This window comes from Chenopodium album, chromosome 8 (assembly GCF_948465745.1).
Source record: "Chenopodium album chromosome 8, dcCheAlbu1.1, whole genome shotgun sequence".
NCBI lineage: Eukaryota > Viridiplantae > Streptophyta > Magnoliopsida > Caryophyllales > Amaranthaceae > Chenopodium > Chenopodium album.
In genome coordinates this window covers 55,541,992-55,614,080 of record NC_137841.1, presented here as the reverse complement: position 1 = coordinate 55,614,080, position 72,089 = coordinate 55,541,992, and the positions used below count along the sequence as shown (strand labels likewise).

Sequence of the window (72,089 nt, the reverse complement as noted above, 5' to 3'; positions counted from 1 at the left end):
TTAAACTAATATTTCTATTATTTAACCTGAAAAATAAATTTGGCCCATTTCTACTACTAACAACATGAAAAGTGGACAGGAATTCACAAGTAAGTTCTCGGTATGTAGGATAGTGCATATCAACAAATTTTCTCATGCCAATGTCATTCAAAAATCGTTTTACAAAATCATACAAACCAAATGATTCTAGGGTAGGGCGCTGTAACCACCGAGAAGGAATTACCTCACGACCGATCAAATGCTCTAGCCGTTCCTTTTTCTCTCGGCTCACAATCCGGATCGTCGGCCAGTACGGGAGTTGCAAGTCCGGGTCGTATTCCTCCCTCGAACTGGAGCTCCTACCAAAAATGGACCTAGCCCTCTTTGAAGCCATGTTTAAGAAATGGGTTTGAAAATTCATTGAATTAAAACTGAAAATTTTTTATATGAAAGTGTAGAGGATGAAGAGAGGATCACAAATATGTAAAGAGTTTTGAATTTGGGTTGGTAATGGAAGAGAAATCTTAGAGAGAAGGTAGAGAGAATTTGAGTTTTAGAGAGAGAAAGTTATGGAGGTAAGAAGAAAGAATGAGAAAAGGTGAAGAAAGAAGAAGGTAAGGCACGGTTAGGGCTCGCGCCCGGTTGAGCACCAGCTCGCCCGGTCGGGCGATCTAATCACAAATGGTACGCTAGCCCTCGCGCCCGGTCGGGCGGCGATCGCCCGGGTCGGGCGGCGTTCGCCCGGTCAGGCGATCTTTCAATTAAATTTCGACCGATTCTCGCGCCCGGTCGGGCGCCGTTCGCCCGGTCGGGCGATCTATATTGCCCAAAATTCACCTGGTCTCGCGCCCGATCGGACGCCCTTCGCCCGATCGGGCGATCTTGAGGTTCAAAATTTCGCCCTTCTCGCGCCCGATCGGGCGAGGCTTGCCTGATTGGGCGGATAAATTAGTCCGTATACGATGAATTTCGCGTCCGGTCGGGCGAAATTACTTATTTTCAGATCCTTGCTCTCGCGCCCGATCGGGCTAGCTTCGCCCGGTCGGGCCCGAGACTAAATCGGCGAAATATTAATTTTCTTCTTTTCTCCAAAATTCGGCTAACACTTTTCCTTCAAACCTGTACAAACACTCATAGAACTCGTTAAATTCCCTCATCTCTCCTCTCATAAGAAAAAGAAAAGAAAAACTAGTTTAAAAAGCATTAAAAATACGGGTTGCCTCCCGCAAAGCGCTGGTTTATCTAGGTCCCGCACGACCTTCTTACCAAGTACAATTTCTAGGACCCTTGGCCTAACGCTTGATCGGGTGGTTTCTCACCCGGTCTAGCGGTGTTTAGGCTGCGACGCGGCTTCCTGACATACCTTGTGGGATGCCAAATCTCCTTTTTTGGTGGATCCTCCTTGACTTGGACTGGGGGATCTTCAATGCTACGCACTAAAAATCCTCCTTCGATCGAAGGTTGCTCCAAATTGTCATTGCGTTCAACACTTGCAACTCGATCTGGTGGAACACTTACCATAGGCTCGATTCGCACAATTTGCTCGATCAGTTCCACTTGTTCATCCTCGAAACCAAGACAATATTGTAGAGTGCTCTTTCTATTGCATCGACTTCCTTCTGCCATTTGTCTATCTCATCTGAAAAGGATGCAACACAAGATACCGCCTCCAAGGGATCTTTTTCAAGAGCTTGGGGCTTGTTAGAATAATTTACAACCACATTAACACTGAAACATTTCTCCTCATTCATGGAGCTTTTAGGGGCATTATTCAGATTAAAAACAACTTTATCATCCCCTACTGATAATGTTAACTTACCACTTCTTACATCTATGACTGCTCCTGCAGTGTTAAGGAATGGTCTACCCAAAATAATTGGGGTTTGCATATCCTCAGCCATATCAAGAACAACAAAATCTACAGGTATATAAAATTTACCTACTCTAACGGGGAAATCTTCTAAAACACCTAAGGGGTATTTGAAAGAACGGTCGGCCATTTGTAGAGTTATATTGGTAGCTTTTTAATTTACCCATATTCAACTTAGAACACACAGATAATGGCATGACGCTAACACTAGCACCCAAATCACATAATGCATTATCAATAAAGAGATTGCCAATATGACAAGGGATAGAAAAACTACCCGGATCTTTAATTTAGGTGGAGACTTATTTTGAAGTACGACACTGCACTCTGCAGTGAAAGCTATTGTCTCTACCTCACTAATAGACCTTTTCCTCGTCATTATTTCTTTCATAAATTTTGCATACGAGGGGATTTGTGTGATTAATTCAGTAAAGGGCACTGTTACCTTCAAATCTTTTACCACCTCCAAGAACTTACCAAACCGCTTATCCAAGTTTGTCTTCAATTGACGATTGGGGAAAGGAAGTTTGATAATTGGCTTTGGAGCATTATTATTCTTGTCTGGAGTAGCCACCTTCTCTAGAGTTGTACCCTGTAATGTAGAATTAGATATGTTAGTATTATCCTTTAGCCCTGCAGGGGTATCAACTACATTGTTTGGTTTAATGGAATCAAGATTAGCATTGTTTGATAAAACAGGTTCATCAACTCTGGGCATAGAGGGCCCTTCATAGTTTGAACCACTCCGTAGAGTAATTGCAAATGCTTGATCCGTAGGCCTTGTAGGCTGTGCCGGCAAGGCTCCCTGTTGGTGGGCTTGTAGAGTAGCGGAGAGTTGCGCAATTTGATTATCTACAATTTTATTATGCGCTAGAATTTGATCAATTGTCGCATCTCTGCTCTCCATGTGCTTTTGTATATTGGCCAACATTGCTCTAATTTCCACCAGAGAAGGGTCAGAAGATGAGGAAGGTTGTTGTGGTTGGTTCTTCTGGCTAGCATTGGGATGATAATATTTCTGTTGCTGTTGCTGCGGCGCCGGTGGTTCTTGTGGTGGTGGATTTTGAACATTAGTGCTTCGGTAGGAAAGGTATGGATGATTCCGATACCCAGGATTGTAAGTGTTGGAGTATGGGTTATTCTGCCTATAAGCTTGGAAGGCATTAAATTTCTCCACGGAACTCCTGCAATCCTGCTCCCAATGACCTACAATACCACAATTTTCACAGAAAGCCTAATTAGAATTATTATTAATCGCAGAAACATTAGCTACATTAGTAGTGCTCAGATTATCTAATTTTTGGCAAATAGAGGTTAGTTGGGCCTGCAAAAAGGATACAGAGTCAACACTATGCTTCCCCTTGTTAGCAAATCCTCTAGGGTTCCCATATTGGGAATTGTGTATCGCCATGTCTTCAATAACCTGACCTGCATCATCAACATCAAGATTCATAAATCTCCCACTAGCTGCAGAGTCTAAAATTATTCGAGAAGAATTTCCAAGGCCATTATAAAAGGCTTGGATTAACTGCCATTGCGCTAAATTATGGTGGGGGCAATCTCTTTGTAAATCCTTGAACCTCTCCCAAGCCTCATATAAAGATTCATCGGCTTCTTGGGCAAAGTTCTAGATTGCACTCCGTAGTACTGCTGTTCTCTCTGTAGGATAATACTTGTTATAGAAATTCAAAACAAGAGTTTCCCAGTCAGTTATACCAAGTGTAGTCCTATTTAAACCATTAAACCACAATTTAGCTTTTCCAATTAAAGAGAAGGGAAAGAGAATCTCCCTGATTTGGTCTTGAGTGACCCCGGCTTGCCTGATGGTGTTGCAATATTGACAATAGTCGGCAATGTGAAGATTCGGGTCTTCACCCTTGGCTCCACTGAATTGCTTCCTCTCTATCATCGTTATAAATTGAGGTTTAATTTCAAATTGAACCCCATCAAGAGCCGGAGTAAGGGTGAGATGTGGAAAATCCGTAAGCTTTGGTTGTAAATAATCACCAAGATTCTTTGGAGCCGTCATCTCTGATTTTGCGTCTAATGATGCCACTGAATCGCTAGAACCAGTCGGAGGATCGCGGTGATTATTGTTATTATCACCAGAATCCGCCACGATTTGCTTGTAGAGATTTTTCTGTCTATGGAAGGAACGTTCGATCTCAGGATCGAATGGGATGTAACCTGATCTGGAACACCTGGACATAAACAAAAAAAACTAGAAGCAAATGTGAGATTTGTCTTAGAGAACTAACGCTCTCTGAGACAAAAAGGGAAATAATCTAGACTACAAAAACAATTAGAAATAAAAATAGAACCGTTTCCCCGGCAACGACGCCAAATTTTGACAGGGAAAAGTCGTATACCCCAATCAAAAGTAATACCTAAATCCTCTAACTAATGTAGATAGGGAAGTAGGGTCGAATCCACAGAGAAACGAGTCTTTCTATTCCTAATTAACTAATATAATCTAGATTATTAGGTAACCAATATATAAGTTGAATATGAAACTAAACTACGAAAGTTAAGAATAGGGAGAAAACAATATATGAAAGGATCTAGGGCATAGGTTCACCAATAAATAATATTCCAGGGTAGGATATAATAATCATTCATCAAAGCATATATTAATCAGATTATAAAGGGCTTTCGCTACGTATTATAATCACATAATTAATTTATCGGTATTAAATCTCATCTCTCGAATCTCGACTTAACCATTTATAAATTAACCTGCCTATTGAAACTAGACCTAAACATTAATTCTCATATGTCGAATCTCGAATTAATATTGACAAACTCATGCATAAAAGATCAGGCCTAATCTAGTCACAGAGCATTAATTCAATCAATAGGAAATTAATCTAGCATTGATAATAAACAACAATAAATTACCCCTTCATATTATTTATGGATCCCCACAAACCCTAGAAATAAAACTACTCACACATATTAAAAACTAAACTAATCAAAGCAATAAAATAAATCATGATGAAAGGAATAAAATAAACAACTAAGATTAAGGGAAGAGAAATCGTTAACAAAATAATTCTGGAATTAAGAGTAGAGTTAAGAACAAAGGTTTAGAGAGAGAATTCTAAGAGAACAATTAAGAGAGTAAAGAGAGAGTAAAAAGAGAAAAGAAGAGATATTAAAATCGTATTACGGAGGAGTATTTATACTCCGTACAAAAATCCTAAACTAAAACAAATTAAAACGACGTTAAACGTCAACTAATAAAAACACGCGCCCGATCGGGCGAGGCACCGCCCGATAGGGCGCGCCTTTTCTGCTCCCTAATACTAAAATCGTGCCCGGCCGGGCGTGTCACCGGGCGCCAGCCTAAGCTTCTCCCGCCCGACCGGGCGCGCCTCCGGGAGCCAGCCTCTTTGGCCGGGCGGCTCATTTGGGCCAATATTTGGACTACGATTGGGCTCCAATTCTTCGGGCCAATATGGATTTCCTCTTCCGGTCTTGAATACTCGGTCCAAATGCCCCGGTATCACCTATACCGAGCCCTTAATCACCGGTTCGATGGCTCTAACCGGCCCTGGGCTATAAAATCTGGTCGTGCTTCTCCAATGTTCGTGATTGCTCCAAAATATCTCGGGAAAATACTCCAAAAGCATAAATCCCTGCAAAAGTCAACCAAATCTACGAAAACACTAGAAAACACCAATTAGTAATAAAAGTGGCTCTAAAGAGCCAAAAACACTACTAATTATGACCAAGGGACGGGGGTTAAATACTGTATAAAATAGACACATCAGAAATAACAATCCAAGATAATCTCAAATCCCGGTTGCCTTATACCGTTTACAACGAATGGCTCGGGAAATTCATGGCATGGATAGTCCTCTCCTTCTTTTATAAATTGACCATTAAGTGTAAGAGGGTACTGATCCATTGGGATTGCCTTCTTTTGAGTGCGAGCGTCTCTACGTGCCTTTGATTTTTCCTGGGCTCGCTTGAGATATTTCCGAGTCGGTTCGAAACCAAGTCCGAAATGTCTAACTTAGGGAGGCCAGGTGACTCCAGCGGTTTTGCTATTCCTTTCTTCTTTCCTAGGGTCATCCCAGGGAAATGTCCTTGTTTCTTTAGAATAGCATTTACAATCATGTTGGAATGGGGATCATGGCAAAGAGGGGTCCTTTCATCCTCCTGGATTAAGGAGACCTCTTCGTTAAAGCCCCATATGTAATGCCCCGTATTTTTAAATAATTTATAAATAAGATTTTATTTCATTTATAATATATATTTGTATTTTTCCGGAATTTAATTTCAAAGGTTTCAATTTTTAATTTGGGTCGAAAATTATTTTGGTACAAATTTCTTATACATTTCTTCATTCTATAATTCATGTCCAAACAAATAAAGTCAAACTCATCTTATTTACCTAATTGGCCCATTAATTTTATGAGGCCCAATCTTACTAATTACCCTACAACTCTCTCTCCTATAAATACCCCATACATCCCCAAATTTTTCCCCACACAAAAAGGTTAGTAAACTCTATTTTCTTTATTTTTTTTATTTTTTTTTCCACTTATTTTTCATTTCTTTTCCCTTTTTCTTTTCTTTTTCTTTCTTTCTTTTTTTCCTCCTCTTTACGTGATTTTTGACTCACCACCAACTGCCACCTGCTGGATGCTGCCACACCGCCGCCCGCCGCCCGCCTCCAGCGACCCACCAGCGGCCTAGCCGTGGCCCACCATGGCTGCCCATTTCCTCCTCCTTTTATTTTTGCTCTACTATCTTGCTTATTATTAAATTATTTTGGGTTTTGATTTTGTAGAATAAACATTATATTTTTAGTATCAAACTCAAGTTTTTGATGTTGTAAACTAATAATTTCAGATTTTAATTATGCTATAAATTTTCAGATTTTATGAATTATAAACCTAGGGTTTCAATTTATTCAAATTGGGATTTTAGGGTTCTAATGAGCAATTAAATTGGGGCTTTTGTTCCTATTGCATTTCTAATGATTAATTAAGCATAAAAACATGTTTTTAATGAAGTTTTAAGGACTTTTATCAAATTTATATTGCTGGAAATTTGTTTAAGTGTTAATTTGTGATTATTGGTTGTTTTCTAGGAGGTGATTATTCTCAAGGAGACTTCTAAGTGATTAAAAGTGGCACAAATCATTGTTTACACGAGGTACGTACATGTCTACTTCGTTGTAAGTAGTATCATGTTTAGGTACAAAGAAAAGAACTTAGTTTCATGATTAGAGAACACTTAGATGAAAATTGTTTGGTTATACATTTAATTAATTCATGTGCTTATGTTTATGAGACATGTTTTGGTGAATTGATTATGTTTGTATGGGATTATGGATGCAAACATGTTGAATTATATTGGATTAATTGTTTGTATGGAATGTTGATACAAGCATATTTTTATTGGATTGGTTTGTTAACCACATTTGGACTATTAAAGGATTGGAATTGAATGGTTTAAGTGGAATGAATTTATTAATTATTCCACAAGGTTGTTATTTATTTTATTTATTAATCAAGCATGACTAGTTAGTATGTTGAGTAAAAGTGGATTAAGCCGAATGGCTAGGTGGGTTGACTATGTTCAACAATTTGGATAATTTGGAAGTTTAACAAAATTAAAGGTCAATTTGTGATGTGATCACCATTGTCCTAAATAAGATTAAAAATAAATTGATGTATGATTTTTATGTATGGTCTATTGTATTGAGTCACTATTAATTAAAATTGTAATCACGTAAAGTGAAACATGGATGAGCAATAAAACTCGAGAAAGCGTGCACTTCTAGAGTATTGACAATTATGGGTTGGGGTACACGGTGGTAGCCCGTGGTTTTCCGAGGCTTGTTTGATCAACATGTCCTCTTTTCTTTTGGTATTTACATTTTTATTTTATAATGAAAGTTAGATGGGATCCTAGACTAACTTTGTGAGGATGGAGTCGCGCCCATTCTTGCATCGCGCTAAACTTTTATTTTAAATGGTCATTTGGGACCAAAATGATTTGGTGGATTGGACAACCTCGTCTATTGTTTACTCCAAACTAAATTAATTAAATTAAATATAAAGAGTCGAGTGTTTAGAATTGGTTAGAAAGTATGTTGAGTTAATTGAATTGTTTAAGTGTGGAGTCTTGATTAATGAATTCAAGTTATATGTTTATTTATTTAAATTAGTTGAGCATGCTAGGCTTGGTATGTTGTATCTTGTATGTACTCAGCTTTGCTGATTGCGTGCTTTTGCGTGTTTTCTTTTGGTCATGGCCTTCGCCTTTCAATGACCCTGTGATGATCCAATTATTACACTTGTATTATTGGGGAGCAGTATTGCACAGGTTAGCTTGATGATGTGAATTTCGGTGATTTGATATACGCATTGTCAAGGGATTGGTGTGATTGAGAGTATTCGTTCTTTGTGTTGAACTTATTTATGTTTTACTACTTTAATTATGTTTTGGGACTTTGATTATTGGTTTGGTTTTAAATAAGGGCCTTTATGGTTCCAATTTGTAAGCTTTGACTTATTGGTTTTCTAAATTATATTATTTTAAGATTTAAGTTGGATTTCCGCTGCAATACTTTGATAAAGCCTTAACGTTTTAACACGTGGCGGTAACATGCCAATGGTTCTCCTCTATTTTTATTTAAAGTAAGTGGTTTGGAAAAGGGAGAATTATTGGGGTGTTACAAAGTGGTATCTGGGAGCTTAGGTTAGATTTAATTACCAATAAAGCCAATTTTAAAGTTTTTAGACGCCTAACGTTTTAAAACTTATGAGTTTTGTTTTATCTACTTATTTAAAGTTTAATTTAAATTTTCAAAAAATTATTTTTACTTTAATAATTTGATTTGGCATTTAAAAAAAAAGGTGTATTTATTTGTTTTATGTATTTTCGAATTATTTAGTTATTTTTAAATGAAATGAATTTTATTATTTATTTAATTCCTAACTTATGTGCTTATTTTATTTAACGGTGAGATTTGGGTAGCTTTAGAAAGGGCGTATAGGATAGATTATTTCTTTCTATATGCATTGTAATTAATTCTTTTGTCTTTTTATTATTGTATGAAGTGATTATGCAAGTTATTTAATTGTGTATGTTTTATCTAAAGGTGCTACTTAATTGTAATCACCTAGTATCATGTTTAAGGTTTAAATCATGTAATATGGAACCTATATGTGATGATTTGTGCTATATGATATGTGTAAATTAATTTTATGTGAAGCATGTAATTATGTGATTATTATAGTGTGTTTATTTAATTATATTATTTACTTGATGCATGGATTTTGGTGGAATTGAATCAAGGGAATTATTTTATTTAATTTTCGTGTGCGTAGGAATGATTAAAATTAAATAATCATTTCCTTTAAAAGTGACTTATTAGGGGCGATTGTGTGGCCGTGTCCACCTTTCTACCTTAATATATATATTTGATGATTATGCATGTGATTTATTGAGCAAGTGAGTTCTTTCGTGTTGATGTCGGCCTGAGAGTGTGTTACATGTCTAGGCAGAGAAGAAGGATGGCTAACAACGATGCTTTAGCTGATGCTATTAGGCTTCTAGCTGAGAACTTGAACCAAAACCGCAATGATAATCCCGATCCTGCTGGTGAGATGTTTAAGAAGCTTGCCCAAGTCAAACCACCATACTTTGAGGGAGGTGTAGACCCAACTTTTCTGGAGAATTGGATTAGGGAGTTTGATAAGATCTTTGCTGCTTTGAATTGTCCTGAGAATATGAGAGTGGATCAAGCTGCCATGTATTTGAAGGAAGAGGCAGATATTTGGTGGAGGGATAATGGAAATGTGCTTCGTGCTGAGGCTAATTTTGGTTGGGAGACTTTCAAAACCAAACTTAGGGAGAAGTTCTATCCACCATTCTTGAGGAAACAAAAGGCTCAAGAGTTTATCAATCTGCAAATGAACAATATGTCGATTACTGAGTACTATAACAAGTTTATGAACTTGTCAAGGTTTGCTCCTGAAGTAGTGCCTACTGAGGAGTTGAAAGCTCAAAGATTTGAGCAAGGTTTGACTAAGCAGTTACAAAAGGACTTGGCTGGAAAGACTTTTAAGACTCTTGATCAGGTGTATGGGAGAGCAGCGCACTTGTACGGTCTGAATGTCAGGAGTGCACCTGAGAGTGGAAGTGTTGGAGAAAAGCGTAAGGATTTTGGGAATTCGAGTGACCAAGGTAACTTTAAGAAGCCAAGGAACGAGAATTTCCATAATAGGAATGTTCAAAACAATGGAGGATCTTCTAGACCTAATGGCCAAGCTGAAAGGCATTACAACTGCAAGAGATGTGGCAAGGATCATCCTGGAAAAGATTGTGATGGGAACTTGGTTGTGTGTAGGTTTTGTAACAAGAAAGGCCATAGGGAGTTTGAGTGTTTCTCCAAACTGAAGCAACAAGGGAATGGGAACAAGTTTACTACAACAAGCAATCAAGGAGAGAATTCGAATGGTTATAATGGGAATGGAAAGAACGGAAATGTTAGCAACAACAACTCCGAGAATCAAGGAATTGAAAGAATGTCACTGCAGGTCGTTTGTCTGTGAGGAACAAGAAGGAAGCTGAAAGGTCTTCTGATGTTGTCACTGGTAACTTTTCTATTCATTCTATTTCTATTAAAGTTTTATTTGATTCTAGAGCCACCTATTCTTTTATTTGTAGTTCTGTTGTGAAACAATAAGGACTAGTTAAGAATGACTTGCCTAATAGTTTGCCTACTGGTGAAGTTGTGAGGTGAACCAAGATACATAAGGGATAACCATTGAGGATTAAAGAGATTGATTTTCCATCTTATCTTATAGAGTTTGAGTTGGGTGACCTTGATGTCATTTTGGGAATAGATTGGTTGACCAACGCACCTGCAATCTTTATAGACTTGATGAATCGAGTACTCCATGAGTAAGTTTGTAGTTGTTTTTATTGATGATATTTTGGTATACTCGAATTTTGAGGAAAAACATGAGCCCTTGAGAGGCCGAGGATTATATGAGAAAGAGAAATCCTGAGTTATTTAATGAGGTGAGTTACGAGGGCGTAACTCTTGTTCTTTAAGGGGGGTAGAATGCGTATAATTTCGCGCTTTTTGCCCTATTTTATGTTATTTTATGGTGTTTTCATGCTTTTCATAGCTATTTTATTGTCCACGTATCTAGTGAAGTGCGTAAATTGGGATGGTGATAAGATATTAGTGTCAATATTATGACACAAATGGCATTCCAGCAACATAATTTTGAAATTTTGAAATGGCTTTATGCAAAAGTTTTGCAATTTAAGGGGGTTTGTGCTAAGTTTCGGGACGAAACTTCTTTTAAGAGGGGTAGATTGTAATGCCCTGTATTTTTAAATAATTTATAAATGGGATTTTATTTCATTTATAATATATATTTGTATTTTTCCGGAATTTAATTTCAAAGGTCTCAATTTTTAATTTGGGTCGAAAAATATTTTGGTACAAATTTCTTATACATATCTTCATTCTATAATTCATGTCCAAACCAATAAAGTCAAACTCATCTTATTTACCTAATTGGCCCATTAATTTTATGAGGCTCAATCCTACTAATTACTCTACAACTCTCTCTCCTATAAATACCCCATACATCCCCAAATTTTTCCCCACACAAAAAGGTTAGTAAACTCTCTTTTCTTTATTTTATTTCTTTATTTTTTTAATTTTTTGTTTTCCACTTATTTTTCATTTCTTTTCCCTTTTTCTTTTCTTTTTCTTTCTTTCTTTTTTTCCTCCTCTTTACGTGAGTTTTGACTCACCACCAACTGCCACCTGCTGGTTGCTGCCACGCCGCCGCCCGCCGCCGGCGACCCACCAGCTGCCCAGCCGTGGCCCACCGTGGCTGCCCCCTTCCTCCTCCTTTTATTTTTGCTCTATTATCTTGTTTATTATTAAATTGTTTTGGGTTTTGATTTTGTAGTATAAATATTATATTTTTAGTATCAAAATCATGTTTTTGATGTTGTAAACTAATAATTTCATATTTTAATTATGCTATAAATTTTCAGATTTTATGAATTATAAACCTAGGGTTTCAATTTATTCAAATTGGGATTTTAGGGTTCTAATGAGCAATTAAATTGGGGATTTTGTTCCTATTTCATTTCTAATGATTAATTAAGCATAAAAACATGTTTTTAATGAAGTTTTAAGGACTTTTAATCAAATTTATATTGCTGGAAATTTGTTTAAGTGTTAATTTGTGATTATTGGTTGTTTTCTAGGAGGTGATTATTCTCTAGGAGACTTCTGAGTGATTAAAAGTGGCACAAAGAATTGTTTACACGAGGTACGTACATGTCTACTTCGTTGTAAGTAGTATCATGTTTAGAAACCAAAGAAAAGAACTTAGTTTCATGATTAGAGAACACTTGGATGAAAATTGTTTGGTTATACATTTAATTAATTCATGTGCTTATGTTTATGAGACATGTTTTGGTGAATTGATTATTTTTGTATGGGATTATGGATGCAAACATGTTGAATTATATTGGATTAATTGTTTGTATGGAATGTTGATACAAGCATATTTTATTGGATTGGTTTGTTAACCACATTTGGATTATTAAAGGATTGGAATTGAATGGTTTAAGTGGAATGAATTTATTAATTATTCCACAAGGTTGTTATTTATTTTATTTATTAATCAAGCATGACTTGTTAGTATGTTGAGTAATAGTGGATTAAGCCGAATGGGCTAGGTGGGTTGACTATGTTTAACAATTTGGATAATTTGGAAGTTTAATGAAATTAAAGGTCAATTTGTGATGTGATCACCATTGTCCTAAATAAGATTAAAAATAAATTGATGTATGATTTTTATGTATGGTCTATTGGATTGAGTCGGCTATTAATTAAAATTTTAATCACATAAAGTGAAACATGGATGAGCAATAAAACTCTAGAAAGCGTGCACTTCTAGAGTATTGACAATTATGGGTTGGGGTACACGGTGGTAGCCCGTGGCTTTCCGAGGCTTGTTTGATCAACATGTCCTCTTTTCTTTTGGTATTTACATTTTTATTTTATAATGAAAGTTAGATGGGATCCTAGACTAACTTTGTGAGGATGGAGTCGCGCCCATTCTTGCATCGCGCTAAACTTTTATTTTAAATGGTCATTTGGGACCAAAATGATTTGGTGGATTGGACAACCTCGTCTATTGCTTACTCCAAACTAAATTAATTAAATTAAATATAAAGAGTCGAGTGTTTAGAATTGGTTAGAAAGTATGTTGAGTCAATTGAATTGTTTAAGTGTGGAGTCTTGATTAATGAATTCAAGTTATATGTTTATTTATTTTAATTAGTTAAGCATGCTAGGCTTGGTACGTTGTAGCTTGTATGTACTCAGCTTTGCTAATTGCGTGCTTTTGTGTGTTTTCTTTTGGTCATGGCCTTCGCCTTTCAATGACCCTGTGATGATCCAATTATTACACTTGTATTATTGGGGAGCAGTATTGCATAGGTTAGCTTGATGATGTGAAGTTCGGTGATTTGACATACGCATTGTCAAGGGATTGGTGTGATTGAGAGTATTCGTTCTTTGTGTTGAACTTATTTATGTTTTACTACTTTAATTATGTTTTGGGACTTTGATTATTGGTTTGGTTTTAAATAAGGACCTTTATGGTTCCAATTTGTAAGCTTTGACTTATTGGTTTTCTAAATTATATTATTTTAAGATTTAAGTTGGATTTCCGCTGCAATACTTTGATAAAGCCTTAACGTTTTAACACGTGGCGGTAACATGCCAATGGTTCTCCTTTATTTTTATTTAAAGTAAGTGGTTTAGAAAAGGGAGAATTATTGGGGTGTTACACCATAAATCTTCATCATCCTCGTCATGCTCCACGTTAATTATTGGGTTTTCTATGGACTTGATCCTCATAGGTGAAGCATCGATGGTGATAGGAATTCCCCCAACTATAGCTTTTACTTGTTGGTGGAGAGATGAGGGGACGACCTTTAGGTCATGAAGCCAAGGGCGTCCTAACAGTAGATTGAATGAAGCTTTAATGTCTACTACTTGGAAAGTAGTAGCATGTTCTATTGCTCCTGCTGTTACATTCATGGTAATTTTACCAAGAGCTTAACGACGAGTGTTATCGTAGGCCCTTATTCCTTGTGTAGACGGAGTTAAATCTTCATCCCCTATGCCTAGCATCCTCGCAGTTCTAAGTGGACAGACGTTGATGGCCGATCCATTGTCTACAAGATTCATAGGGACATTCATTCTCTTGCAAACTACCGTGAGGTTTAATGCCTTGTAATGTTTGTCACCTCCTAGAGGTAAATCCTTGTCAGAAAAGGTGATCAAATTAATTTGACTAGGAAGATCACTCATGAGGAAGTTAGCCAACCCCTCAAGAGTGGTGTCAAAATCTATCCCTATTTTGTCCAAGGCATTCATTACAGCCAACCTATGTTCTCGGGATGTCTCCAGAAGTTTCCATACATTCATTTCAACCTTTGTTTTCTTAAACTGCTTGACGATATCATTGTCTTCAATGATAGGTATGGGAAGTTGTTGTGTGGTTGGCATGGGTTGTGTTGAAACGGGAGGTTGCATTCTCCCGAATCTTGTGAGGACGTCTATCGATGAGTCTTCTTCAGCCCAAAAGTCGTCCATGGCGTATGATACAGAAGGTGGAGATCCTACTATGTCTTTTAAGTAGACGTCTTCTTCATCACTGTCCCAAACTCCATTAATACTTGCATCCTCTTCTTGTGGAACTTGGACTAGTTTCTTTTCATCAATCATTTTCTAAATTAAATCCTTAAATTTAAAACAGTTTTCGATAGTGTGACCCCCTGATTGATGATACTGACAGTAATATCTATATGTCCTTTTCAATGATTCGAATGGTCTCGGTTCGAGAGGTTTGATCTCGCCACTCTCGGAGAGCATTTCGAACATTTGTATATATGGGATCCCAATTGGAGTGTAGAGTCTATTACTCTTCTTGGGCTTTTCGGTGACTTGTAAAGGAAAACGCTTTGCCTCATAAGTCGTTCCCATGGGTGTGAATTCTCTCTTAGGTTCGTCTTTCGGGAGTGGAACCTTGTCATATTTCTTTTGAAGTTCCTTTATAGCCTTGAGAGTTTCACGTAGCAAATGCGATCCTTCCATCATAGACAGTGTGAGCGATTGTATGTCTTCTTTACTTGCCGGTTCTGGAAGGCTATCCATGGCGTCGAAAAAGATCTCCTCCTCTTCTTCGATGGCATGGATTTCTTTGACAGGTTTAATGAGAGACGAGGGGTCAACCTCGTTTTCCTCATCAGAGATAGCCAAGGCATGAGCGAGAGGTGCATTATCAATACTTGGCTTCTTACTGGCAGGGGGCAATGGCAGCTTGTTGTTGTCGATTAAGTCTTGGATAGCTTCCTTAAGCTTCCAATCGGTGAGATGGCCCCTACCTTGGTGATACTTACAGTGTGCATTGGGGTTCCAGTTAGCAAACCTCTTTTCGACTGGTGGGTCCCCAAATGGTCCAATAGGAGTTATAAGACCTTTTGCATTTAATCGATCAAATGCGGTGTCATAACTCATGCCAATAGGAGTAAAGTTCCTCCTAAATGGTTTCTTTTGTCCTTGATTATTCATATCAAGGACTTCACCTAGGTTAAAGGTGCTAACGTTGTTTGAGTGGGTGGTTTTGGAAGAAGAAGGATTGTCGTTCTTCTTTCCTTTCCAGCCACTGTTGGAGTTATTGTTGGCAGCTTTTAACTTAGCCAGGTCGTCTTCAATATTGATTCCAATGTCGTAGACGGCCTTGAAGGTATGGAGATTGTTTTGATACTTGAGATGCTTGGAGTATTTTTCTTGAAGGTTTTTGATGAATAACCTTACAGACTCTTTTTCACTAGGCACCTCGATCATCTTAGCTGAGGTTTCTCTCCATTTGTTAAAGAAAGAGGTGAAGCCTTCGTTCTCCTTCTGCTTGAGGATTTCAAGCTCCCTATGGTCAGTCTCAGCTTGAATGTTGCACTTGTATCTATCAACTAAAGCGTTTGCTATGGACTCCCAGGTGGAGGTCTTTTCTTTCTCGAGAGAAAGAACCATTGTTGGCAAACGGTCTCAAGAGATAGTGAGAACAGAGAGGGGAAAACCTTCTTATCGATACCCTTAATACACATTATCGTCTCGAAGGCTCTTAAATGAAAATAAGGGTTATCGGTTGCTTTGAATTTCGGGATGTCGTTGGCATTGAACTTCTGCGGAAGAAGATCTTTGTCCACCGAGACCCCTTGTGAACTAATTCCTTGAAACTTGTAGTTGCTAGATAGCTTTCTTAGACTCTCTTGCATGAGGTCCATCTGTTGTTGCTTCACGGGATCATCGATCTTAAGTGTTAGGAGCTTTAGTGCCTCAGTCACGGTAACCAGTTGGTTCCTAAGCTCATTGACTTTTTCTTGTGTTCACATTACTGCCCTATCTTTCCTCTTACGAGCTATGGGTTTGTCGAAAAGTTGGACTTGCACGAAAAGGTTGTCTTTGATTAACCGTCCTTCCTTTCTTGACCATGCGCTGTAATTTAAACCATTTTGCGTTTTAATTACTTGACTCAAATTGACTTGACTTTACGGTTTTTAAAGAGGGAAAATGAAAAAATGGGTGCATATTTTTGGCAAAATAATTTATATATTTTTAGGGAACTAAGTATAGTTTTTAAATTTGAGGATTAATATCCGACTTACCCCCCTAAAAAAAATGACGGAAAAAACGCGCATACAAGACTCTCTTAGACATGGTTAAATTGTGTGTATTGGTGTGTGCGTTGAGTGTAAGTGACATGTTTGGACTCTTGTGTAAAACCATGGGACTTAGTACCTAGACTTAATTAATGACTTAACAAGGTATTATTGACAGCGAAATTTAACCAAATTAATTAGCAAACTGGTTAATTAGACACTAGGTGATGACTCGATCAATAATCCGAACTGTCGTCACAACGACAGGACTGGCGCCTCTCTTTGTAGTGTAGCGCCAGACGACAGAGCTGTCGCTAGGCGCCACACTCCACAGAGTGGCGCTACAGTTCAGATTTTGGCGCCATTGTTGGAGCTTCAATCTGAGACTGTTTTCAGTGTTATTAATCAATAGGGGTATGCCTAAAGTCGTACTAGGTCAATTCTGGTTAAAATATTAGACTTTATTTACTCAAATTAATTAATTAATTAATTAGGCAAAGTTCTTTAAGTCATTAATTAGTTTATTACGACTTATTTACAAGCATAAGTCAAACCAAACGGTTAGCTTAGTCACATAATAAGTATGCACAAGTAAGAGATGCACAAGTAGTCAAGTAGTCACAACATGATGCAATAAGTTTGCAACCTAACCATGGCTCTAGTTCTCTAAAGTTCGGGATATGGGTTAGTCAAAGAGGGTCCATGGTTAATTGTCCGGATGCACCGCGCGGAAGCCTAACTGTGAAGGGTTGGCGCGAGTGGATGGGACACCGCGAGTTAGGAAAAAACTCGCTTCCATGGTTTGGTGAATTCAACATTCTCAGATGTACCCTTTGTTGCACAGAGCGTTCAATCAGGTAAATGGAGCATGAATTCTCATAGGGTTATGTCCATATGTAGAACACATATGGGTTTCAGAAAAGTGAGACAAACTCAATCAGGAAGTAGGATCGAGCGAACAATGCTAAAAACAAATTAGAACGCATATTTCTGGCTCGATATTGGAAGAATTTGGCGCCAGCAAAAAGAGATTGGCGCCAACTTTTGGCTTTAGCGCCTGGCGACAGAGCTGTCGTCTGGCGCTAAAGTCAAAATGTTGGCGCTAACTTCTGTTCGCTGACGCTAATTCCTACATGCCTCAGCAGCTTTCTGTGCTCGATAAAATTTTTCAGTTTCGTGAAGTGTTATTTCGATCCTAGTTGTGAAAGATATTTCTCAAAATTCCTACGTGTAAAAATCCTATGTTATAAATCATTACGGATGGTCTTTCCAATGAGATATTTTTTATGCATATGACAATTATGTTAATCAAAATTACGCACATGAAATACTTAGAACTTTTCGAGTCTCATCCACTCATTCTAAATCATTGCCGAAATAAATTTCAGGAATTAAAATAGAAATCTTCCCCAGTGGAGTCGCCAAAAACTGTAGGGAATATTTCAAGCGTTAATCCCCTAGCTTGAACCCCACTGTGATCATACACTAAAGTACGGTAGCGTCCAAATGGAAAGAAGATAGAGCAAAAGAGTCGCCAACAAGTTTTAGGAACTTGTAAACCATTCACGAGGTGAAGGTTAAACCCCTTAACGATCCAGGAGATCGTCAACTCCAATAAGGTCTTGAACCAAATAGGGTTCGGAGATGAAGGTACAAATCCAACCTAAAAGAGATTGAACCTGCCCTAATAATATGCCTCTACTTTATTCTGATCGTATTCATGTGCGCTTTCTGACTAACATGCAATCAATAGGTTTACCCTAAACCTGTTTATCTATGTTGGTTGAATTTAATGCACAAATAAATCTATTATTGGCGATCACTTGAATTATAATCAAATTAACCCTAAACAAGATTATTAATTATCTTATTAAGCGTGATTACAAATACAAATTCCCTTTAAACATGCATAAAAGGTGTGATCAAGCAATAACAATAAATATCATCAAGCAACATAATAATAATCATCAATAAATTATAATTAAAATAATCATATTAAAGCAAGATCCTAGGCATGATACTAACAAGATTAATAACAAACCCTAGCATGTCACTAAGCAATAAAAATCAAAGCTTTAACCCTAACATGATACTAACATGAATAAATATTAGGAAGAACATAAAAGGCATCATAACAATCATACTTAGTATTAAATTTACCCTAGACATGATACTAGGAATCAAAATAACAACCTAAGCATGATTTCTACATAATAACATCAATAAAAACCATTAAAGTACTTACTTGGAGGCCTCGTACCTTTTTCTAATAACAAAATACACACATTAGTAACTTCAAGGAAAATAATAAACAAACAATCAAATTAAATAATTGAAATAGAGATTAAGGACCAAACCCTCAGAAATTAAACCTTTCACATCTAGGGCGAAGGCAACTTCGAATATGGCTAGGTGTATCTAAATCTAATGAGTGCGGAATTTTTATATTTGAGAGAAGGCTAGTTTAGAAAAGAGAGAGAGAGAGTAATCAAGAAAATCTTGATGAGAGTTGGTGAATGAAAACGAAGTTTTTAGGAAACTATTTATAGAGAAAATCAGCCAAAAAGATAAAATATCAAAAACAGAGTTCTGGCGTAAAAAAACCAGATTAGCACCAAACGCTGACCTTAGCGTCAGACGCTAAGGCTAGCGCCAGACGCTACAGCTGGCGTTTGGCGCTGACTCAGAAATTCACGCGTTTTCTTAAAATCAGATAGAAATTGCCATATAGGAGGATAAAATCGTATTTTCCTCAAAAAACGTTCTTTGATTCTGATTAAAACTCTAAAAAGTCAACAAAAGTCAATTTATCAATGCTAATTGAATTAGGAATGAAAAGAACCTTCTAGAAGAATCTAGAAGACTAAAACCATTCCTAATTGCATTAAGAATGATAAATCCATATATTGCATTAAGAATGATAAATCCATATTAGGCCCTCCTCTAGATCATTGGGCCGCATATAAGGCTCAAACCAGGCCCAGTTCAGTAATGTGGCCATAACTTCCACAATATTCATCGGAATTGGGCTTATAATATATCGTTAGAAAACTCTTTTCAAGCCCCATCCAACTACACTATTATTGGACCCATATCATGGACCAACCAAACTGGATTGGCTGTTTTCTTAAAATAGATTTCCAAAAACAGAGAGAAGAGGAAAGAAATAAAACTTTCCGCAACACTAAACTTTCCACACTTTCACTTCATTCGATTATGATTCGATGTGAAAGGTACTCATCACTGGGTTTGGTTTTGGGGAGACACAAATGGGTGTCTACACAAAGTATCAGAATTAAGGAGTTAAATTAAGAACAAAGTTGTAGAGAGAGAATTTAATCTAAAAGCTAAGTAGAGAGAGAAAGTCTAAGAGAAGAAGTACTAAGCAAAAGCATTAAAATCGTATTTATATCTAAAACAAATACTCCTAATTAAAACTAAAATGAATCGCTAGAATTAGCTCTAAAAATGTCGCGCCCGATCGAGCCCGCCTTTTCTTTAGTAGGAGCTTCTCTCGCGCCCGGACGGGCGCGAATATACTCTTTCCCGCCCGACCTGGCGCGCCTTCGGGCAGGAGTTCTCTTGGTCGGGCCCGGGCACTTGGGCACGTTTTGGACTTCAATTGGGCTCCGATTCTTCGGCCCAAACCAAATATTCTCCTTGAGGCTTTAAATCGCTTGGTCCAATTGCCTCGGAAATTAAAATATTGAGCCCTTAATCACCGGTTCTACGACTCTAACCGGCCTTGGGCTATAAAAACTAGTCGTGGTCCTCCAATGCTCGTAGATACTCCATAATATCTCGGGAAAATGCTCCAAAAGTGCAAATCCCTACAAAAGTCAACCAAATCTACGAAAACACTAGAAAACACCAATTAGTAATAAAAATGGCTCTAAAGAGCCAAAAAACTACTAATTATGACCAAGGGACGGGGGTAAAATACTATATAAAATGGACATATCAAACTCCCCCAAGCCAAACCTTTGCTTGTCCCTAAGCAAAGATCTCATCAATGAATAAATTAACATATGCCTCACCCCAAAAATTAAAAATCAAGCACAAACAATTCAAGGAAAATCTAATAAACATGCTTCAACATCAACCAATCTCATCCATCCAATTACTCTTCCTCCCTAATAATTGTCAAATAGAGCAAACCACAAGAGCATATAGAATTCAAGACTAGTGCTCACACACTTAACTCTCATTTATGTGGCGAGTAAAAGATGTACTCGATCGCTCTCCATCCCAACCCCTTTACGTGAACAATCCCTCCCTACTCACACTCTCGTGTGTTTAAAAAGACAAGCACTCAACCTACGAGTCGACTCGAAATATGTCAAATCATAACTTGCATTGATAAACAACACTTTCACATCCATACAACTCTATGCACAAAGGTCGGAAGGTCTTTAAAGCTTGTAATGTGAGGCTAGGGTAAAGGGTAGGAAATATTTGGGAAAATGTGAGAGAAAAGCAATGCTTAAGGGAGAAAATCCTAATAAAACTAAGGTCAAAAATAAATGATGACCAATCATCTCCAACATACTCAACTCCAACAAAAGTTCACCAAATACAACTCCAAACATAAACAACAATCCTAACACTTACAAATTTCACTCATAAAGATATAATAATGTAACACTTGAGCGAATAACAAACTTTAACTCTTCAAACTTGATTTATTTCATTGAAACTTAATTTTTTTCTTTCTTTCTTTTGATCAACCTTCACTTAGAACACTTGAACTATTTTTCATTGAAGTTCACTTTTTTTTTTCTTGAACTTCTTTTTTTTTTCCATATCATCATACTTTATTTTTCAAGAAAATTCAACTTTTAAATTCATCAAAAATAAACTATGATCAAGAATATAATAACTTCTCAAAATCCACCCAAATTGTGCAAATAATAAGCACACTACAAACTCCCTCACCTCACTTACTAATAGCTCCCCCAAGCCAAGCTTGGGACTAGTAACCAATGGGGCAAAATAGGGTTGTAATGTGGCTAATAAACAACAAAAAGTCAAGGCAACAACATGGGTAGCAAGAAGGGAACAAATGTATCTAAAATCATCTGAAGGCTACCTAAAAGAACAAATGCCTTCGTCCTCCACAATGTGCATAATATTGAGCCATACAAACATTACTTATAGTTGCAAACCAATACTCAAATTCATTGACATACCAGGAACTATCACACAATTCCTAACCAAATCAACTAGTCAAGCACTATATTCACAAGCAGTTGGACAAAATTGACGCATGCTAGGACATCTAAGCATCAAACTTCAAATCATGATCAACAAATCCACAATGCTTATCATCATATACCACGAATCAAAACAATATTTTCCAAGTATGGGGCACAGGGAAGCATGATTTACAATTCATTGGAACGTATTTTTGGATTTTTTTGATTTTTTAATTTTTTTCGTTTTTTTATAGAAGAAAGCAATAAAAATAACCTAGAAAGCAATAAATCTAATCTAAAAAAACACACCAAAAACAAAAGAAAAGAGAAAAAGAAAGATATCAAATCCAAAATCTCCCTCAAGCCAGAATCAGACAATGTCCTCATTGGCTTGGGAACTAGCCCAGCTGGCTAATCCTCATCATCCTCATCCATTGAGGCGAATCCTCCTCCTCCGCTGCCACCTGCACCGAAAGAGCTACCACCAAAATAGTTAGCGTGAAAACTCCCCCCCCCCCACGGTCGCCCAAAAGGAATGTCCTGGTCGTACCCATGGAAGGTAGAATAGTCAGTATAAATACCATGCTAGGATAATGCATGTCAACAAATTTTCTCATTCCTATATCGTTCAAAAAACATTTGACATAATCATATAAACCATAAGATTCGAGAGTAGGGCGGTGCAACCACTGTGAAGGAATTACCTCACGCCCGTAGAGATGTTCAAGTCGTTCTTTTTGCTCCTGTGTAGCAATTCGGATGGACGACCACTGCAGAAGTTGCAAATCCGGATCGTATTGCTCCCTTGAACTAGAACCCTCCCAAGAATCGATCGCGACCTCTTTGATGCCATAATTAGAAATGGGTATGAAAAATTATATGATTGAAATTGGGTAGATTTGGTATGGATGTGTAGAGGATGAAGAGAGGGTTAGAAATATGCACTACAACAAATCATCACTTGTGCCACGAATTATGCCACGGGAATTCCAAATTCGTGGCATAATATCATCTAGCCACGGGAAAATTGAAATATGATACAACACCTAAATAAGAAGAATAATTTATGCCACGGGTATTTATTTTCCGTGGCAAATATCATACTTGTGCCACGAGTAGTGTTTTTCCCATGGCAAACTTTACATTTGGGCCACGAGTAGTAGTTGTTTTTCCCGTGACAAACTTTACACTAGCGTCAAATAAATTATAGTTGTATATATGATCTATTTCCAATACACACTTAATTTTCTTTATAAATATCCTCAATTTTATTCTAAGTACGCTCAATTTAGGATTCTCCTGAACTATTGTTTATAGTTACTAAACCAATTTTTGTTGGTATAGAATTACACTAGTAGAAAAAGCAATTAGGCAGAGAAATGCACTAGTTTTTTGGGGTTATTTTGGCCCTAAAGTGTCCAAATCGAGCTCAGATTTGGCAAATATGAAACATAATTACCTCGATTTGCGTATTAAGAAATTTCTTGATTTGCGTATTTACATTTTAATATGTAAAGCGAGGTATATAAGTTTGTTTATTGACAAATCTAATCTCAATTTGGTCCCTCTAGAACAAAATAGCCCCCCGAAACCTTTAACGGAACATGTTACAACTCGCAAAAATCAATAAAAAAATATTAAAAATTGAAAAGTGGGCCCCACTAACGGAATTTTCTGACGGTGGGATAACGACAAAGTTACTATATAGTTATTAAATAAACTTGCGGGTTACTATATAAAAGTTTCAAAAAATAAGAGCACAACGTAGAATTTGTAAAAGTAGCGAGTTATATTGTAGAATTTCCCAATAAAATTTAGATTTTTTAGGCCCGATTTATATCAAATTGGTGTTAAAACATGGTAGTAATAAAATAAAAATCGGATTAAGGCATAAATAAAAGGAACCTAAATAAAAACACCGATTATCAAAAATGTGAAAAACTCAAAGTTAGCGGTTTTCATTTAACCTGTGCTTTGATTAATTTTCCAATTCCTTCTTCTCTGCTCTCAAAATTCATTCTAAACCCATACCCAGAAATGCTTCATCTCTCTCCTCTCACAATTTTCAAGTTTTTTTTTCATGACTCCATCTTTATAGTCTTTCTTAGCTTCACAATCAGTCAATCTTTCTCGTTTTTAGGGCGATGGACTGATGGTGGTGGTCGTGTCGGTGATTTTTAGGGACAAAATGAACCATTCCCTCATGTGGTTCCTCACCTCCACGGCGTTGCCCGTTTCACGGCTTTCGACCCATCATCCTCAACCGTTGTCTGCAACTCCTGGATTCAATTCGATTAATAAGGTAGAAGTCAAATCAAATTTCCTCAAGATCGAAAACATCTATCCTTAATTCGAGCAAAATAGAAAAATACCAGACCTAATTTTGAGGCAATTTTGGTGCATTGATTCAAGGAACAACAAATTCAAATCAATTTCGAACCAAAATTCAGAAATTTGAGGTTAGGGTTTTTAATTTGATTTGATTTAAATTGATTTGCTTATTTGCTTTCAATGAAGCTCCACTGTTCGTGATTTAAAATCCCCCTTTTTTTTTCCTTCCTTTTATTGGTTTTTTTAAGGTACTTGCTCAATTCGTACCTTCTTGATGAATGTATACAAATTTCAAGAGTTTTTTTTAATTTGGTGATTTTTGTTAATTTAAACAAATTATCTTAATGGATGTTTGTTATGTATATCTGCATTTTGAATTTAAATTCTGGTCATTTGTGATATACTGATATAAGTGGTTGTTGATGGTAGAAATTGATGCCTTGTAACCTTAGTTTGATTATAATGTGTTCTAAAACATAATAAATTGTTGGTAAAGGGTGAATAATTGACAGTCACCATTATCCTTGCCAATGCAAGATAAGCTAAGTAGCGAGATTGATGATTCCAGCTTATAGTAAACCGAATCTTTTTAATGAAATTGTTTGATGAGGAACAAGTTAATTGAGTGAAGATGTGAACTTATGAGTAAACTAATAAGATAAGGAACTTGATTTTGTTGCTATAAAACTATGATATTAAATTGGTGTATTTGTATTGATGTTTTCTTTACTATCCAAGCTTTGAATATTTAATATAATGCTAAATTTGCAGTGATTAAAAAGTAGATGAAAAAATAGATAAATTGTCACAGAGGGAAAATTTTGGTTTGCAATCAGAAAGTGAGGCAAGAATGTAATCATGTAAGCCTTTTGTGCTAAAATAGGCAGGGGCTGATGTGACATTCATTCAGCACATGTGTATGGATTGACCTGATATTCCTAGTGCTTGAATACTGTTGTTTGTAAAATTCCCTGAGATGGTTGAAGTTTGATACAGATTCATGCTGAAAATTCTGATGAGGCCTAACTATGTACCAAATATAATAAATGCGAACTAGTGATCCAATTGTAATGGACTAAGTTAAAATGTACCTTTGTGTGGGGTATTTTGTGACATTTTTTTGAAATCCATGTATGACAGTTACCTTGTTCTAGCAAAATAGTTTTGGTAGAACTTATTTATTGGTAATAAGGCTAACTAAATTGACTAAGCATTTTTTTTTCAGTAAGTACACTTATGATGAGAGTTATCATATTGCTCCTACGTTCATAGTGCACTGCAGGGATATACATTAAAGATGTTGACTATTAGCTTTCCCATTTACATATTTTGTGGTTGTGTTAGATCATTTTTCTGAATTTTTTTTTTTTGAAATGCAACTACTCTAATACATCCTCTGTTGCTGACTCGAACCCTGCGATTCTGATGTGTTACATGGCTCAAATCAGTTGTTTGTTTGGTTGTTTTAGTGGATGTATGTGCTGCTGTAAATATTAATCTGGTTTGTGTGGCTGTTATAGTGAATGTATGTGTGGCTGTAGTTGCTCGTGGCTGGTGTTGCACTTTGCTGCTGCTGCTGTTGTTGTTGTTGTTGTTGCTGCACGATGTTTTGGTTCTGCTTTTGCTGATGTCTGCTCTTGATGCTCATTTTGCTCTGCTCCTGCTGATGTATCCTCCTGAGTCCTGATGCTGATGTTGCTATGCCCCTGCTATTGTGGTTATGCTTCCATTGTAATTTTATTTTTCTTGTATGTTTATTAAAGTGTAAAACATTATAGCTATTTATTAATGGAAATATCTGAGTTTTTATATGTGCAAGTCTTTGTATTAATTTAATGGAAAAAATGCAAAACTTATTTTATTTTTTGGCGTAAAATGCAAAACGGGTACCCTTTACTTCACTTCAGGCACCGGTTTTGCCTCTGAATTGTTGCCTTTATTGAAAAAGAGCACCGATTTTGAACGGGTGCCTAATTCCAAATTTTCAACTAGTGTTATTAGCCACGGTAATATGTATAATAACAGAGTTTATTAGCCACGGTATTATATGTGACAAACAAGCTTATTAGCCACATTAATATTTGTGGCAATGTTTATTAGCCACGGTAGAATTCGTGGCAGACAATTTGTTAGCCACGATAATATTTGTGGCAAGTGAACTTGTTTGCCACGTGTATATTCGTGGCATAAAAATTGAAATTTGCCACGACATCCATTTTTCCGTGGCAAATTCCTAGCCACGGCCTCTTGTGCTACGGGAGTAAATTTCAGAATTCCTGTGGCTAAATTACATAGCCACGGAAATTTCAAACTTGTGCCACGATTTTACTCGTGGCACAAAGGTCAATTTGTTGTAGTGATGTAAGAATTATTGGATTTGGGTAAGAGATGGAGAGGAAATCTTAGAGAAGAGTTAGAGAAAATGGAGTTTTAGTGAGAGAAAGAATGGAGGAAAGAGAGAAAAGAAATGAGAAAAGAAGGAAGGAAGAAGAAGAAAACACGGGGGAGCTGGTGTCGCGCCCGGTCGGGCGATTTGATTCTCTAATTTGAGGTCCTCTCGCGCTCGATCGGGCGAAAACTCGATCAATTTTTCTTCAACTCTCGCGTCGGGCGGGCGCCTTTCGCCCGATCGGGCGATCAAAATCACCGTATTTCGTCAATTCTCGCGCCCGGTCAGGCGAAAATTCATGAATTCGAACCCTTAGTCTCGCGCCCGATCGGGCGGTACTTCGCCCGGTCGGGCCCGAGACAACTTTAGTACGGGAGTATTTTTCCTCTTTTCTTCAAATTTTAACCAACTCTTTTCCTTAAACCTGTACAAAAACTCAATTAACTCATTAAACTCTCTCCTCTCACAAGAAAAAGAAAGAAAAACTGACAGGGTAAAGTCGTATTCCCAAATCAAAAGTAATTCCTAAATCCTCTAACAAATGTAGATAGGGAAGTAAGGTCGAATCCACAGAGAAACGAGTCTTTCTATTCCTAATTAATTAATATAATCTAGATTATAAAGTAACCAAAATATAATGATCGAAGGAAACTAAACCACGAAAAGTAAAAGTGGGAAAGAATAAAAGTAGGAGGAAAAACAATGAATAAAAGGCCTAGGGCATAGGTTCACCAATAAATAATATTCAAGGGTAAAACATAATAATCAATCACCAATATATACATTAATCAGATCATAAAGGGCTTTCGCTACGTATTACAATCACACAATTAATTTAACGGTACTAAATCTCATCTCTCGAATCTCGACTTAACCATTTATAAATTAACCTGCCTATTGAAACTAGAACTAAACATCAATTCTCATCTATCGAATCTCGAATCAATATTGTTAAACTCATGCATAAAAGATCTGCGCAAATCTAGTCACAGAGCATTAAATCAATCAATAGGAAATTAATCTAGCATTGATAATCAACAACAACAAATTACCCCTTCATATTATTTATGGATCCCCATAAACCCTAGAAATAGAACTACTCACACATAATAAAAACTAAACTAATCAAAGCAATAAAACAAGACATGATCAAAGGAATAAAATAAATAACTAAGATTAAGAAAAGAGAAGTCGTTACCAAAGAAATCCGGAATTAAGAATAAAGTTAAGAACAAAGTATAAGAGAGAGAAACTAATCTAAAAGCTAAGTAGAGAGAGAAAATCTAAGAAATAATTAAGAGAGAGTAAAAGAAGGTACTAAACTCGTTTTACGGAAAAGTATTTATACTCCGTAAGAATCCTAAACTAAAACAAACTTAAACGTCGAATAATTAACCCCTAATAATAACACGCGCTCGATCGGGCGCGCCTTTTTCCTCTCAAGGTTGAATCTCGCGCCCAGCCGGGCGCGAGTTCGGGCGCCAGCCTTTGCTTCCCTCGCCCGGCCGGGCGCGCCTCCGGGCGTCAGCCTCTTTGGCCGGGCGACACTCTTGGGCCACTATTTGGACTACGATTGGGCTCCAATTCTTCAGGCCAATCTGAGTTTCCTCTTCGGGTCTTGAATACTCGGTCCAAATGCCCCGGTATCACATATACCGAGCCCTTAATCATCGGTTCGATGGCTCTAACCGGCCCTGGGCTACAGAAACTGGTCGTGCTTCTCCAATGCTCGTAATTGCTCCATAATATCTCGGGAAAATGCTCCAAAAGTGCAAATCCCTGTAAAAGTCAACCAAATCTACGAAAACACTAGAAAACACCAATTAGTACTAAAAGTGGCTCTAAAGAGCCAAAAACACTACTAAATATGACCAAGGGACGGGGGTAAAATACTATATTAAATAGACACATAAAAAACTAGTCTAAAAAGCAAGAAAATACGGGTTGCCTCCCGCAAAGCACTGGTTTATCTAGGTCCCGCACGACCTTCTTACCAAGTATAAAAACTAGGACCCTTGGCCTAACGCTTGGTCGAGTGGTTTCTCACCCGGTCGAGTGGTGTTTAGACCACGACGCGGCTTCCTGACATACCATGTGGGACGCCAATTCACCTTATCTGGTGGATCCTCCTTGACTTGGGCTGGAGGTTCCTTAATACTACACACTAGAGACCCCTTTTCGACCGATGGTTGCTTCAAATTATCACTAGATTGAGCAATTGCAACTCGATCTGGCGGAACACTTACTGTAGGCTCAATTTCCACAACTTGCTTGTTTATTTTCACCTTCTCATCTTCCAAGCCAAGACCGACAGTGTAGAGGGCTCTTTCTATTGCATCAAACTTCCTTTTGCCATTTTTCTATTTCATCTGTAGAGGATGCAACACAAGATACCGCCTCCAAGGGATCTTTTACAAGAGCTTGGGGCTTGTTAGAATAATCATGAACCACATTAACACTAATACACTTCTCCTCTGTCATGGGGCTTTTGGGGGAGTGTAGACACCCAAATGTGTCTCCCCAAAACCAAACCCAGTGATTAATACATTTCATGTCATTTGATTATCGAACAAAGCGAAAGTGTGAAAAGTCTAGTGATGAGGATGTTTTTATTAAAATTTCTTTTCTTTCTGTTTTTGAAAATATTTCTTTTCTTACCCTATTTTTGAAAAACGTGCATTCCAATTTAGTTTGGTCCATGATATGGGTCCAATAATGGTGTAGTTGGATGGGGTTTGAAAATACCTTTCCAACAATATATTATAAGCCCAATTCCGATGAATAATGAGGAAGTTATGGCCAAAATACTAAACTAGGCCCAAACCGGATTTTACCTACGACCCAATGATCATGTGGAGGGTCCAAAGGTTTAATCCTATTTTTAAACTAATTAGGATTAATTAGAACCTTCCATAAGTTTCTAAAAGATCTTAATTTTCCTTTTTGAAAACATAAGATCAAAGAATTTGAGTTAAATAAAAACTTTCCTTTTTTAAAAACTTTCCTTTTCTTAAATCCTAATTTTATTCGAATTTAAAGATGTTCAAAGACAGTCAGATTTTATTTTCGTACCTCATAATCTTTATCCAAATTTTATATGGTTGGATAGAGCTTGAAATTATCTTTCCGATGATATATTATAATATTAATTCCAAGCTATAACGAAAAAGATATGAATGAGATACAAAACTCTATCCAAAACTGACACCGTCCTACTATTTAGGCCATATCTTTTTATCTACAAAATATTTTAATCTGATTCTAATTGGGTTGGAAAGTAGACTTCAAGAATTTTCCAACTACATATTATATGCCTTATTTGGACTTCTGGATCAAAAGATATGATAAAAACAATATCCGCAAAAACTGTTGTCCATCGAGTTTTATTTCGATTTGAATTCGGATTCTTTTCTTATTCTCCGACTCTCTTTTTTCTCTATAAATAGAGGACATATCTCCCCTTTTTAAATCACCAACTCTCATCAAGAAATTCTTGATTCTCTCTCTCTTTCTAAGCCTAGCTTTTTACAAACACAATTCCGCATTCATTAGCACTAGACACGCCTAGCCAAGTTCGAAGTTGTCTTCGCCCTAGACGTGAAAGGTTTAATTTCTGAGGGTTTGGTCCCAAATCTCTCTTTCAATTATTTAATTTAATTATTTGATTTATTATTTTCCTTGAAGTTACTAACGCGTGTATTTTGTTATTAGAAAGAGATACGAGGCATCCAAGTAAGTGCTTTAATTAATTTTAATTGATATTATGATTTAGAAGTCATGTCTAGGTTGTTATTATGATTCCTATAGTGTCATGTTAGGGCGTTTTGATCTTCCTAGTATCATGTTTAGGGTAACTTTAATATCAAATATGACAATTATGATTTCTATGATGCTTCCTATTTTCTTTCCTAATATTCATGTTAGTATCATGTTAGGATTAAAGCTTTGATTTTTAATGTTTAGTAACATGCTAGGGTTTGTTATTAATCTTGTTAGTCTCATGCCTAGGATCTTGCTATTATTATGCTTTAACATATTTATTATTTTATAATTTATGATTATTATTATCTTGCTTGATTATATTTATTGTTATTGCTTGATCACGCCTTTTATGCATGTTTAAAGGGAATTGGTACTTGTAATCACGCTTAATAAGATAATTAATAATCTTGTTTAGGGTTAATATGATTATAATTCAAGTGATCGCCAATAATAGTTTTGTTTGTGCATTGATATTCAACCAACATAGATAAACAGGTTTAGGGTTAATCCTATTGATTACATGTTAGTCAGAAAGCGCACATGAATATGAGAAGAATAAAGTAGAGGCCTATTATTAGGGCAGGTTCAATCTCTTTTAGGTTGGATTTGTACCTTCATCCCCGAACTACCAGTCATGGTTCCAGACCTATTGGAGTTAACGATCTCCTGGATTGTTAAGGGGTGTTCTCTTCCCTGCCCGACCAATGCGCCTTCGGGCGGGAGTTCTCTTGGTCGGGCCCGGGCACTTGGGCATGTTTTGGACTTCGATTGGGCTCCGATTCTTCGGCCCAAACCAAATATCCTCCTTGAGACTTTAAATCGCTTGGTCCAATTGCCTCGGAAATTCAAATACTGAGCCCTTAATCATCGGTTCGATGACTCTAACCAGCCTTGGGCTATAAAAACTGGTCGTGCTCCTCCAATGCTCGTAGATACTCCATAATATCTCGGGAAAATGCTCCAAAAGTGCAAATCTCTACAAAAGTCAACCAAATCTACGAAAACACTAGAAAACACCAATTAGTAATAAAAGTGGATCTAAAGAGCCAAAAACACTACTAATTATGACCAAGGGACGGGGGTAAAATACTATATAAAATGGACATATCACTGCACGAGCACCAATATTTTGAGTCTTAGCGAACGCTTGAACCCGCTTCAACAACGCAATAGCAGCCTTCTCTAATTCCCCCAACGAAGAAAAAGAGAAAGGAAGAAAACCATAACCAATAGCCCTGCAACGCGCCCCATACTTGTCCCGTTCCCGCCGAGCCATCGCCGACTCAACACGACCAGGAACGAAGTTTGACAACCCCGATTGTGTCAAAGGTGAAGACCCCGTTAAGTCAACACATACATCAAGGCCTCTATCCTAGGAATAAAGCAACACATTTGCTGGTCGAACAACCCCGTCGTTCCCTTTAGTTAACCCAACGCTAACCTCCTTTCGAGCAGAAATCATAAATAAATGTGCATATACCATTGATTTAGGTGAGTGAAAACATAAATAAATGTGTACCATATTTAACATATGTTAATAGGAGAGAGATAAAAGACAATCATTTACTTATATTCATTTCACAAAATTTTAAAATCTTAATCATATATATTTAACCCTCAAAATAAAAATATACAAATTACTACTTGAAAACAACCTTTTTTTTAATTCATAAATTGTATGGAAAGATTTGAAAAATAATTCAACTCAAAACTCAAAAAAAAAAAAAAAAAAAAAAAAAAAAAAAATTCAACTCAATGAACTAACAATCAATACCCACATTAAATGTTTCTATACATTGTGATTCTAATATCAAATGTTTATAAGAAAATTGTAATTAATTGTTATTATTATTATTTATTGTTTGAAGGAATTGTTATAATTATTAGAAATTATTAATTAATTATATTATTAATATTAATTCTTAATAGTTTGTATTATTAAGTACTAGATGAAGCCGGTGGGATGCACAGTTTGCTTGAATTTTTAAAAATATATTTATTTTTATGTATGTGCTAAAATTTGTTATATATTTAGATAAAATTCATAATATTAAAAGAAAATATTTTATATTTAATTAATTTAAACTTAAAAATCTCATTTGACAATCTTGCTTACATGACATTTGAATTATTTTATTTTAAAATAAATTAATAATCTCTTATTTTATAGGCTACAATTAAAATTAATAATCCTATGTGGCACATTAAGAAAATTAAATCCTATATGACTCTCTAAAAACTCGGGAAAAAACTCCCCTATATATATATATATTAGTATTATTGATAATTATTATTACTAATTATTATTATGATTAATAAATATTAATTATTAATATTTATAATTATTATAATTATTTTTATTATTAATACTTATTATAATTATTTAAAATAATAAATTATTATCATCAATACAATATTAATTATTTTTATTGAATATTAATTATTATTTAAAATAGAGCAAAGCAGAGTAGAGCAAATTCATATTTAATCTAAGCATAATAGGACTTTATAAAACAGAGTAAAACAGAGCAGCTCTAAAAAACATAGCCTTACTACTCTATACTCATAAGAATTACGGAGTAACTCTTAAGTCAAAATTTTTTAATTTTTAATGTTAAAGATCAAATTTGGCATTAGAATACGACTATACGACTAACGAGTATACAGTTTCACACATTGTCATTTCCCCTATTTTTGAGTTTTAAGACATCGCAGCCCATCTACCGCCATATCCCAAATTCCCACTCACATTCACAGAATTTTTGGAGAGAGAAAGTGAGAATTTGAGGAGTCAAAGAAATGCAAGGCAATTGCAAAGATGAACTCCGAGCTAAATCAATGGCGTCTGCTTCAACAACGTCTGCTCTTCCTCAAACCCACCCTCCATCAAAGGTCAGAGAAGAAGGAGAGCTCACTTCATCTGACGACGATGTATTCTCTCTCCTCGAAAAATATCACTTCCTTCTTCGTTAATTCTTATTCTCAATTTTTTTTGCTCGATTTTAGTTTATTTATTTCATTTTGTTGTTCAATTTTGATTTTCGCTGATTTTTGTGCTTCTTTGTACTTCGATTTGCTGCTTCACTTGCTTTTGCGGTTGTTGCTGGAATTTTCGTTTATTTTTGCGGTTTTTGCATTAAATTTGTTGAACGTTTGATTTCCGCTATTTTCACTTGCTTAATCATTCGTAAAATGGTGGTATGTGCCTATTTTTGTATTTTGAAGGAAGTAGTCTAGGGTTTGGATATGGCGCCAGGGTCTAGTGAGTTGGAGTATTTTGATCGAGTGTGATCGAAAAGTATTTTTTTTCAAACAAATGTTACTCGTAAATTCGATTCCTTACTTGGACTTTAATTAATCAACTAGTGGTTATTATTGAAATGTTGAAAAATCCTTCTGAGGAGGGGCTCGTGTCTGATTAGCAGTTTTAATAAACATGCCAACATTAGTGGTTTTTGGGAGCGTTGTATGATTGGACAAATTAATTTCGGGTCAGATTAGTGCTCCCAGTAGAGGTTTAACGCCTTATATTTGGGTTCCTTAAATGCAAGTGATGATAAAAAGGGGCTTAAGATTTTCTATTATCAGTTTTCTGTTAAAAGTGAAGCGTTTCATTTATAGGGAAAGGGAAGCTTTTATCACACGTGGCGGATAGTGGCATCATGTGTGATAACAGTTTTCTGTTAGAAAGTCATTAAATGCGTTAAAAGCCGTATTCAGATACTTGTAGTATTGAGTGGCATGCTTTTGTATACTGATATATTGACTTTAAAGGATGATTGGTCTAACAATCTAAAATTTGAATCCCTCCACTCCAAATTTGGATATAATGAACTTAGAAATTTAATTAGTTTATTGATTAACCTTCTAACTTGATAGGGAGACTGGAAACTGGGTTAGTAATTTCGTAATAATTTGTGAAAACTTAATTAACTCTTGATTCATGAACCATTGATGAAAAGACTCGGGATCTCTGGAACAATTTGCTGAAAGCGAGAATTTCCTGTTCCATGCGAATGAGCTATTCCTGTTCCTTTCTGTGTACCAGATTAATTTGTGTTATTAGCTAGGCTGGAGTGGTTCAATTTTATGATCTCGGATTTTGTTTTCTATTGGCAGTTTATATATAGACTATACTGCAATTCAACTTGATTTACAAAGTCTGGTCTTTCAGGGTCCTGTGACTGGCTCTGTCGTACCGCCTCCATCCGGCTCTGCTCCAAATGCACCATCATCAATGAGAACATCTTTGCAGGGTGTTAACTCAGGTAGGCTTTACCTGTTGTGCTCCAAATTTTCAACTTCACTGGGTCCTAATATCTTGAAACAATATTGGGGTTAAAAGACGGATTTGAAAAATGTTGCAGTAATGGAAGAGGTATTGCCCTTGGTTAGACTACTTCATCTTTTTTTGAACCCTTTCTATAATACTTGTAAAAGGGGTTGCGAGTGAGGTTCACTGTTGATTGGCTCATTTCCAATGAATTAGCTGAATTTGAAGACGAAGCAAAGATAACAATATACACTGCAAATTGCTCAATGGTTCAAATTAATTGGATTGTTAGAGGAGTTGCAATTTCAAAGTTCATTGAGATGTGCATTACAGTCGTGCTAGGTTGAGATTGGAACCTGAAGTTGGTAGCTTCTGGCTAATGTGATTTTGTTCCCCACCCATGGTGCTTAAGTGTTGTACTTTGAAGATAAAATTGCTGATATTGCTTTGTATGTTCATGTGTCACTTCATGTTTCATGTTGGGATGTATGAGAGTGATTGTTCAAATGCTTTTTTGGACCATTATCTGTGAGGATATATGCAGTTGTTTGAGTTTATTATTTTCTTTTGCTATAGAAAATGCATGGATTAGCTGACCAAAAACAAAATTCACTTTTTAATTATTTTTATTCCCTATAGAAGCTTTTGTAGTTGGAAATAATCTTCAAAGTCTTTGGTTTTTGGTAATCTCTTTTAAAGTTTCCTGTTAAGAGTCCTTTGAAGATACAGTTGGTTGAAATGTCGATTCTAATAGTTTGAGACTTGTGCCTTAAGTGTTCATTATTTTCTTCTTTTTTCTTCAGCAAGTTAGTGGCGTCAGGATATACTTCTCTTCTTGATAGGAATTGCTTGTTTTAAATTTTGTTCAGCGCATCATGCCTTAAAGCTTGTCTGTTGGCTTTGATCACTTTAGGAGTTTTATGTCAAGTATCTGTTTTATTTCCTTGTTTTGTGGCACATCAGTACATGCCTTTATTTTGGTTGCATTGGTAGGTGTACATGCTTATTTTATTTTATTTTTTAAAAGCATTTTTTTAAATATTTGGGTGCGATAGTGCTTGCCTTTTATGTATATGCTGATGTTGGGTTGCTCATGCCAATATTTGATGCTTAATCATGCCAGAGTCCAAAGTGCTTAAGTTTAATTGCCTCTCTTGGAGGATCATTACGTTCTTATTGCATGTTATATCTTTTTCTATGAAATTGGACACACTGCCAAACTATTACATTAATTCCGCTTAGGGGGTTCCTAGAATATCAGATAGGCTGATTCTGCTGGAACCTTGTTTAAGAAAGGGCACTGGCTCTGCTGCTTCATAACCAGAAGATTTATGCAGATATTGTAATGAGACATACTGAATTGGTACCTTTTCTGTAGTCATTAATTTATATTTGGCTGCTTAATTGTTTATATTACCTCCATTTCATATTATTTGCAACTATTAAACATTTTCCTCTCTACTTTATGTCAAATGTTGCAAATAATATGAAACGGAGGTAGTATATTTCAATAGTTAAATGCTGGAAGTTTCCTTTTCAATGTTATACCATTGTCCCAAAATCTGTGCTGCTCAGCTTTGTGTGGCAGTTTTATCTTGGGAGAGAGGGGGGGGGGGGGGGGGGGAAGCAATGTGTGAATCATGGCTTTGATGTGTAAGATTTCATTGTGACCTAAATGTCCTGGTTATATCTATATTCATATTAGTTGGTGGCAATAGAGTTCAATTTGTTCATCCTACTTAAGATATTATCTCCTAATGTTGAATTTTTTTGATTAGTTTGTTATTGTAAAGTCATCTGATATCTGACAAATCCTACAAAAATGTGGGGGTGAGGGGGGTAAAGCAATGTGTGAATCATGGCTTTGATGTGTAAGATTTCATTGTGACCTAAATGTCCTGGTTATATCTATATTTATATTAGTTGGTAGCAATAGAGCTCAATTTGTTCATCCTACATTCCTACTTAAGATATTATCTCCTAAAGTTGAATTTTTTATGTCTGACAAATCTTACAAAAATGAATTTTGGTAGGAAAGTTGACCTCTGGAATTCCTGGAGGATCTGCACACAGCCAGGCTCAGACACCTTACCGTAAAGGATTCAGTAAGAACCAAGTTCAATTAAAGCCGAGTAATTCTGGATGGCATGCTCGAGGTTCGGATGATAATCTAGTGATTAGTTTCTCAGATGATGATGATAGTGGTAGTGATGTTGAAGAAAAAAGAAGCGGAAAGGCATCATCATGTAGTAGACCTCCACTTGTGCTAAACAGCAACAGAAGGCCACCTACTTTGCCACATGTAACAATGAAAACTGTCAGTAAGACTGCAAAAAATGAAGGGAAGGCAATGCTTCGAAAGGTGCCTTCAAGTCGCCCTTATATTTCATCGATGACCAAAATTAATGAATCCAACGTGAAAAGTGGTTCATCTGCATTAGCTGAGCAGAAATCTTGGCTGAAGAATCCCAGTGCTACAGGAAAAAGCTTAGCAAGCCAGGATTCTGGATGCAGCAAGAACTTGGACATGAGCAATAGCAAGCTTGAAGACCTACGCCATCAGATCGCAGTGCGTGAAAATGAACTAAAGCTTAAATCGGTGCAACAGAATAAGGAAAATGTCTCTGAGTCTTATAGAGAGACCAATACCTCGAGCCAAAGAAAAGCCTCAAGGAAATGCAAATCAGTACCTGACAATTTACCGACACAACCTGATAGAAAACGCTTAAAAACAGATGGTTAGCCCCCCAATATATCTATTTGTTGCTTATGGTGTTTTTATGTTTATAATACTATGTGGTGTCTTTGCAGCTCCCGGTGTGACTGTTAGTTGTAGCTTGTCAGACTGGATTTCTTTGCCAAAGCAAAATGCATCGTTGATGAACGCTACTGACCCTCTAGAAAGAGCAGTAAGTTGGACATGATTTAGTAATATGAATGTCATTATCTTTGTAGACCAATCTATGATGTCTATGTGAGAAGTATGGCTTCTTCTCACAGTTATATAATTAGTTAAAGTATTCAGTATATAATATTGCTTGATTAGTTTTCCTAGATTATATCAAGTACATAATACTGCTTGATTAGTTTTGCAAGATTATATCAAGTACATGCTTATGAGCCTGCTGCTCTGATTTTAAAATCCATAATTAGTAAATTGTAGCTATAAACTATAGGGATTGTCTAAATTGAGAAAACCACGCATAAGATGGTGGTCGTGCAAATCACCTATATTAAAAAACCAACCCCCCCCCCCCCCCCCCCCCCGGTTCCACCATCTTTTTTTAGTGGCTGAGAAGTTGAGACAGCCACCGTTTACATCGTCGAGAAAAATAGGATGGAGATATGTGTGTATACACGCGCACACACACACTTCATATGTCTTTCTTTTCTTTTCTTTTTTTTTTTTTAATTTTTTTTTTTAATTTTTTAAAATTCTATAGCTAGAATGCTCCTCTGTTCCTCTCATTAAATGGTTCTAATGTTGTATTTGAGATGTCAAAGCATCCAGGTGGGACACGTAAGAATCAGCCGTCAAGATCTGCCCCAAACCAAGATATGCAAGAAAGCAATAAGAACAAGGTCAATGATCATTGTGATGCTACATCTGCTCTAAAGAAAGTGAAGTCTACGTCTGATGGTAGCTTGCAGGCGCTCTCTCTACAAGTATCAAATAGCAAGTTTGAGACTTCTGATGTATGAGCCTGTGTAAAAACAGTATTTCTGGGACTTATTCTTGTATATTTCTTCTTGTTTGCCTCTGTCTGATCATACTTTAACTGTCTTTTTGAAAGGTGCCTATTGACAATTCTAATCTCTCACTCTGTCTGGGGAGGTCTCAAGCCTTCAGAAGTGGTGATTTGGATCTACAGTCTATGTTCGAACTGGAGGAATTACATGATAAGGAGCTGGAAGAAGCACAAGAGCACAGGTGGAAATGTGAAGTTGAAGAAAGAAATGCTCTTAACACTTATCGCAGAGCCCAGAGAGCACTACTTGAAGCTAATGCCCGTTGCACTTATCTTTATCGCAAAAGGGAAGTATATTCTGCCCAGCTCCGTTCTTGTCTGATGGAAGATTCAAGTTTATTATACTCTTCGAGGCAACATAATGAAGCTGAAGAGAAATGGAATTTGGCAAACAATATATCTGAAGTCAATTTGGATTTAATTCCATCAAGCCATCAGCTAGATGAGTTTGAAGCTGCTAACAGATTAGGTTATAATTCAACAGTCCAAAGTGCAGATGGTGATGCACACAATATATCTTCTGCAAATGAGGATGGACGCAACATAGGATCTGAAGCATGCAGTGAACCTGATGCTAGCACATCTGATCTTGTTCGTGGAAATAATATTGATGCCAATGGCATTCGTTCACCATCGGTTGATCTTAACATGTCTCCAGATGATGATTGTGAGACCTTTCCTCTGGACCATAGATCTCTCCATACCAATGCGACAATTCTAAGATCAAAGGAAGATTCTAAAGAAATTGAGAAGGATACAGATGTGGACTCCACTACTGTCTTCTCAACAGATGGTTCTCAAGATCCATTATTTCTTGAAGAATATCTGAGGTCCAAATTGATTTCACGGCTTGGAGTGAGTTCTTTAAAGCGTAGCAGTATTAGTGATAACAGTGAATCAGTGGTGGATAGGGCTGCAGAGGAAGGCGTTGGTGCCAAGACTCAGATGATAGTGCAGATTGTTACACTCTCTGATCCTAATGGTACTGCTACTGACTGTATAGTTAGAAGCTTTAGACTTGCTCGCATCTTTACTTGCATTGAAAAAGTCATGCTTAATTGCTAATGCTGTATTAATAAATCTCAGGTGTATTGTTTTCCTCGATTTTCTTAATTTACTTATTTCCATGTCTGTTTCCATGTTGCTAGTTAGTGACAAAGTTTTCTTCTCTCTCTATCTCAACCTCATAAGAATTATTATTGAGTGTTTGCATTGCCCAGCACTTTAGCACAGTACCTGCTGTAAATTTTTACGTGCTGCTGGAGACTGGTTTAGTTAGTCTTAGATAAGAAATCATATAACTGTACCAACTACCATGTCTCTTCTTAGTGTTGCTGTGAAAAAGCCTTTTTTTTCTCTCATCCGAGTGGGCTGTGTTTCTATCATCTGAGTGGGCTGTTAATCTGTTATATATTTGTGTTTATTCTTATGTTTCTTGAATTTCTTTTTGAAGATCTTTTTGTTTGCTATGGCTATCTCATGAACCCTCCAAAGCCCACCTGTAGTTTGGATTCACACGAATTTCTGCCTTTTCTGCTGTTATTTATGTGGACTGATGATTTTCAAATTCTACTGCATGTTGTATTATTTATGGACTGGCATTTTCGGAACCCTCTTTCATCTACTGATTTCTCGTACTTAACATCATATTGCTTGTTATATTAGAGAATTGTGTTAAAAATTGCTATCTTGTTAGTGTAATTGCATAACCACTATGTTAATAGTATAATTTGTAGTTGCTCTCTCCAACCTAATATGTTGATTGTTTTACCCAAAATTTTTTAGATCCAACATGTAAGTCATCCTAGAATATCAATGACGTTAAATACTTGTCATTCTATATTATTAATTTAGAATCACAGATCATTTTTATTACTATTACTGCAATATTTTATGCCATTTTACAATACCAAGCATTTTTAGTTAGATTAAACCTAGTTCTTTGTATTTTGAAAAATACCTATAGAGATTTACTTCAATATTTTAGACCAAATGAAGTTCTAATTAACAGTCCTAGAGGGTAATGTTTTGTTTTATGGTAGAGGATTTTATCGTAATATTAATAATGTGATAGATGTCACTTTATGATGCCACTGTCTGAGTTCTTGGAAATGTTCCTGTTACTTGTTATGTTTAGTAGTGGGTTCCTAGGTGTGGTCCAGCTAGGCTGGTTTTTGTGGTTGGTTATATGAGTTTTGTTTTTTCTACTAAAAGAAATCAGCATTGCAACTGTGATGAGCAGAATTATAGTTGTCTATTTTGTTGCAAAAATCTAATGGAAACTGTAGTCAAAGCTATACTGAAAGTAGCTTGCTGGTTGTTAATGATGCAGATAGTCCCCAGCAGCCAAAAGACAGCATATCTAAGACTTTGCCAAACACTCAAAACCAGCAAGTTGTTGAAGAGCATTGCTTAAGTGACTCTCCTGCTCGTAGTTTTAATCCCGAGGAATGTAGTTTTCTTTCTGTGGATATTGCATCAACATCTATGATTCCGTCATCCTTTTCATTCAGGAGTGCAATGAAGGCTGCCTGTCCAGCAATTTTGGGTAGTATGCAGAGTAAAGAACATCACTATGGCAACCTTGATACACACATTAAAAATAATTTCCTCTTCAGACACAATCAAGATAAGTTATGCTTCGAGATGACAAGCTCTGCTGAGCAGCTTGTAAAATGTGTGGGCTTTGGTAAGATTGACTCTTATACCAGCAAGTCGGTGATTGATCCTTTTTGGCCTTTGTGTATGTATGAACTTCGAGGAAGATGCAACAATGATGAATGCCCTTGGCAGCATACAAAAGATTATTCTGATAGTGATGGTATGTATGCATATGTGTGTGTGTGTATATGTATGCTTGTTTGCCTTAATTTTATTTTATTGACATAAAGTTGATAAATTTTTCACACTAAACCTTGATTTTGAGAAGGTTATGATTTTCGCCTCTTTTGTAGATCATCAGTCTGCCTGGGCATCAAATAATCAGAACCCTGTGGACCAGACAGAATTTTCTTGTGTCTTGACCCCTCCAAAATATCTAGTATGCTTGGATAGTTTGAAGGATGAGCCCCATGCTTCTCATAAAAATCGTGATTTTGGGTCATCTGGGAAATATAGTTTCAGCCAATCATTGGCTGTTTCAAGCTCACTCACAAAACACCTTCCTTCAGATGAACCTTGCTTGCATGGCAATGATGGTTGCGTTGATTCTTATGGTGGCAGTGGGCATTCGTTGTATTTTCAAAGTAGAAATGGTTCTGGGGTTTGTTCACTTCATCCTTTTCATTTATCACAGCATAACCAATTTTTCTTTGTTATTATGTGTCTTCATAGTAAATTTATATTCAACTTTTTTTTTTTTTTTTTTTTTTAACTTAGGCGTAACTTAAATTTTGGCTGATTGAGGAACGAGCTTTTAGTATTTAGAATTCATTTCTTTTCCTTAATTTTTTATTCTTCTCCGCTTGCCCTTTTATATTTATTAACTAGATTTTGGTCAAGTAGTCCCAAGTATTGATCTGATGTGTAGCATAATACATACTAGGTGATTGCACGTCATATTATAACTATTGATTGATTTCAGCATATTGACATTAAGATACAATTTATCTTGTGGTGGGATATTTGGGAATATTCTGTTGTAGAATTTGGGAAAAGCACATAGTGGCGTTGGTATTAAATTAAGAATTAATATTCTATATAAAAAAAAAATAAAATAAAAAATAACTGTAGATGTTTGTTTGATGATTTATTTTGAAATATTTATCCAAATCTTATACATATTGCTTGGTGGAACGTTCTCTAAATAAAGTGTTACCTTTTCATTTTTGGCAAACTACACCATTTTAATATTATGTCTCTTTTCCCATGGTCCCCACTCAAATCCACTGCTACTTTTTTTTTTTTTTTTTAGTAATTTCTTTTCATCTCACATTCCTTATTTTTCAATAAAATATTGACCCCACTTCAGGCACTTATTCCGATACTCATATCCATGGGTACATGCCTAAGTGTTCGAATTGGCTGTTTTGTAAAATTCTTCCCTATGTATTCTTTTAACTCACTCACTTTTCTTTTTTGAATGTTTCTTTTAATTTACTCACTTGTAACTTACAATTTTTATCTCACAAATAATAATTTTATACATTACTTTTATATTTTACTTTTTATTTTTATTTTTTTTATTATTATTTTTATTTTTTTATTCTAATAAAACTCTTGGTAATCGTGAAAAAGGAAGTGTGTCAATTAAATAGAAATTGAGGGAGTAATTTTGGCCTTGAATGAAGTGTTGAAGTGTCCTATCCATGTTTGAGTGTCAAGGATCCAACACTTGAGGTGAAATGAATATTTTGGGTAACATAGGATTATGTGGGAACGGAATTGGAGCACATAAGGGTGGGAATTATTGGTTGGGAATCAAAAATAAATTGCCAATGCTTTGTTTGGTATATTGATTGGAATATGTTGGGAGTATAATGCTGTAATCAATAAATAGCAAGCAAGCATTCTTATCTTCTCCTTTTCTCCTTCATAGAAACGGAAAATGCTCTTTTTTTGGTTCCATCATCGGCTATAAGCTAATTAGTGGCAAAGTGGCAATATAGTCCTTTGTAGAAAGTGTTGCAATTTTTTTGAAATGGAGGAAGTATTAATTCTTGTTAATCCAACCCTGGGGAATACGACTTTTACCATGTACCAGATATCAATATGCATGATCTGAAACTTGTTTAGCGAGTAAATATTTAGGGTTATGAACTTATGATTCAGTGTTTTGTCTCTAAATCTGCTTTTTCGAGAATTGCTGCCTTTTCTGGTAGCTTCTTGCTGCAGCAATAATTCTGGCTTCCTTCATTTCAGAAAAAAAATATTTGCATAGTTAAAGCATTATGTAGACATATGATTATGTTTAGTTGGTTGCCTTTTTGCAAGTTGAATTGTGGCTAGATTACTTGTTTGCCAAGTCTTACTAATATTCATAAATCTTCTGAAGTACCTTAAGCAATACTTCGTTGGTTGTAATCCTTACACTTCTACTTTGATGCTGATTAGAATCCACTGCGAAATGGTTTAGCTGATAATGACCAGTCCCTTGAAATGGCTCTTATTGTCTTGAGTCAGGAGGTGAACAAAAATGAGGGTATGAAGAAGGTATTTTTTATGGCCTTTTCAATGTAATGAGCTAGTTGATGTTTCTCTCTTTTCATGAATAGCATTTCTGCACTGTTCTTATATGCAGGCTCTTTCTGTGCTTTCTCGAGCTCTTGAAGCTGATCCCTCATTCTTGCCTATCTGGATCATTTATCTGCTCCTGTTTTACTCTACAAAGTACTCAGTTGGGGTGTTCAGCAAGAAGAGTTCAGTTCCAGAAGATGACCTTTTCTCTCATGCTGTAAGTCCTTTTAATGAATGGATGCCTCTTCATCATGTAAAATTAAGAGCATGTTTGTATAGTGTCTTTAAGTGGTGGAATTGGAATCTATTTACAGTTTCCAATACCAATTGTTTAGTATAAGAGGTAGAGCAAAACACTCCATTTTCTACCACTTGTATGTTACCTTTCCCAACCCTATGGTAACAAAAATGTTTCCCTCCTTAATCCTCAACTTGTTAGAAGTAATTCCTTTTCTTAAGTGTACAAAACAACTAATAAGGTTTTCATTAAACTTCCCCTTGTATCCTTTCCTAGATTAATCCGAACTTGCACTAAATTGAAATGTGCTAGTATTGACTTATGACCTGCATGTTGCTCCGTAAAGTCTACTGATGATGATCCTCCTGTTTTAACAAGTTGTATACGTATTTAACATGATATAGGTGGTTGTTAAAAGCATTATATAAGTGATTATGTGATGAATGATATATAGCTGATTCTGCAGCATTATGGAAGTCATAATTATCCTTGTAAACATATATAGGGAAAAAGGTAAAGTTGGTATAAGGTATCATGGGAATGACAAAATTTTCTGATAAGACTAAAGCTAGAGCCTAGTTGTTCCCATATCTGATGTAAAGTTGGGATTTGAAGATAGGGGGGAGGGGGTTCCCTCTTCTTTCCTGAAATATACATTTGTGGCTCTGTATGTATACAACTACATGAAGGAGTTAGACCTTCTTTTAGATTCTCTTTCATCCACTTTCTCAAACTTGCACAAGAGAAAGAATATAGTAGAGAAATAGCTACTTGAGGCATTTGCGGTTATCTAAATAGAATTGCTTTTCTAAATTGATTTAAACTTGTCGTCCATTGGTTTTTCCTTTCATGAAACTCAACTAGAATAAAATTTTTTAGAGTACCGTCAAGAAAGACAGCTGGGAAGGGGTGTGTTTGTGTGTGGAATTTAGTTGCAATTATGCACATATAAACTTCGAAATAATCACTTTTTGTTCATGTGTCCGACCCCACTTGTGGGATTAAGGCTTTGATTGATAAATTAATTGATTGATATGCACATATGAATTTATCAAGCATCAATTTGTCAATAATACCCTCAAGAAAGCAACTGGAAAAGGGAGGGTGTTTGGAGATAAGTTGCAAATTATGCATATATTGATTTTCCAGTACCTTGTCGAAACCTCAAAACTATTATGTATGAAACTATGAATACCCTGGATGTCAAATATTTTTTTTTACAAATGATCGAATAGGGATTGCGAATCTGTAATGTTTGCAGCACTTTATCTGTTATTCTGCAGAGTGTTGCACTAGATTTTTTTAAAGTAAAATTAATCCAGGTCCATACTCCATACGATTTCCTGTAATCGTACTCGTTCATCAATTGGTATTTTTCAGTTATAGGACTTTATGATCTGTCGAATCGGCAATGTAATTGGGAGCTACTTTTAAGTTATAATCCTGTTTCCTCTCTCATGTGGGATCTGCAGGTCAAGCACTGTGAGGCATCATATGAGTTGTGGCTCTTGTATATTAACAGTCGTGGACGACTGGTTGAGCGATTTTCTGCTTATGAAAAAGCACTCTACAGGCTGTGCCACTATTCAGCTACCAATAATGAGCAGTGGAAGCATAGAAGTGTTACCATCCTAGACCTGTTTTTGCAGATGTTATACTGTTTTTGTGTGTCTGGGAATTTGGCAAAGGCAGTTTGGAGGATCGAAAGACTTGTTCACACTGATGGAGATTCCGATGAGTCTCATTCTCTTTTGCTTTCTGATATTCTTCAATGCTTAACAATATCTGACAAATGTATCTTCTGGGTTTGTTGTGTGTACTTAGTGATCTACAGGAAACTGCCTGATTCACTGGTGCAGCAGTTTGAATTTGAGAAAGATATATCTTTGGTAGAGTGGCCATCTGTCCATTTAACGGCTGGAGAAAAGCAGCATGTGTCAAGGCTAATGGAGTTGGCTATTGATTCGGTAGGACTGAATATAGACAGTGAATCTCTTGAGAGCAACAGTCTTAAATCAGCTCATCTATTGGCAATTAACCATATTAAGCTTATGGAAGCTATAGATGGTGTGGAAAGTTGTAAAGCAATTATAGGGAAGTACAAAAACTTTAATTTTTCATGCTTAGAATTCGTTTTAATTTCGGCAAGAGCTCATGATATTAGTGATGAAAGTGCAAAACTTGAAGAATTTGAGAAAACTGTTAGCAGTTGGCCTAAAAATGTTTCAGGAAGTCAGTGCGTCTGGAATCAATATGTCGAGTATGCACTTGAGAAAGGCAGACCTGATAGGGCAAAAGTAATTATGGACCAATGGTTTCAGTCAGCTGGGGTGCCTCTGCTGCTTCATAATCGATCAGTTGATGGTGAAAATGATGACAGTAACAGTGTATCGGCAGATCCTCAGTCAGAGTCTAATTTGAGTATTATGTCCAATTATAGCAATATGGATATTGTATTTGGGCTTCTTAATATGTCTCTTTATAAGTTATTCCAGAATGATGTACTTGAAGCTCACGTGGCAGTTGACAAAGCTCTGAAGGCTGCTAATGGTGAAGTTTTAAGGCATTGCGTCAAGGAGCATGCAGCATTTTTGTTCCATTATGGATCTCAGTTGACGAAGGATGTATCAAATCGTGGATTGATAGACATTCTGAAGGGTTATATCATTCATGCCTGGGCTATTCCCGTCTTGGAACCATTGACCAGAAAATTCATTCAAGATATCCAAAAACCTAGAACAAGGCAACTTGTTCGTAACATGCTGAGTCCCATTTCATCTGATTCTTTCTTGGTCAATTCAGTTCTTGAGATTTGGTTTGGTTCATCTCTTTTGCCTCCAAAATTTGACCAGCTAAAAGATATGGTGGACTTTGTTGAAGCAATTCTTGAAGCTTCACCTGCCAATTGTCAGCTTGTGATCTCTGTTTGTAAGATGGTTTGCAGAGATTTTGATTCTAGCGATTCTAAATCTGCCAGTATATTGTTCTGGGCAAGCTCATTACTGGTCAACACCATATATCATTCCATCCCATTCCCACCAGAGCATGTGTGGGTGGAAGCTGCAGATTTGCTGGGTAAGCTAACAAGCGTGCGTGAAATCTTAGATAGCTTCCATCAGAGAGCCTTATTAGTTTTTCCATTTTCTATCAAATTGTGGAAGTCGTTTTCTAATCAGTCAGCCGGGGCTAAAAAGAAGTCTATTGTTGAAGCAGCTAGAGAGAAGGGGTTAGAAGTTTAGTTTCACTTCACATCGTATAGGAAGCAGCGCATTGACCCAACGATTGAAACTTTTGAACTTCTTCACAAGCTACATATTTTTTTGCTGGGTAATTTAGGCATGTTGAAACATGTATAGAAGGAATAGAACGTTGTAAATGATTTTGGCAGTGTAGAGATGTTAACAGGCAGAGAAAGTTACAGTTATACACAGGAACATGAACAGGAAAAGTGTAAGTCCTCTTCAGTAACTGAGGATATTTTGGCTTAGCTTAGAACAGATCGTTGTAAATAATACTGCGTACTTTAAAAAAAAAATTTAAGTATTGGAATTATTTTGTCAGTTTCATCATCGAATTATTTTAAATTTAAATATTCGAATTATTTTGTCAGTTTCATCATCGAATTATTAAAAATTTAAGTATTCGAATTATTTTGTCAGTTTCATCATCGAATTTTAAGTGTGAGGATATATATATATAGGGGAAGGCTCTCGTGAGAATTTTTCTTATGTGAGAATTTTTCATATGTGAGAACACTTTTTATGTTCTAAATTTTTACTCGTATGTTCTAAATTTTAAATCTGATGTTCTAAATTTTTCCTTAGGTGTTCTAAATTAAATCAAATGTTCTAATTTAGTATTCACATGTTATAAGCCATAAATTAGTTAAGTTTGATGTCATAAATTTTAAATAACTTGTTCTAAAATTTTAACTTATATGTTCTAAATTTTAAAACGTGTGTTCTATGATTTTTAATTATATGTTCCAGATTTCAAAGCGTATGTTCTATTATGTTCTAAATTCTTTACTCACACTTTCTATATTCTATATCAATTTGTTCAAAATTTTTATTCACATGTTCATAATCTTAAATCAGATGTTCTAAATTTTACTCATATGTTTAAAATTTAATAAAACAATTTTATAAATTTTTAATCACTTGTTCTAACTCTTAAATCAGATGTTCTAAACATATTACTCACACAAATGTTCTAAATTATTACTCATAATTTTAACTCGCATGTTCTAAATTTTAACTCACATGTTCTAAATTTTTTCTCACATGTTCTAAATTTTAAATCAGTTCTCATATAAGTATGAATTCTCACATATGGACCTATTCTCACCGGATCCCTCCCCTATATATATATATATATATATATATATATATATATATATATATATATATATATATGTTTGTTTGACAAGACAGGCTAAAAATAAATATCCTGAATCAGCTAGAGGCAAGAAATATTCCTACCTCCTCTATCCTGGAAAAAAAGATAATAAAGTTGAGCAATCCGTGTAAATCAACAAGCGCCTAAAACCACGTCGATCAGCAGTCTTCAAAGCCTTGAGAAAAGCTTGTAACTCCGAGTGAAGAGTAGAGGAAGAAAGGAACGCTCTGGAGCCTCCACCAATCACTAAATCAGAACCTGGATCTCGGAAGACCCAACCTGCTCCTGCAGAGCTATCATGAGCAGTATAAGCCCCATAAAAAATGAGACAAACATTAAATGTAGAATCCCAGGTGCCTTGAATGCAACAAGAAGAGCAAGAAGGCCGATGTCGAGAACAAGATTCAGCACTAGAAGCAGAAAAAGAATCCTTAAAATCTTTAACTGCTAAACCTTGAGAAACCCAATCATGCATTACAGCTTGTTGGAAATCTTATGATTTCGCGCTATCCAGATAGCCCATAAAAAGGAAACCAAACTCGTTATACTTTCCCAGGATCTAGATTTCCGTAAAGACGACACCTGGTCAACAAACCAATTAGTGAAAGGCTGATCGTGACGTATAGTAAGGGACTGAATCATTGGAGTTGCAGACCAAAGACCAGAGATGAATGAGCAGTCACGAAACAAATGGTCAATCGTCTCTTGATTTCCATGACAGAGGACACAAGATGAGTCCATCGGGATTCCTCGGGCATGAAGAATCCCATATAAGGGTAAGGCGTTATGAAGCAGTTTCCAACAGAAACACTGTAACTTTGGTAACACAAGCAGATTCCAAAACACCTTCCACCATGTAGGAGGGAAAGAAGACACCCCATTGGAGTGAATAAGTCTGCGAAGCAGCAAAACATAGGCAGACTTAGTAGTAAAATTACCACCCCTTGAAAATTTCCAGTACACAAATCATCCATCGGTCTACTTGAACGTTCCAAAGCCAAAATGCGACTTAAAGAAGAGGAATCAAAAAGCCGATGAACAAGAGTCATATCCCACGCGTAAGAACGCGGATTAATGATAGAAGAAACATGAGATGGAAGAGGCACCTCACTATTGTCACGAAAAGAGATAGGGTCCCCTGGAACCCAAGAATCCTCAAGAATACGAACATGAGAACCAGAACCTACCTTCCAAGCTATACCCTAAGTCAGAACTGACAATCCCTACAATAGCCCGCGACATCCCCAAGATGAGCCAGGAATCGATCTAGTCTGAAAAGAGTGAAGATAAAAATACTTCGAGAAAAAAAGCCTGGAAACAAGAAGTTGAGGATTCTGATGAATTCGCCAACATTGTAGAGCCAGAAGGACAAAATTGAAGGAATCCAAACGACGAATGCCAAGACCTCCCAGTCCTTTGGGGAGATGCAGAAGAGTTTTGGAGCGTAAAGCTAGCCCCCAAGACTAAGAGTCCGATTTCCACCAGAAATGGGCCAACAAATTTCCATCTTAGTACAGATCGAAGAAGGGATCTTGAACACCGAGAGAATATGGTTGAACGAGGCAACCAGAATCGAGTAATGATAACCAACTTCGCAGTGGATGAAAGGCCCAGTGAGGCAACACTAGTCAATCGACAAATTACCTTATTAATAAGGAAGCCAAAATCTGAAACTTTACTTCGACCTAACTCCACAGGCAACCCTAAATAAGAACCCTGTAGGCGTCGCTCGAAGTGCGCCTACGTTAAAGCATGTGGTGAATATGCTTGGCACTCATAGGAAGTGGGAATTGACATTACGATTAGGGACAACGATTAGGGACAAAGAAAAGTAGGGAGCCGCCAACAAGTTTTTAAGGAACTTGTAAACCGTTCACGGATCATAAAAGGCAACCACGATAAAGGGACAACAATAGGCAACAACGATTGACCCGTGAAGGTTACACCCCATTCATAATCCATGAGATTACTAACTCCATATGGTTCGGAACCACAAAAGGAGGATCGGGGATGATGGTACGAAGTGAGTCATGGAGTCACATTCGCCCGTATTGGCCTCTACTCGATTCTTATAGTGAAAAGTATTCCTGTGATCTCAAAGGCATACAAACAATAGTTCAATTCGCTCCAAACTATTATTTAACTAAATTGGTTCAAGATTAATGCACACATAATTCTAAAATATTAGTGATCACTTCAATTAATAATAAGATTAAAAGGATCCTAAACCGGTTGTCCAAATTATCTTATTAGGCGTGATTTTCAATTACATATTCCCTTTAAACATGCAATATGGTGATCATAAATAAAATAACATTAACATTAAAACCAACTTAATCACAATTCCAACAACATAAAATCGTTAGAAAAATAATAAAAATAAAAGGAGCATGATCCTTACTTTGATTCTGTTTGTTTGCAACTACAAAATAATAAACGAGTTAGTAACTTCAAGGAAATAAAATAAACAATAACTAAATTAAATTAAATAAAAAAAAATAAAGTTGATTTTGGGGCCAAACCCTCAAACAGTTCTACCTTTCACGCCTTGGTTTAAGGACAAAACCTCGAGTAAAATATGGACTCCTTTGAGTGCTTGAAGAAGGAATTTTGAAGTGAAAAGGGTAGGCTAGTGTTTAGGCTAAAGCATAGAAGAGAGAAAATAAAATTAGAGAATTACTCGGTGCCCCGTTCATCAGAAATGAGGGGGTATTTATAGGGAAAATGTGCTGAGGGAGCACACGGAACCCTAAAATGATAAAAACCCTAAAAAAGTATCCCGTGACACCGTCAAACTGTACCGTGACACGGGAAGCTCCACCGTCAGACGGTACACTTTCCCGTGACACGGTACACTTTTGGCGTGATGCGGGAAATTTTCAGAAAACGGGATAGAAAACGCGTCAAGGGTTTACGCGGAAAAGACACGGAATGTCCCGTGTCACGGCAGACCTCCCGTGTCACGGGAAATCCCACCGTCAGACGGGAAGGATTCCCGTGACACGGTAGGTACCTGCCGTGGCGCGGGAAATTCCTGCCTGTTTTTCCGTCTAAATACATTTTTAACCCTAATTTCCTTCGGCATTTTAAGTGCCGATTGACAATTTCGGGCCTTTTCTGACTTTTTATTATTCGGGCTAAAATAAGAAAATAATTAAATAAAAATAAACAAAGGGTTTGGGCCAAAAATAAATAATAATTAAAACAATAAAATAAAAAAGGTTTGGGCTAAAAATTAATTAATAAGTTTGGGCTGAAATTAAAACTATGCTTTTACCAAACATCAAGACTAATCCATGGACTGTTTAAAAATATGAATTTATTAAAATACGATTTTTTAAGCACTCTCGGGATTAAATACTAAACCCGACCAATAGTGGCGGTGAAAGGTTGTTCATCATCGGGTTTGGTTTTGGGGAGACATTTTTAGGTGTCTACAGAAGCCCCCACTTTGACTGAGTTTGTAGAAACGTCAGTTTCGAAAACGATAGTCAAAGTAGCCGATAGGGACGGAGAATGATTAAAGACGTTCTGCGATCCTAAATCATTCTGTATACGCCGATACCTGCAGAAAAATGTTAGTTCTACAGATAAAAGGAGTAAAGGGATAGAATACGTATCTGACACCAGTGTATCGGTGACAAATGAGTTTGGTATTTTCCTATGCTTGAAGGAATCCACCGGATGACGTTTGTTGAAATGCTTTCCGTGCTTGAGGAAAGTCGACTGAAGAGTTTGGTAGCTTTCTAAGCCTGAAGAAAGCTACCGGATAATACTTTCCATTCCTGAGGAAAGTCGATGAACGAATTTGGTGTCATTCTATGCTTGAAGAATTTCACCAATAATGCCTTCCATGCTTGAGGAAAGCCGACAAAGGAATTTGGTGGGTTTCTATACTTGAAGAAAAATCCACCGATAACGCTTTCCAAGCCTGAGGAAAGCCGACTTGGCGGTTTTCTATACTTGAAGAAAAATCCACCGATAACGCTTTCCAAGCCCGAGGAAAGCCGACTTGGCGGTTTTCTATACTTGAAGAAAAATCCACCGATAACGCTTTCCAAGCCTGAGGAAAGCCGACTGATGAATATGGTGTCATTCTATGCTTGAAGAATTCCACCGATAATGCCTTCCATGCTTGAGGAAAGCCGATTTGGCGGTTTTCTATACTTGAAGAAAAATCCATCGGATAATACTTTCCATGCTTGAGGAAAGTCGAAAGATGATGAGATTGCAAGTCTCTGTGTATCGAGAACCTTGCGTCATGAAATGATGGTGGTCCGCTTGTCCCCGGATGTGGGCTGTAGATGGTCCTCTTGTCCCCGGACGTGGGCTGTAGATGGACCTGCAAAAATAAATTTGCCAATGGACTCGTATATACTGTGATTGACTTGACCACTAACTTGACCAAGTTTGACTTGATGTGACATGACATGTGTATGACTTGTGAGTGTGTGTGTGTGTGTATATGTGTGTGTGCAGACACAAGCAAACGAAGATGCAAAAGCAAAAATTTTCCGTCAAATTTTGTCATGAGTGGAGGGTACCGACTTTCTCCCGAAAAAGAAAGATGTGAAAACTGAACTTTTATTTTCGAACTTCCTTCGATGAAAACTTGGAAAAAGTTTTTTGAACTTCCCCAAAATAAAATAATGAAAAGGGAGAGAAGTTTTGAACTTCCTCCTTGAGCAAGACGAAATGATTCGTATGGATTGAATTGTTTGTCCTGAAAATAATGTATGATGCATGTTCTTAGGCCAGGAGGCTAAGGACAATTACATCATGTGACACGATAGATGAATGAACTTAAGTCATGGAGCTAAGCATCATATATGGTGTAAAGAAGCGATTTTGAACGTCACTTAGGTCTGGAAGCTAAGCACGTATAGTGATTATTGCATAATGAACGTTGCTTAGGTCAGGGAGCTAAGCACGATATGCTTTGTATGATTAAAAATCATTGATATATAAATGTTTCTTAGCACATTATGCGAAACAATGAACATTGCTCAGGTCAGGAAGCTAAGCAAGTATACAATGTTTCTTCTACCGAATGTTGTCTTTAAATATGATGAAACATGCACAGTGTTGAAACAAGATTTCATGATAAAGGGCTCTTAAAGGGAAGGATGATTGATATGGATATGGATGTGTGAGTGAAGTGTGTGAATGTGATACTAAGGCTGGCTGCAAGGGTTATAGCGATAGAAAGAGATGTGAGAAGAGTTAAAGATGATGACTCTTCAGGCTGGGTAAGCTAATGTGATTTGGGTTCAAGCCCCCAAGTCTAGCTCTAAATGGGTAGGGATAAGCATTGGATATTCTTTGACTCGATCATGCATGGATATGAATATGAATGTGGCCGCACCTCGATGTGAGGTTGCCTACGTATCCGTTAGGAATCAGGCCGAACGTAGCTCTAACCAAACTTTGCACAAGTGTATGTACACCTCAAAGAGGTCTTTCAAGGGTTGTAAAGTGGTTAAGTTGATGGTTTAAGGAAGAAAGGGATAAAAGGCTCAAGACGCGAGAGAATCCCCAAGATGTGTAATTTTGGATTTGAAAATTTTGAATTTTGCAAGTTTATTTTCAACCCTTTTTTTTTGTTTTGAATTTCTTTTTTTTTTTTTTTTTTTTTTTTTTTAATCAATGTAGACAATCTCAGATCATGCGGTCCATCACTCACTTAGCATTCATGTTTCTCAGGCACGGTACCAAGCACTCGATGAGAGACGCAATTTGAGACGTGTTCATTTCAAAGACATTGGAACACTTGCCTTTAGACATTGTTTTATTGTTGCTTTGCTGCTTTCTTTTTTTTTTTTTTTACTTGCTTTTTGAATGTTGTACAATTACACATCTTCCAATCCCAGGGTTAAGTGAATGTGGGTTGAAGAAATGAAGGCCAAACGTTAGACGAGGCTCAAAATGGTTGATGAAGAAATGGAATGTGATTGAACGGTTAACAGGGAACAACTAGTCTATAGTAGTAGAGCTCTTGATGCTCCACAAATGTTAAACCATTTTTAGGGGATTGTAGCTTCAACTCAATTGTTGTGTTAGTGATAGTTTTCCTGTGCTTTCTTTAGAAAATTAGGATCAAATTATTAGGATTGCAATTTCATCGAAAGAGCAATACAAATTAGAATTTGGAATATATCCCGTAAAGTTATTGGCACATGCTATGTCTGGTGTTAATTATATACCCCCCATGAAACACAACGTTTCAATAACCCACTACACTCCCGACCAGTAACTTCCCCTACCCCCCACCCCACATATATATACATCTTAAAACTCAAAAATCAAAAAATTATTCATCTAAACATCTTAAAACTCAAAAATCAAAAAATTATTCATCTAAACATCTTAAAACTCTCTCCATTTTCTCTCTACTCCAATTTCTCTCTCATCTAAAGCTTTGAAACTTCAAAATCAACAACAGTGTCCGATATTACCAACGAAATTGCTCAATTGTTGGAAAAATCACCAAAAGATCTCCGAAAATCGGAATTATAAGTGATTCGGTTTATATTTTGGAGTGAAAAAGGTGTGAATCCTACTTTTTACGAAAGGAAACATTAAAATTAAATTTATTGTTCCAAGCATTCGTATAATTGTAAATCTCTATATTGCAAGCCTCAATTTCATAGATAATTTTGTTATTCTAACTTCTAAGCATTTGTTTAATAATTTCATAGAGTACTGAATGTATTAATGTAATTAAGTATTGTAATATAGTTTTACTAGTTTTTGTTAAAAACAAAAATTATAAAATTGTTGGACACAAAAAATTGAAAACAGAGTTTAATTGTTACAATTTCTTGAAAAAATTGATATATTTCGTATTAATCTAGATATGTAAATTAGTTCGTGGTAGAAAGTTAGTTTTTTATGAATGTTCATTTTCATTTTGATAAATATTCATATACATGTTAGTACAAAGTCAGTCTTATGTTAATAGATGATTAATATATATAAGTATAAGTATTAGTATACAGTCATTCACATATTAATTTTCAACTTGATATCTACTTAGAGTGGAAAATTCTTTAAATGAATGTTCATTATTATTTTTGTAAATCCATAATATGATTTCAATAATATTCATTTTTAATAAATTATATGTTCATTTTCATATTAATTGATAAAGATCTTTATTGATTCCCATTTAAATGATTCTCATAATTCTTTGAAAGCCGAGAAAAAAGGAAACAATAGCCAAAATTTGGGTTTGTGACTTGGAATGTAAGTAAAATTCAATTAACAAGTAATTGTTGTAATACGCATTGTATGTGTAATATGAACAGATAAAGGATACCGCCAAACATCACCGTTTAGCTTCCCATGCAAGACTAAATATTGTCGCTCAGAACCTCATGCTCGATTAGACATTTCACTGCATGTTTAATATATCGAGTAAATACTGTTCATGCAAGGGTACTATATATAAATCCCCGCGTAATCTGAAGGAAATATACACAACAATTATCGGAGTATCTATAAGCTTTCTTTTGATCTCTTTGAAATCCTTTGTTGTAATACACGTTATCAGCACCAATTTGCTCAAATTAATCAAAAGCTAGTTTTGCTTTTTCAAATTTTAAATTTAAATCCAACTATCAAATTATTCATTACACCAAAATGGAACCCCAATATAATGGCGTCAATACATTTTTGAATAATATAGCACTTTTACATATATATTTTGTAGTAGAGCGTAATGTCATACCTTGTGGTACAATACAACTAGCCCGAGGAAGTACATATCAAGCCCGAAACACTAATGCCGCAGAAGCCGTCGAAATTCCACAAGTTGTCCCTAACCTCAATTATAATCCCCCAATACCACCAACCGAAACCGAACCCCCTCCTCCAGATACTAATAAGAGAGGAAGAGATGAAAAAGATACCGCTACTAGTAAAGGTCACCAAGGCGACTAATTGGCCTCTTTAAGCAAATTAGCCACCTTTATGGAGGGAAAAATTAGCATTTTAAGCCGCCTATATGGACGGGCCAAACTCTCAAAATGTCGCCTTGATGGTCGGCTTACGTTTTATATTGAGAACAAGGACACCTAAAATGGTAGGCAATTTATGGCCGGAAGTACGAAGATAAAATTCCTTTTATTACGTGAATTTAATTATGCCTATTATTTCATGAAGCTAATTTATTTTTAGACTAGACTATATGCAATTTTCTTCTCCGATCCTAATTATTGTGTATGAATATTTCTTTAAGAAGGAAGGAAGAGAGTAAGGATGAGTATGAATGAAGAGAGAGGATAAGAATGCATGATATGTGAATGCAACTGGGAAATAAAATCTGTTATAATCACATATATGTAAACCGCATGTTTTCTTTGTCTGGCATAAAGACATGCAAACTTACACCATGCAACCCATTGCATTTTTACTCCCAAAACATGCAACCTTTATTAATTTTGCAGGGTTTATGCTTTTACCAAGTTTCGAACCCCCAACCTCTTATTTGTAAGTTGGGTACTCGGACCACCACAACTTGCATTCCTTAGTGATACTTTTTAGTTTTTAAAATCTTATATATATAAAATATTTGAATTCCCTTTACTAATTTCTAAAATTTTTCGTGAAATCAGAAATGGCTCGAATTGTAAATCGGGATTTTGAAATTTTAGACATTTCTGGAGGAAGATACATAAAATGGCGGGTGGATGCAAAAGCCTACCTAAAGGCACAAAGCCTAGAACACGCCATCGCCAAAGAGGGAAACCCCACTCCTCTGGAACACTTACAGAGAATAATTGGGCCGCATTCATGACGAATTAAAACGCCATAAAACGCCACATTCATGACGAATTAAAAATTGAGTATATTCTCATTGAGGATCCCAGAGAACTTTGGGTTTGCCTCCAAGATAGATTCCAACAGTTACAGAGAATAATTGGGCTAAGGGCCCAACGTGAATGGTCTACCTTGAGACTTCAAGATTTCAGCTCAGTACGTGAATATAACTCTGTTTTACTCCGCATAACTTCACAATTGAGATTATGTGGAGAACCAATCTCTGAAAGAGCCATGATCGAGAAAACTCTTACTACAATGCACGCAAATAATATGGTACAACAAGAACAGTACCAAGAAAGGCGTTGTGAAAGGTTTTGTGACTTAATTTCATACTGTTAGTCGTAGAACAAAACAGTCAAATCCTGATGTCTAATCATAATTAGAGACCATTAGGTACCAATGCAATGCAACACTAGAAAAAAATGCCACAAAAATAGGCAGGCGCTGGAATGAAAATATTGTACGAGGAGGTTTTGAGGGCAAAGGTCAGTACCACAATAGAGGTAGAGGAAGGGGGAGAGGACGTCAAAACTGGCGTCAAAATACTTTCAATACTCCCACCCAGAGAGGTAGAGGTAGAGACGGTAGAGGAAGGGGAAATTTTCAAAACCAAGGAAGACCACAAGAAAAGTGTTTTTAATGCGGAATACAAGGCTATTGAGCCAAGGATTGTCGTAGAGCAAAACACCTCGTTGACTTATATGTTGCCTCCAGAGGGGGCCAAGGGAAACATGTAGAAACTAATTTTGTCACACAAAGTTCCCTTAACCTAGAACTCGGTGTAGCCGATTATCTTGTTGATGACATAGAAAATGTCTAGACTACATCGATCATGTGCTTGTCCTGTGGTGTTTGCTTCATCGACATTGTCATATATTTTCGAGTTGTTTGTCCGTTGTAAAATTCGCTTGATGGGGTTTTATGTTAATACAAATTTCTTGGTGTCATATAATGCGTTATATCTGCATATAAAAGAAAATTTTAGTAAATAAGACATAAACATGTAATCGTTAAGTATCCCAAATTAACACATTGTATGTAATAATTACAAGTACAAATTTAATTTAAAAATTAAGCTAAAAATTAACACAAATTCGCTTGATGGGGTTTTATATTTGATATGTCTATTTTATATAGTATTTTATCCCCGTCTCTTGGTCATAATTGGTAGTGTTTTGGCTCTTTAGATCCACTTCTATTATTAATTGGTGTTTTCTAGTGTTTTTGTAGTTTTGGTTGAGTTTTGTAGGGAATTGCACATTTGGAGCATTTTCCCGGGATTATTTGGACCGACTACGAGCATTGGAGGAGTACGACCACTTTTCATAGCCCAAGACCGGTTGAATTCATCAAATCGGTGATTAAGGGCTCGACATATGAGATACCGAGGATTTTGGACCGAGTATTCAAGACACGAAGATGAAATCCGGATTGGGCCGAAGGATCGGAGCCCAATCGAGATGTCCAAGTTGCCCAAAGATCGTGGCCTAGCCAAAGAGGCTCTGCCCAAAGGCGCGCCCTGTCGGGTGGGGCGGAACATATATTACAGCATCCTTCGCTCGATGGGCACGAGAGAAACTTCCATAGAAAAAAAGGCGCGCCCGACCGGGCGGTGTGGCGCCCGACCATGTGCGTGTCCCTGAAGAAGATTTAGGCGTCGTTTAGTTTGTTTCAGTTTAGAATTTTCTTGCTTAATATAAAAAGTTTTTGTTAAGCAAGTTTAGTACTTCTTTTACTTCTTCTCTTAGACTTTCTCTCTCTACAACTTTACACTTTGTTCTTAATTCAACTCATTGTTTCCGTTAACTTTGGTAACGATTTCTTCTCTATTAATTTCAGTAACTTTATTTCTTTACTGCATCATGACTTGTTTAATTGCTTTGATTAGTTTAGATTTAATTATGCGTGAGTAGTTTTCGTTCTAGGGTTTGTGGGGATCCATAAATAATAGGTTAGTTTTTAAATTACCACCCAAAAATGTACTCATTTTCGAACTAACCACCTGTTTAATTTTTTATTTTAAATTACCACCCCTTAAATTAAATAAATGCTCAGATTACCACCCATTTACAAAATCCGGTGGATTTTCTGTCTTTAGGCCCCACCTAACACTAAGTTTGACCCTTTTGCCTGATTTTTTCCCCGATTTTTCACTTTAAAAATGCTCTCTAAACTTTAATTCACATTTCCTTCACCAAATTCTAACAAATTTCAAAGAGGAAAATGTGAATTGAAGTTAAGAGAGCGTTTTTAAAGAGAAAAATTGGGGGAAAAAATCAGTCAAAAGGGTCAAATAAACGTTAGATCGGGTCCACAGACGGAAAATCCACCGGATTTTTGAAATGGGTGGTAATCTGAGCATTTATTTAATTTGAGGGGTGGTAATTTAAAATAAAAAATTAAACGGGTGGTTAGTTCGAAAATGGTTACATTTTTGGGTGGTAATTTAAAAAATTTCCTAAATAATATGAAGGGGTAATTTGTTATTGTTGATTGTCAATGCTTGATTAATTTCCTATTGATTGATTTAATGCTATGCAATTAGATTAGGCCCAATTTAATTGTATGAGTTTAGAAATATTGATTCGAGATTCGAGAGATGAAAATTGATGTTTAGGCTTAGTTTCAATAGGCGGACTAATTTATAAATGGTTAGGTCGAGATTCAAGAGATGAAATTTAATACCGATAAAGTAACACTGTGATTGTAATACGTAGCAAAAGCCCTTTATGATCCGATTAATTGATGCATTGATGATTGATTATTATGTCTTACCATGAAATATTATTTATTGGTGAACCTATGCCCTAGGTCTTTATTTCAATGATTTCATCCTACTTTTATTTCTCCCTACTTTTATTCTTTGTGGTATAGTTTCTTTAATTAACAACAATTTTGGTTACTTAATAATTTAGATTACTCTTATGGCCTGTTTGGTAACTAGAATTTCATTTGAAATTCTGAATTATGTTGTTTGGATATGTTTAGAATTTGGGAATTGAATTTGGCCCAAATCCAAGATTATGAAGACAAGAGTATTTTTTGATATATTGAAATTCCAAACCTACACTTGTCATTTCAAATTCTGATATTCATAAAAAAGAAAGCCCAACTCTATCTCTCCTATGTCATACAACGTAGACAACATTTCCCCAATTTTTTCTCTCTTCTAGGGTTCTTCACCATGGAAACACCTCCTTCATTGAAATAAGCTTCGAAATTCTGTACTCTCATTTTCCCTCTTGGTCCACCATTGAAGTGTACGCTCATTCTACTTGTTCAACGTTGAAGTACAATTCGATTCTCCATTGAAGCGGCATGCGAGCTTTCTCTCTTCTCCATTGAACAACAAAATAAAAATACCAACATTGCAGCAAGAAATCAACGAAATTTTGTACTTCTTCGGCACGAATTTACTGAAAATTTGGAGGAATTTAGATTTAATAGAGGATTTTTGGGAATAATTTGGGGTATTTATGAACTTCTTTGGTAGTAATTTACTAAATAATTGAAGAAATTTGGGTTTAATTTTAGGATTTATTGAAGAAAAAAATTGATAATTTAAGTAGAGAAAGAGATGAAGATTTGGGAATTTAAGATTGGAGGAGAGAGAAAGGAAATTTGTATGAGTTAAAAGTGTAATTTCATTTGCTTAATTCAAAATTTCACTCATCTCCAAACATAGGTTAGAATTTGAAATTTTGGAATTGAAATTATGATATTTCCCAAACACCCAATATTAAAATTGAATATCAAGTTTTCAAATTCTGAAATTCAATTCCAACATTTGAAATGAATATCTTGTTTCCAAACACAACCTTAATTAATTAGGAATAAATTGACTTGTTTCCTTGTGGTTCGACCCTTCTTCCCTATTTGCATAGTTAGTGGACTTAGGAATTATTTTTTATTAGGTAATACGACTTTAGCATGTCAAAATTTGGTGCCGTTGCCGGGGAAACAGTTTTATTTTTATTTTTGATTGTTTTTTGTAGTATAGATTATTCCCTCTTGTCTCAAAGAACGTTAGTTCTTTGAGACAATTCTCATATTTGTCTTTTTGTTCTTTGTTTATGCCCAGGTGTTCCATATCAGGTTAAATTCCATTCGATCTTGAGATCGAGCGCTTTTTTCATAGACAAAAGAATCTTTACAAGCAAATCCTGGCAGGTTTTGGGGATAACGATATTCACAGAGACCCTCCAACTGATTCTAGTTATTCAAAAGTTCCTTCAGATTCAAAATCAGAGATGACAGCACTTAAGAAGCTCAGCGATTATTCGCAGCCGTACCTGTCGGATTTTCCACACCTTTCTCCTGCTCCAGGTCTCGAGGGAGTATAATTCGAGATCAAACCCCAATTCATTACGATGATAGAAAGGAAGCAGTTTAGTGCAGCCAAGGGTGAAGACCCAAATCTTCACATTGTTAATTTCTGTCAGTATTGCAATACTATTAGGCAGAATGGGGTCACACAAGACCAAATCAGGGATATTCTATTTCCCTTTCTTTATGTGGATAAGCTAAACTTTGGTTTAATGGTTTGAATAGAACTGCACTTGGTATTACTAACTGGGAAACTCTTGCTTTGAATTTTTATAACAAATATTACCCTGCAGAGAGAGCAGCCCTATTAAGAAGTGCAATTCAGAATTTTGCCCAAGAGCCAGATGAGACTTTAAAAGGCTTGGGAGGGATTCAAAGATATGCAGAGGGAGTGTCCCCATCATAATTTGGCACAGTGGCAGTTGATTCAAGCTTTTTACAATGGAAAAGGAAATACATCTAGAACGATTATAGACTCTGCAGCTAGTGGAAGGTTAGTTTATGAATCTTAATGTTGATGATGCAAGACAAGTTATTGAAGATATGGAAATTCATAATTCTCAATATGGGGATCCTAGAGGCTTTGCAAATAAAGGCAAACATAGTGTTGATTCAGTATCCTTTGTACAAGCCCAATTGACATTTATTTGCCAAAAATTAGATAACCTTAGTACTGTTATTCTTAATTCTATTGCTAATGTTTCTGCCATTTCTAATAATTCTAATGAAGCTTTTTGTGAAAATTGTTTAATTGTAGGACATTGAGAACAAGATTGCAGGAGTCCCATGGAGCAAGTTAACGCTTTTCAATCCTATAGGCTGAATAAACAATATTCTAACACCTACAATCCTGGGGCTCCGGAACCATCCATACCTTTTCTACCGGAGCACCAAGGTGCAAAACCCTCCACCTCCACAACAAACACAACAAGCTCCACCACCATAGTGAAATATTACCATCCTAATTCTGGCCAGAAAAACCAAGCACAAACCCCTCCTTCATCTTTCTGACCCTGCCTTATAAAAAATTAGAGCAGTGCTAGCAAGTATGCAAAAGCATATGGAGAGTAGAGATTCACAAATTGACTCAATATTAGCTAATAATAAAGTCATGGATACCCAAATTGCCCAGTTATCCTCTACTCTGCAGACTCGCCAGTAGGGAGCTCTACCATCGTAGGGAATACAACCTACAGATCATGCAAACGCAATTACCTTGAGGAGTGGTTCACACTACGATGGGCCCCCTATGCCCAAAGAGGATGAACCTAATTTAATTAAAATTGCTAATCCTGATTCTGTTATACCTGATGTTCATGCAGGGCTCTTGGGTAAAACTAACACTTCTGATAAAACATTACAGGGTACAACTCCAGAGAAGGCTATCACTCAGAGAAAAATGGAAAGGGAGAACAACCAATTATCAAGCTTCCATTCCCAAATCGACATTTGAAAACTAAATTGGATAAAAAGTTTGGTAAGTTTTTGGAGGTTGTGAAAAATTTGCAGGTAACAGTTCCTTTTACAGAGCTTATTACACAGGTTCCTGCATATGCTAAATTTATGAACGATATTCTAACTAGGAAAAGGGCCTTTAATGGGGTAGAAACTGTAACTTTTACAGAGAAATGTAGTGTGTAGGGAATATTTCAAACATTACCCCAAACTTGAAGCCCACAGTGATCATACACTTAAGCACGGTGGCGTCCAATGGGAAGGAAACTAGAGCAAAAAAGTCGCCAACAAGTTTTAGGAACTTATAAACCGTTCACAAGGTGAAGTTACACGCCTTAACGATCCAGGAAATCGTCAACTCCAATAGGTCTAGAACCATGACAGGTGTTCGGGGATGAGGGTACGAATCCAATCTAAAATAAAAAGAACCCGCCCTATAAAATAGGCCTCTACTTTATTTTACTCGTATTCATGTGCGCTTTCTGACTAACATGCAATCATTATATTAACCCTAAACCTGTTTAATCTATGTTGGTTGAATATTAATGCACAAACAAATCTATTATTGGCGATCACTTGAATTAAAATCATATTAGCCTAAACCAAATTATTAATTATCTTATTACGTGTGATTTAAAATACAAATTCCCTTTAAACCTGCATAAAAGGCGTGATCAAGCAATAACAACAAATATGCATCAAGAAACATAATAATAACAATTATAATAATAAAAATATTAATTACAATCAGGGCCGTCTTTGAGCATGTTCTTTCCGTGACACGTAACAAGGCCCCCAAAAATAAGGGGCCTTAAATTTTTTTTTTATAAAAAAACCCCAATTTAGAGACCGCTTTTTGGTCGGTCGCTAAATTGGAAATTTTGGTCGCAAAATCAGAAAAACGGTCGCAAATTTTAAAAATTCCGAATACAAAAATGGAAAAATGGTTGAAATTTTTTTAAAAAAATTGTTCTAAAAAATTTTAGGGCCCCATTTGTTGTAATTAGGACGGGGCCTCCAAATTCTCGGAGACGGCCCTGATTACAATCATTATAACATAATCATAATCATAATAAGGCATAATAAAGCTTGATAACAATAGCAAGATCCTAGGCATGATACTAACAAGATTAATAACAAACCCTAGCATGTCACTAAACATCAAAGATCAAAGCTTTAAACGTAACATGATACTAACATGCTACTAGAAATAATAAAAGGCACCCTAAACATAATACTAGAAAGCAATAAAACAACCTAACATGATACTAGGAATTAATAAATAATAAACATGCTTTCTACATTGAAATAAAAAGGGAGTAAGCTAATAACTTATTTCGAAGCCTCGTACCTCTTTCTAATAACAATATACACGCGTTGGTAAACTTCAATAAAATAATAAATCAAAGAATTAGGCGACGAACTTGTCGTCAGGCGATGCAAGGGATTTCAACACGTTTTTCACACGGAATCCGCTTCTCAATATAATTAAGTCGTAAAATCCAACAAACGCTAAAATCGTATTTTCATATAAAACACTTATCTTATTCCAAGTAAAACTCGTATACACAATTATCAATCCTAATCATACTAAGATAAAAAAGAACCTTCTAGATGATTCTAAAAATCTATAATCAATGCTACTAGCTTTAGGAATAATAATAGGTCCTCCTCTAGATCGTTGGGCCGTATGTAAGAACCAAACCGGGCACAGTTTAGTATGTTGGCCATAACTTCCTCATTATTCATCGGAATTGGGCTTAAAATATATTGTTGGAAAGCGATTTTCGAGCCCCATCCAACTATACCATTATTGGACTGGCTATTTTCATAAAATAGAGTAGGTTTTCAAAAACAGAAAGAAATATTTTTGATAAAAACTAACCGCAACACTAGACTTTTCACACTTTCACTTCATTCGATTGTGATTCGACGCGAAAAGTATTCATCACTAGGTTTGATTTTGGGCAGAGTTTGGAGAAACACCAGTTTCGAAAACAAAAGTCAAAGTATCGATAAGGATGGAGAATGATTCAGGGAGTTTTGCAATCCTAAATCATTCTTTTAACGCCGATACATGCAAACTAGCGTTAGTTAAACATATAAAGAGTTAAGAAGCGCGTATCTTGCACCGTCGAGCACACGCCTTTGACGTAACCGATTTTGTTGCATTGTTGTGACGACCTCTTCAAGCTAGGGGATACCGCCCGAAGATCGCTCTACTTAAAGCTGCCTCCAATTTTTGTTGTGATAGTCTTCCGCAAGCTAGGAAATACCATCGAAGATAACTCTGCTTTTAGTCATCCTCTGTCGTTTGTGACCATCCTCCACAAGCTAGGGAACATGACCGAAGATAACTGTGCTTGTAGCCATCTTCAGTTGTTTGTGACAACTCTCCACAAGCTAGGGAACGCCGTCGAAGACCATTCTGCTTGTAACGATCCTCAATTATTGTAGCGATAATATCCCGAAGAAAATTACCGAAGACCACTGCTTGTTGATCCTTAATGCTTGAATTCTGCTGTATAATCGCTTGTTGAAATTGCTGCTGCTGATTCTTTGGGTGATGACAATCCTCTTTTCTTTGGGAATAGTTGCCAACACAACTCTTGATCGAATAATGTATGACAATCCGATTTAGGGAAAGTTTTCAATGCCACGTGACAAGGGAATAAACGCGTCGTCAATTGTCTATCCCTAGATCAAATACAATTTATACAACCTAAACAAACCTAATACGAGTATAAGGCAAGCATAGGGGTCGAACCACAGAGAACGGTAAACACCACCAAATGTTATCGACAATTAAGCTAGTCCGGAATAGGAGATAAATAAACTAAAGTCTAAAGATGCTAAAACAAGAAATAAAACATTAAGGCACCAAGGGAAATGGGTAGGTGAAGTTGACGCTTGACCATACAATAACAAAGTAGCATATCAATGGTAAACTAAACATGCATGAATACCGAAGTAAAGGGTCCAATCTAGCCGCCTTCCGGGGTCAATTGGCTTCTCCTAACATAGCCTCTATGTTTCCACATTAGAACCATATACTAGGAGGTACTATTAAATAACAATCGATAGTAATGAATCTCAACTAAGTCAACTTCCGTTACTTGTTAGTAAAGACTCATCTTTGATCAACTAACAATGTGCACTTGCAAGAAAGACCAAAGAATATCAAGCATGCAAAGACTTTAATCACCATTAACATAACCCCAACATTAAAAGCATGAACAATTAGCAACTACACCATCCCCACACCCTTGGCTAGGTGACTACTCACAAATCATGTTGAAAACAATATCAATTATCAAATCAATAAGCATCAACATGATTAATAAGCAAAGAAGAAAAATAAAAGCAAATAAGCAAAATAAAAAACAAAGGTAAAGAGAAAGAGTAAGAGATTGCTCATTAATTGAAGATGAAGGTCTACAAAGGATTGAACAAGCTCCTTCTTCAAGATCCAAGTTCATTAATGAAGAAAACCACACTTTCTCTCTCTACCAATGAAGACTAATCCTAACCTAACCTAAAACTAAAACTAATTAGAGAGAAGAATAGATAGTTCTTCAATGTTTTTCTAATTACCCCCAAAATTGGGTATTTATACTAAGCTAGGAAAAATAGAAAAAGAAAATAAAATAAAATAAAATAAATTAAAAAGGAAAAGTAAAAATAAGAAACTAAAATAAAAATAAAAATAAAAGAAAGAAAATAAGAAAAGAGAAAAGAAAACAAAGAAATAATAATAAAAAGAAAAGAAAAAGAAAATGAAATAATAAACTAAACCCACAAATCCCCACCAAAACAATCAGCTACCCCTTCTCTTCGAAAATGGCTGCTTCAACTATCATCTTCACCATTCATCAAAATCCATCATCACCGCACATAATCATCGCAAATCAAAGATCAACGACCATCACCAAGCTTCAATCGTTCGATCCTCATTAAAAATCATGTGCGAGGCTCGTGAAGTGGTTCGGTCGAACCATGGGTTGGTGCGGCCAAACTACGGGGTTGGTTCGGTCAAACCATGGGTATGTTCGACCACTCCTCTTCGAATAATAAAACCCACAAAGTCTTTGACTCGAAGTTCGGCCGAACATCTCAATGGGTTTGCTCGAACCCAAATGAACTTGCATTTCTCTCTGATTTGGGGCTGTTGCTGTGTAAATTGGTGACGATGTGGCGCAATTGTTGCTGTAATTGATGCTGGTGGTGGCTGCTCTGTTGCGCGGTGGTGGTAAGGTGTGAGGTTGTTTGGTGGGCTGCTAGGTGTTGGTGTTGTTTGGTGGCTGCTAGGTGTGCGGCTGCTGTAATTGGTTGAGGGAGGTTGATTACGGTGGTTTTGGTTTTGTTTGGGTTGTGGTGGTGATGTGCGGTGGCTGGGCAGCAATGGTGGAGGTATGTGTGAAAGGTCGAGGGGTTGCAGCGGTGTTATGTGATGTTGGTGGGGTTGATTGTTGCGCTGCTGGTGGTTGGAAGTTGGACTGGTGGTGAGTGGTGGAGGTTAATGTTGCTGTTGGTGTTGGTGGTGTTGCGGGGTGAAGCAGGGGCTGTTGCGGCTGGGTTGCGGTGGTCAGGTGGTTGATGGCTGGTGCGTTGGTGAGGGGCTGCTGATTTTGGGGTTAGTAGATGTGTGGTGGAGCAGGGGCTGTTGGTGTTGTTGTTGCGGCTGCACGTGAAGGTGGTGCTTGCGGGGTTGCAGGCTGGTGGTGTGTGGTGGCAGCAGCTAGCGGGCTGTGGTGGTGTTTGATTGGTGGCAGCAGGGGAGAAGTAGAGGAGGTTGGCTGAGGGGCTGCTGTAGTTGATGTGGTGGAGGATAAGGTGTGGGGTGTGGTGAAGGATAAGGGGCAGCATGGGTTTGTTTGGCGTTTGACTCAACTTGGAACCCGAACCCTCTTGACATAAAACCCGAACCCCTACACACAAAACTGAGGAGAAATCAAGACAAATAAGAATGAAATAAATAAATTAGGAATAAAATAAAGTAAAATAGAAAAAGAGAAAAAACACTAAACTAATAAAAATTAAATAAAACTATACAAGTAAATAAAATCAAATAAATAACAAAATAAACTTAAAACTAATAAAAACTAAACAAAAACCATACAAGCAAAGAAAGTGAAATAAAATAGACTCAAAACCAATTAAAATAAATAAAAGTAAGTTAGAAAACTTTCAAGGAAAAATAAAGAACGAAATATAACAAATCAAAAGCAAATAAAATACGAAAATAAACTAAAAACTACGAAAAGAACTAAAACACGACAAAATTACCAAAATAAACTAGAAACTTTATTAAAGAGAAAACAAGAGAAAGAAAGGGAAAATAGGATAAAATAAATGGGAAAATGACTCTAAAAATACTTCCTAAGTGTGACATAAATGTCACTCATCACCACGTAACAATCCATCCTTGGAAATGTTGCTACGATGAAGCGACAATCCGTGTCTCGGAATATTTGCCAAAATCCAATTTTGGGAAAAGTTGCCAATGTTTCGTAACAATCTGTTATAAGAACCTTGCTACGATCGACAATCCACATATTGAAATATAACTCTTAAAAGCAATCCACTTTGGAAATTTGCCAACGCTATGCGACAATCCTTTTAGGAAAATATTGCCACTATTGACAATCCGCGTCTTGGAACATTTTCAAAAAAGAGTCGATCGACAATCCACTTCGGGAAAATTTGCCACTACTGAAATGAATGACAATCCACATTGAGGAATCTTTGCTGATTTATGATGAATAGAGACCTACGACAATCCTTTGGGAAATTTCGCCATAGGGAACTAGGTGCATGACAATCCGATCTCGAAAAAATTGGTAAGGTTTCTATGAATATATGACAATCCGAACTTGGAAAAATTTGCCAAACAAAGGAGTACGACATCTACGATTGGAAACTTTTCCGGCCAGAGGTGACAATCCAATCTTGGAAGTTGTCTTCGAAGAATATGTGCAACAATCCTCTTGGAAATATTGTCAGTTGGGGATGACAAACCAATCTTGGAAAAATTGTCGTATAAGTGATGCGCTTGCTTTTGAACCAATGCCTTGGTGTTTGTAATGAGCCAATACTTAGGCGCTTTAAGCTAAGTGAGACAATCTTTTGTCAGGTCGATCACTTACTACGATTGTAATCGAGTCGACTACTTAATCATGTCAAATTGCTTGTAGGGGCTAACAGGCGTACCAAGGAACCCGAAATTGCTGTATGGGGTCCGCATAATTTAATATGGGGGTCATGTATCTCGTCGCTACACTGGCGCTCGCTAGAACGTATTGTCGCCGCGTTCTCGCTCTGTCGCTAGGCGACAGATTTTGTTGCTAGACGACAACCTTGTCGTCTGGCGCTGGAGTCAGGTTTATATTCGCGGTTATTCGAAAAAATCCAGGAATGTTCTTGTTCGCTGGAATGTACCTACATTTATATTTTGGACTATAGGACTTTGCTCATCTTTTAATTATCTTAGTGGTTGACCTAAGGCTTAGTGTTGCTCGACTCATTGCATAATATTTAATGGGTTTTGACACATATGACTTGTCATGACTCGACTCAAAGTATTTAACACATGTGTTAGACTCCATTCAAAGTGATAAGACACGACATGACTCAATGTTCACGACTCGTGTGTGCATTATAGTGACTAGAAAAAAGCAAAAAATTTCCGTCATTTTTGTGGAGGGTACCGACTTTCTCCCTAAAAAGAAAGACGCGAAAAAGAATTGAAGTGTTTGATGGTGCATGTTTAATGAACTTAATGCGTTAATGTTGTCTCTCATAGTACAAAGATTGTAACATCCTGGACTATCCTAATTGACTCGATAATGAAAGTATTTAGGTGACTTAGGTGCGGAGGCTAAGTACTTCATACTTTGTGATGCAATGATGATTATGATTGATGAGTGATGTTGATATGACAAGGCATGCTTCAACGTTGTGTTAAAATTTCATGACAAAGGGTTCCTATGGGAAAGACTATTCGGTCATGTATCTGTGTAGTGTGTGAAAATGACACTAAGGTTAGGCCGCAAAGGCCAAGTGTGTGGAAAAAATATTTTGAAAAGAGTCAAAAGATGGTGACTCTTAGGCTAGGTAGGCTAATGAAGTAAGGATCAAGCCCCCAAGTCTAGCTCTAAGTAGATAGGGATGAACATTGAAGATCCCTTGATATGATCATGATGAATGTAACTATGAATGAATGAATGCATTTTTATTACGGTCGCACCCCATTGTGAGGTTGCCTATGTATCTGTTAGGAATCAGCTTAAAAACGTAGCTCTAGCCGAACCTCGCACAAGTGTGTGTATACCTTAAAAGGTCTTTTTAAGGGTTGTAACGTGGTTAGGCTAAAGGTTAGCGAAGATAAGAGATGTGAGAAGAGTCAAAGATGATGACTCTTTAAGCTGGGTAAGCTAATGTGATGTGGGTTCAAGCCCCCAAGTCTAACTATAAATGGGTAGGGATATAGAGATAAGCATTGGATATTCTTTGACTCGATCATGCATAGATATGTGGCCGCACTCGATGTGAGGTTGCCTACGTATCCGCTAGGAATCAGGCCGAACGTAGCTCTAACCGAACTTTGCACAAGTGTATGTACACCTCAAAGAGGTCTTTCATGGGTTGTAATGTGGTTAAGTTAATGGTTTAAGGAAGAAAGGGATAAAAGGCTCAAGACCCGAGAGAGTCCCCAAGATGTGTAATTTTGAATTTGAAAATTTTGAATTTTGCAAGTTTATTTTTCATATATTTTTTTTTTGTTTTGAATTTCTTTTCTTCTTTTTTTCTTTTTTCCATTCTTGTGAATCAATGTAGGCAATCTCAGATCATGCGGTCCATCACTCACTTAGCATTCATGTTTCTCAGGCACGGTACCAAGCACTCGATGAGAGGCGCAATTTGAGACATGTTCATATCGGAGATATTGGAACACTTGCCTTTAGACATTTTTTTATTTAATTATTCTCCCCCCCCCCTTTTTCTTTTTTTTTTTTTTTTTTTTTTTTTTTTTTTTTAAATTTGAACTTGCTTTCTGACTGTTACACAAATTGCACACCTTCCAATCCCAGGGTTAAGTGAATGTGGGTTGAATAAATAAGGTCAATCGTTAGACGAGGCTCAAAGTGGTTGACGAAGAAATGGATATGTGATTAAATGGTTAATAGGGAATGACAGGGTTCCAAAGGTGCCTCAAGTCATTGGTGTACCTTGTGTTTAGTTCGGTAATTGATTATTTTTTTTTGCTAATCACATGATCGAATGTAAGAAAGAGATGCTTATTTATGAAGAAGGTAAGAAATGTGACACATAGACACATGGATAAGGAGAACCTATGCTAGACTTTTTAGGGGGAAGGGTTTGAAACAAAAGAAGAAGAAAAAATGAAATCTTGGTGAGAAGCTTGCATCGTGCTTTGTCTTCATGGCTGTTTATGAGTTACTTCTAGCTGCCTGCTGAGGAAAATAGTTTCTTGTTGTTGATGCTTTGATTGGAAGGAAAGATGGAAGAAGTGACGTTCCCCTTATTCTTCCAACTATTTCCTAGTGATTTTAGACTCAAGTAATGTGTAAGGATGAACTCACTTAATGCATTCACTCAATACTCGGATTGAAAAGGAAGAGTGTATGAAAGAATTTTGAAAACCAATGGGGAATACTCCACCCATTCCTATTATGACGGAAAACGACGCATGCATGGTCCTAATATACGATCATAAACAATATAGTGCATTACTCGAAGCCAAAGTGTGTGCAATGACTCAACATGTGTGATTAGGTGAGTTTATTAAGACTCGTGGTATGATCGCATGGCTAGAAATGAGGACGTTGTGAAAAACAAAGGACACAATGACCAAATAGCACGGAAGACTAAAAGACAAACTAACTTGATTAATTTTGTCAAATTTTAATGTTTATGCTATTTACTAGGTGAAAACGGTTCATTGGCAATCGTTAGTCATAAATTAAGATCAACCACATTCAAAGACAAAGAACACATGTTAAGGTTAGCACAAAAATTGATCACAAGAAATTAGGAAGAAGTCTAGAATTCTAGAAGAGTTATGACTCATGGGTATTAAAAAAAAAAAATAAATTAAAATCTATAATCCTATGTTATACAAGTTGACACGGATGAAAGGACTTGGCTAAGACTAGCTTGACACGAATTTATTTATTTATTTATTTTTAAAAAAATAAAATAAAAAAGGTAACGTTCAAAAGACACCTAAACTGGACAAGCTGTGGTATATCGGTTATAACTTTTGATCTGTGACTTTGATTTGGACGAAACCAACTCTAAATCAAAGATAAAACTCGGGGCTACAGATCCATATGTTACACGACACGTAACTCTTTATAGAACTCCAGC

The 72,089-nt window shown here is 36.4% G+C and overlaps 1 protein-coding gene and 1 non-coding gene across 4 annotated transcripts; both read left to right on the top strand.

The window, feature by feature from the left end:
* Positions 1-3,390: 3,390 nt before the first annotated feature.
* LOC145556896 (small nucleolar RNA R71) lies at positions 3,391-3,497 on the top strand. Its single transcript, XR_014091987.1, has one exon. It is a non-coding gene; the product is annotated as a small nucleolar RNA R71 (small nucleolar RNA).
* A 29,461-nt stretch (positions 3,498-32,958) lies between these two features.
* Positions 32,959-47,287, top strand: LOC145641879 (uncharacterized). Of its 3 annotated transcripts, none has more exons than XM_081692899.1 (11): positions 32,959-33,154; positions 34,437-34,530; positions 36,569-37,273; positions 37,347-37,444; positions 38,031-38,231; positions 38,330-39,266; positions 40,617-41,105; positions 41,239-41,546; positions 43,337-43,435; positions 43,524-43,676; positions 45,170-47,287. In XM_081692899.1, the coding sequence occupies exons 1-11, from the start codon at positions 33,062-33,064 to the stop codon at positions 46,934-46,936; spliced, it is 4,944 nt and encodes a 1,647-aa protein (XP_081549025.1). In that variant the 5' UTR covers positions 32,959-33,061; the 3' UTR covers positions 46,937-47,287. The 3 variants fall into 3 exon arrangements, with proteins under 3 accessions (XP_081549025.1, XP_081549024.1, XP_081549023.1); XM_081692898.1 differs by having other exon boundaries at positions 32,959-33,193; positions 38,040-38,231; XM_081692897.1 differs by having other exon boundaries at positions 32,959-33,193.
* Positions 47,288-72,089: the final 24,802 nt, after the last annotated feature.

Coding starts and splice junctions, on each gene's coding strand:
- LOC145641879 (XM_081692897.1), top strand. CDS start 33,062: ATGCAAGGCAATTGCAAAGATGAACTCCGAGCTAAATCAATGGCGTCT. Junction 34,531..36,568: donor TTTGCAGGGTGTTAACTCAG/GTAGGCTTTACC, acceptor GAATTTTGGTAG/GAAAGTTGACCTCTGGAATT. Junction 41,547..43,336: donor AAAGTAGAAATGGTTCTGGG/GTTTGTTCACTT, acceptor GATGCTGATTAG/AATCCACTGCGAAATGGTTT.